This window comes from Harpia harpyja, chromosome 13 (genome assembly GCF_026419915.1).
Source record: "Harpia harpyja isolate bHarHar1 chromosome 13, bHarHar1 primary haplotype, whole genome shotgun sequence".
Classification (NCBI taxonomy): Eukaryota; Metazoa; Chordata; class Aves; order Accipitriformes; family Accipitridae; genus Harpia; species Harpia harpyja.
Window position 1 is genome coordinate 18,006,427 of NC_068952.1, and position 72,089 is coordinate 18,078,515.

Below are 72,089 nucleotides of genomic sequence, written 5' to 3' on the forward strand. Positions count from 1 at the left end.
GTGCAGGGGAGAAAACATTACTGCAGTGTCAGCAGCTAACTGCCTTTCATTCCAAGTAAACTGACACCTCAACCAGTATTTGTCATCGCTACTGTTCACAGCATTGTGCGTAGTGTCATTAGCTCATACCCTACAGCATTTATGGAGGGGAAGAGGCTGTATTGCCTCTTGAAGTTGAGGAAGGTTACACACAAGCACATGTAACCTCACATGGCAGGAAATCAGCACTTTGAGACAAAATTGTTTCATGGCAGATTTCTCCTACAGCTCACAGCCATATGGAATTGCTTTTAAAGGCCTAAAACAGCCCTCCTGCTCAGACTAGCAACTCACTGCCTCTCCACACACTTGCACCCATGCCCTAATTCCAACCAAAGCCTCACATGCCTATCCTTCCCCTCCACCCTAACAACATGTATAGGAAAGCAGTACATTTCGCCTGTGTTGAATCTCAGTTGCTAAGAGCACAGGAGGCTGTATGCTTACAGAGAGATCTCTTCAGTACCATTGTAGTAAGGACACATGCTATGACACCTCAAAATCTGGTTGTTGCCCTCATCTTCAAGACGACTTCTTCCACCTTCTTAACTGCACACATACCCCAATTGCTGGTCTTCTGGTAGTCAGTGACTATTGAGGTACACAGCCTCCCCCTACTGCTGCTAGGTTATCCAGCCACCAAAGGTTTCAGCCCTCTCATGACAGATTGAAAATGAGTATTTCCTTGCAGTCTAAGGTGCCACCACACTGGAACACCTAGGAAGCCAAAGAGACCATACCAACGCTGGGTAGAAAAGCAGTCAGAAAAGAGACACAAAAAAAAAAGTCAGAGCAACATAAAGTACCACAAAGAAAGGCAAGGATACCGAGGAAAATGTCGGGTAGATTGTGGAACAGTAGAGTAACAGATTTCAGCGTGACTCTTGACAATGTCAGAAGTGCGGATGCCAGTTTGACTTCACACATCATGGGAAGCACTTCAGTGTCACAAACTCATCATGTTTTGATTCCATTCTATCTATTGGTGCACCCATGTGTCACCCATCCTTGCTGGGGGACTTCACAGTGGCGTGTCCCACTCAGTAGTTTGGATCGTTGACACCACATGCATACACTAGGAGCAATTTTTTTTTGCATGAAACTAAACCAAAAGATCCAATTTGCATACAACAGCATGAGCTCTGCAATCCAAACCCATACATGAGGACAATCAGGAGGATTCACTTCAAAAAAACCACATAATTGCTCCAAACTAACACTAGCACAGATGGAGTGTTTCAAGAGCAACTCATTGTAGACAACTAGTGGAACCTGGCTAAGTATCAAGCGATTCCCTCAAATCAGGTCTAAACTCCACAAATCTCTTTTCAACAGTATACGCCTGTGATAGCAAGCCCATGGGTGGAGCAGAGGAAGAACTGCTTAATTAAAAGCAACACAAATTATGTAGTATTTGGGTAGATAAGGTATTAATATTTAATACCAGCTCTCTTGTGATAGCATCTCCCAATCAGCTCTCCACACCTAAGCCAGAACAAATTCTTTTTTTTTTCCTTCCTATATAGTTATATATTAGACCTAAAAAATACTATTTTCCACCAGTCCTCCTCCAATCACTAGAAAGTTATACAAAGAATCCCACCTTACTTGGGTTAGGATTCCAGAGTGGGGAAGAAACCTGGAAACCTTTGCCTAAGACAAAGCCTAACTTTTCTATGCTTGTCAAGGCAGCTCTGATTCCCCCCCCCCTTCAGAATCCTCAGATAATTTTAAGAGACCTCATGAAGTCTGTGAAATTTAAGGGAGAAATCTGTATGTCTAACTGAGGTAAGCCTAGTTTCAATGCAGCAAGATCTGAGTTATTATGCAGCCATGCATTATGGATATATTTCAGTAGTGATCAAGGGATAAGATTTCCACATCAGACAAGTACAAGATAAACATGCAATAAAATGCCAGTTCTGCAGTAACAGCTTTTCATCCACTGGCCTTCAACCACTAGATGGCATCTGCATGCTGGACCAATTCTAACATGAAGAAAATTGTTATGTCAACCAGATTTGGTCTTTTTCATTAAGCAACTGTGTTAAATTCTTGTATAGCATTAGCATAAACAAGACAAACCAAGAAAAAAAATGTCTTCTAACTCTACCTGGTAAAGGCAAGGCAAATGCCTCTAAGACTAGCATGTCATGTGTTTGTTGTTGTACCTTTAGGTAAGAGCCTTCAGTAGGAAAGAATTAAATAGGGTGTTTGTTCTCCATCACTGTTTCAACAGAATGGGACCTTAAGTCTTACAGTGCATTCTCTTAACCCAGCCTCCTGGAAACTAGATGCAATTAACATGCAGTTAAGATGCCCATTAAAATGTAATTCTCATAACATGTATCATTTCTGTGAAATGCCGGGAGAGGGAACATGTTCTGTCTTTGTGGAAGGTGCAAGAAGCCACTCAGGAATAGCAACCTGAAATGTAAACATAAAATATTCTGGGGTAGCTGGTGGAAAACTACTAATTTATACATGCCCAGAAATTCAATGGAACAATGAAGGACTTATATGAGGAACCATAGAAATGCTTCTAGGAAGTAGCCAGAGGGAACAATGTGAAATAGTTGTAACTATTTTCACATTACAAAACATTTGTTGGGACTTCAAAGTAATGGAGAAAAACATCACATTGGAATATATTTACTTGCCAAGGTTGTCCTCTGCATTCATCAATGTTGTGTACTCCTCTGCTTCACGGTCATGAGCTGCACCAGTTTGTCCGCAAGATACCATTTTCTGGCTAAGCCTTTTTAATAACTAATTGGATCCATCTACAGCATTCCCTCTTACACCTTGAAGATTCAAACCTTTAAAGCAACATGAGCAGGCAGAACTCTTTACCAAGGAGAAAATCAGTGACTTAATTATTTTGCTCTCTGCAAATATTATTTACTATTTTTGAATATCAGCTATCTGTAAGAGTAGAAAAACTGTAATCCTGCCTGTTTCTTTTACTTCCTCCATTTAACAGTAACTCAGGTCAAATTAAGTTTCAGTGTTTTAACATCTGGGCATGTCTACCCTATTTCAAGAGGATTTTTCAAGTGGTGCTTGTTTCTAGAGCTTTGCTTGAGAGCTTTTCTCATCTTTAACATAAAACTTACATCTCCACCTGAAGATACAGAATAGTTTTTGCTGATCTTTATTAGCAGCTGGATCTAGTTAGCACCTGCTTTCTAATATGGTTGCTTCTAAGACTGAGTCTGCAGTAGGCTAAACAGGAAGCTTGGGCTGCAGATCCTAACTAAGGCAGCAGAACACAGGAAAGGGGCTGTGCTAGGCCACATGCAGTGCATATACTCTGTTTAAAGCTCCTCCTGTTCAGACAGTTTCAGGCAGCAGTAAGAGTTTTCCTTGGAAAAGATTACTATAGCCATGTATTGGCAAGGGCTTGTGGCAAATGGTTATTTTGAATGATGTTTTTGGGACATAGAGGTGCAGAGATTGCTACGAGTTCAAACAGGACACCAGGAAACAGAATGAAATTTTGTCCTTATTACCAATTAACATGCTGAGATCATTCCTATTTATTTTAACAAGGCACACCAAGATACAGAACAAGTAACCAGACAATTTTGCTGGTTTCCAAACAACTCAGGGGATCTGCAAGGAAGATGCTTGGGCACTACCAGTTCCAGAAATCCACAGAAGACGAGAACCTGGCAGACCCATAACAAAACAAAGTAGCCAAACTTGTGTCTTGTCTTGGTAACTTATTTACTGTCCCAACACTGACCTACTGTCACATGGTTTTCCAGTGTTCAGTCCAACACAGCCTGAGGTTCCTTCAGCTTTCATCATCTGATGCATGCAGTGAGAAGAATGCTTGATTATAAGCCCATGAGTTGCATGCAGCCACCTGGCTAGATGCTGTCATCAAAACCTTGATCAACCTTTGGAATAAAGCAAGCAAAATCAATGTATGATCCAGGAGAAAATAAGTATACAGCTGCACTGAGAGGGAGCTTGAAAGCTGCTACTGCTAATTAGCAGAAGCAAACAGATGACAGCAGAGAAAAAAAAATATCCAGGGCTATGCCTAAATATCCCAAGCCTGGTACTGATTCATTGAGTTCCTTTTTATTGACAAGAATGACTATGTGCATGAACTTCATCGCAACTCTGTTTTATATTAAAAAACCCACACTGCTCTTTAAAGCTTATTATTAGCCCATGTGGACTCAGAGACAAAGAGACATCTTACTGCGCTGTAGTCATCTCTGCTCCAGCATAAGGAGACATTCTCTCACCCTTGCTTTTTCACCAGTTCATTTGAAGTCAAATATTCACATTTATCCTCACATACATTACAAAGCAGACAGATGCCAATCATGAATCAAGTTACAATTCAAACAAGTTCAAAAGCAATACAATATTGACAGTATCACACCACCTCTGCTCTTTGCTAAGCTGTGATGTTACCTGTCAGGTTTGTATAAAGTATCTTCATCTCTAACAAATGTGACAGCAAGGGAAGTTCCAGAAACACCAGCCATGGATACAACATTGACAGTTTGCCAGGAAGAATTTCAACACCCAGTTAAAGACTAGGTTTTTACAACTATTACCTACATAAGCCTCTACAAAGCAGGTCCCCTTTTCTGTTTACCTTTGAGCTTTACACCAAAGGCCAAGCATGGGATATTTGTGTTTATCATCTACATATTCTGAAAATTCCAGCTATCCAAACCAGTTACTCTCAGGTCACCTTCAGTTCAAACATATTTGATAGCAGTAGTGTCTTTTATATTTCCATTACTACAGAGCAAAAAACATGTTTGCCAACCCCAAACTAATCACACGCAGCTCCAGTAATTTAATCTGACAGCTTCCACAGTATGATGGCAATATCCTCTTGGACTTAGCAAAAGATAAGCCACAGACAGGAATACTTCATATGAAAGATACCTTGCTGCTCGGCAACTCCTACTTCTATCTTTTGGCAGAAACACAGCAGAGAGGATCTCTGTCTACCAACAACCTTAAAACAGGGATCTAGGCTACTAACCATAAAAGCAACTTTCTTCCAAAGATCTTAAGAATTTCCCAGGCAAGTAAGTACACAGCAATGCACTGCACTAGGATACTACAAGCCATGTCATACATACTTATGAGCTCCTCTCTCAACAGAGAATACAGTACAACTGCAAACTGTCTTCGTAACAGGATCGTGAAGCTTCGTGACACCTAGCAGCAGTACACTTGCAGTTAACCACACTAAATTAGAAGCAAGACGACCAACTCAGATTTCAGTGGCCACAAGTACTCCTATGTGTCCAGATGTAGCAAACTGAATACAATCCACTAGTGTAAGACCCATTATAGTGTTTTCAGTGAGTCTATTTCTACAGCATTTTTTGGAAAGGTATCAGATCACTAAACAATTCTACCTAAACAGAAACAGTGTCAAGGTATTAGAGCAGCACAATAACCACAACTATATGAAACACTATTTTTTTCCCTTGTTTAAAGCAGCAATTATGAATATTCCATACACAGAAAACACTGACCACTATGAAGCATAAAAAAAAAAAAAAAAAGAGTGATGTAAAACAAGAATCTCATATCAATCAACACAAAAGAGACCAAAGAAGCAATCCTTGCAGCTATATGTTAAATTAGATTAAAGCAGGTATTTCTCTAGTGTTTGGGAATCACAATATGCCTGTCAACCAAAGAGGAACAAGAGAAGAGGTTACGCGCCATGTTGTACTCTACTATGAAATCAGGAATGGATATTACTGTCAGATAAAAGGGGTGGGGGAAGAACATGTAAAAATATCCCTCAAATGCTGTGATGTTTTATACACCTCTTAACAGCTCGTTTGAGAATCCTGTTACTTCCCAGTACACTAACACTGTGCTATTTAGTAGCATTTTAGGCTTGTATGGACAAGATGTTTACGTGGAAAAAACTTATTAGCAATTAGACCACTAGCGATTTCCATGAAAGAAAGAATTAATTTTACCTGAGTATAATTAGATTCAGGTTCTCTTTTCTACCTCTTCCAGAACAGACAATAGTAAAAACACTGAAGATCTATATTAACACTGTAAACATAAGCTGAAGTGGTATGGCGAGTTCTGTTACGTATCTGATGCTCCTGACTTGCTTTTAGTATGGAATATCAATCATATCTGTAGGGGTAAGGTTATTAAATCATGTATTTCTTCCACAATATAGGATGATGAGGGATGTTAGCAGACATCCCAACTCCCCAGAAGTCAAAACAGCACTCAAATCCTTTGCAAGTGATTGCTGCCATATAAAAATAGCAGTTCTTCAGAATACCACCACTATATCTGGCTTTCCAGTGCTACAAAATAAACTAAGAATTTCCTATTTCTTTAGGACACAAGAAGGCCTGAAGACTTTATTTTCCTTTTGACATAGTATCTATAATACAGGCGAGCATGTTAGGTACTCACATAACATACAGCTTTACACCTGGACGTTTCATGATACAGAGGACATTGTTCCAGAAACTAAGGAAAAAAATGGAGAAGTGTTAATCCAGATGTTTGGTAACGTGATGCTGCTTATTATGGAGGCTGGCACTTGGTGAAACCCAGCATTTTCAAAACTTGTAAAACTAAACCTCAAGTAAGTAATGACTTAGAGCACGAAGTTATCCTGTCAAGGCTCACAGAATACATTTCAACAGTTAGCTTGCTACAAACTGAAGGTACTCTCACTTACACAGCTCTCATCACGGACTTTCAAGAACAAATGTCTTTGTGAGCAATACCAGAAGAAATCTACATTTTATTCTATGTATTGAAACTCCAGTGCTTCCTTCAAGGTGGGGTAAATTAAACCACTGTTCAAAACCACAGAATCCAATATAAATCAATAGCAGATACATATGCTGTAAGTTTTGTTTGTTTGGGGGTTTTTGTTGGGAGTTTTGGGTTTTTGTTTTTGTTTTTTTTTGTTTTTTTTTTTTTAAATAAAACCAAGCTCCACAGTTCTGGAGTAACAATAAGGTATATTAAAATAACCAGTCAGACTTCATTCAAATGAATTAGACAACTTTTACTAAATGAAAAAACCTACATTTAAAATATGCATTTAAAACAAAATGGAATTAGAAAAAAGACTTAAATCCATTTTAAAGAACTTGCTCACTGTGTCAGAAATCAATATATCTCTTGCATTATAATATGTGCCAGTTCATAAAACGTAAGTTACCAGAATCCTCAATTTAACATTTTCAAAGACAATACTGAAGCCAAGAGTTTTACATCTACTGATGCACATTTAGAATGGTATAAATCTGAAGCCTTCCCCCAAAGAATTTTACAAATTTGACAATATTCAATAAAAGCTTTTGTAGTTATATCCAATAAGTATCACACCTTAAAGCATCACAAATCTGTGCCTTTCATTTATCCTACTATAAATTTTGTATCTTCTCTGTATCCTGCCATTTGCCAATGTTAACTCTTAAGAAAGGAGAGAACTGGAAAGAAATACTGCATAACTCTTGATCATGTACAGAAATTATTGCTACTAAAGTACACTACAAAGCAGAAGTCTATACAATAGTATATGAAATTTGATCATGAAAATCCAAACGATATAATCTTTAGTGACATAAGCCTTATTATCATGTTGGACATTCCTCTAGCATTTTCTGCTCACCACTTGTCGGCTAGCCTCTTGTCTGTTGATGAACATCCATTTAAACACCCTCTTATGAAAAAGAATGTCAGCTTTCAAAGGCTTAGCAAATAAGGATCTTCATGTTCTGTGGAACTATGCAAGATGAATTTTGATGCAGGTAGGGAGTTACCTGGAAGCTAAGCATGCCAAAGGTGTTTCATGCTAATAAAACTAAAGCCAAGGTACCACATAATCAAGTTACCAACTAATAGGCAATACCATTTTTGTCCTAAGTTAAATGAAGTGCCATAGCACAGTGTAACATCAATAATTTAAGATAGTGTAGTGCACAAATTCATTGTGTGGCAGTTTAAGTTAAAAAGTCAAGACAGGTTTTTCTGTCTCAATTTATGTTGGCTGTCAAGCTGTCCAGTCTGGGCTTTTTGGACTTATTTTGCCTTTTAATCACTACCATACTATAAATTTTGCATTATAATGGGGCACACATTTGAGCGGCATTATGAACAACAAGGGGCTAGGGGGAGGATACGAGATCAAGAGCTGTTCTAAAAAGCCCCTTCCTTATTTCAATTTCAAGGAGACAGCTGGGAAATAAAGACTAGATACCATATTTGCATCATTCTAGCTACAAAATAACCAAAGTAAAAGCAATCAAGCAACAATAAGACCACATTACACAAATGGAACATCATGCTCTCATCTGGTTTAACTATTACATCAAGTTTTAACTGGGATGTTGGTCAACTTTAAAAACCGTGGTAAATGTGAATATGTAGTTGCAATAGGTTTTCCTAATATTTTTTTTACTCTATGCTGGATATTAGAACTTGGAGCTATACTTGTTACAATACAGTGTCGCACATCTTTCTACTAGAAAAAATTAATAAAGATCCTTTACCCGTCTCTTTAAGTTAAATGTGTGACATCATAAAGGGTGTCAAATGGCTGGATGGTTTTACAGTGCACACTTATTATATACTGTAATATGGAGTTTTGTCCTTGACAGATCTGATGGTGTTTCTACATTTTTCCTTTCTTCACCTCTTCTTCGGTGGATTAGCTGTGCGAGGTGGAGTGACTGGACGCCCAGAATTCAGTCCACCATACTGGTACTTGGCTTTCTTTTCAGATGGTTTCAATATCTTAGAGAAAATAAAGAAGTTCTTCTGAGTCAGTGACAACTAAGAACATTTCAAATACTGTTAAGCCAACATGAAATCTCATTCAGCAGCAATAAGAGGGGTGAGGGGGGAATCAGATCACAATCCTACATATTTCTTAACCCTACATAAAACAGTAAGCCTACTTCTAAATCCTTCTAGTTCTACCACTATGTTGGGCTGGGAAGGGGAAAGAAAAGGGGCTTAAAACATGTCCAGGAAGGAGTAGGGATTAAAATCTGATCAGAGTAACCACACTAAAAGGGTCCCAGTAGTCCAATTAGTCTGCATAATTAGCTACTCTGATCACTAGGTATGACTAAAAACAATCACCCAATTAAACTTTGAAATGAGCATCTGAATAGAGGGAATAACTTAATATGCAGGAGTTTGGAATATAGCAAATCCCACACAGTTCTCTGGAGAACAGTCAGTTTGCAGTTTTAATTGTCCACAAACACCAGCCTGCTGTGCAGTACTTTCTGTAGCTGAAGTATATTGCCCTAGACTAACCATAAGCACATCAACAAGCAGCCTAACTCAGTCCATATAGCCCAACACGTAAAGTAATACTTAATGTATAAATGTATCATACCTGAAAGGAACACATCAGAGTTTCATCCACACTCATCATGCCCCCTGCATTGTCAAACTCTCCACAATAATTTGGAGCTGAGAATAGGGTGACCAACTGCCGTTTAGCAAAGAATTCATATCCATCTTCAACCACCTGTCAACACCAGAGAAATTAATACAGCTCACGTACACACACGAAAAAAAAAGATAAATCTTGAAGAAAAAAGCCAGTCTTGAGGCAAATAGGACTTACATTAAAGAGATGACAAGAACGCTTCAAAAAGGTATTTTATGTCTTGGCTTTCAGACAGCACAGGTTCGGTCATTTTGTCTTATCTGGACATTGAATGCCGAATCAGGTAGCTTAACCTGTCTGACACTTCTAATGTCAAATATACATCAGCTTTATTGTTCAATATTTTCATAGTTGAAGTCTGATTACGCACTGTCAGTTTAAGGATTCTCAGCATTTACGGTTTATACACAGAATTCAGATGTTTGACCTATTAGTTTGGAGCATACAAGGTCTGGGCACCATCTTCATTGCAATTGTAACCATTAGGTTTCAGTTACACTGGTGTTGATCGTACAAACCTCAAGTGTAGGCTTTTTTATAATTTTGATGCTCTAAAAAGCAAAGTGGTTCTGCTGTATTTTCTCTAAGAGTATAATTCACCTTTAAAATAGCGCAAGTAGTATGATGCATCAGCTACGGTTGTTCCCTCTTCCCCAAAATAGAAGCCTCATGTTATAATGTAGTGAAACTAGTACACCAACTGCTCACTTTGGTCCAATCACCATGGTCTTTTAAAAGATGTCATACTTCTTTTATAGAGAACTGAAGTGACTACATGAATACAGGAAATTGGTAGCAATCCTGATCAGCAGTTAAGAAATCTTAATATCCCTTCCACACACTGACTAATCTTCTCTAATGTTTTAGCAGTAAAATTGCAAGGAGAAGTGTTCTGACAGTGTATCCAAGCCTAACAGTGACACAGAATAAAAAGCCTATTTTTGTTTCACAGCAAGAGAGTGCTTTTAAAATTGACTAAATAATGAAACTGAAATGTTATACAGGAAATTGAAACCTGATGTCCACCTAACTAGGACACTTGCTTCAAGTAACAATAAAAACTGCAAAAAAAAGTGTACTTCAAGAGTGACGATGCCAAAAATAACCTTGCTTTCTGCACATTTCAGTAGGTCAAACAATCTATGCTGAAGTACTCTAGATAGCTGAACAAAAATGAAGGCAACAATGAAAGCTTTTGTGACTTGTTTGTAGAAACATTCAAAATGCATTTAATACTTCCATGAAGTGAAGCAGAAATAGTCTAAGCCACAACTACCAGAGAACTGACTACTACTAAAATGGAAGAACTCTGAAACTTCAGTGTAAATCTCAAATTCCAGTCACTTTGCCTCTGATGTTCATATACAACAGTCTAACAGTAAACAGACAATACTAAAGAAAGAGGTCAATGGGGAAATCTAGTGTTAGTATTTTACTTTGCCAACATTAGACACTCAGTTCAACATGAGTCAATAGAAGGACACAGCCTTCTAGTCCCCTTATTAGGAAGATTTTTTTTTTTTTTTCTAAAGTAACACAACGTGAAGTAAGTTTCAAATATATCCTACTGATAAGCAGCACCAAAGAGGCAGAAAGTCTAGGAGGAGAGGTTTTAAGAAGCAACAACAGCATAATTCATACCTGGTGAGCTCGACAGATCAAATCCAGATCATGACGATTCAGAAATTTACTGACCACATCAGCACCAAAAGTGAAAGAGACCCCACGATCATTTTCACCCCAACCTTGCACATCTTTGTCTGGGTCAGACCACAGCAGGTCACACAGCAAGCCTTTGAAAGATAATACAAGTGAAAATGCTAGTCTTAGGAGGTATCATTCTATAATGTAAAACAGTTTTATTGTAATTACCAGAGCAGCTCTCCTAAAGAAAATAAGCCTTAGCAACAAATTCAGCAATACTTAAACTGCGACTCAGACAAAAGATGTGTTCTGTGTAAGTCTGGAGATTTTTTCGCCCCCTCACCACTGCTAGTACCTTGAGATGAAACAAGTCAGAGCCAAATAGTTCTCCAAAACAGTATTTAATTGCTCACTGTAAACACGAAAACTACATCTGAGGAGTTTGAAAATACTGCAGCGGGTGCATTTTAAAAGGCAACCATCAATTTCACAGCTCACCAAGAAAGCTTAGGTTGAAAGCTGCAGTAAATTTTAAAATCCTATGCAAGGCCAGTCATAAATACAGCAAATAAACTTGTACCACAAGCTTCTGAACATGGAACAGCTTTGATTCTTACCTTTCTTACCATACATGAAGAACCTTATGTGACTAAATCAAAATTTAACATGGCAAAATTCTGATATATTGTTTCAGGTAGCACTTTTGGTTTGCTTGGACTGCTGTTCACTTTTCAAAAAACCTCGTGCCAACCAGTCTGGAATCTAAATTAAAACAATAAACCTCTCTGGCATTTTAGCACTGGTCAAGATTTTTTTCTGCTGCCAACAAAAGGTCAGCTAACTCTGGAATTAAAACTGGGTACTAAAAAAAAAACCCAACTCAACTTTTCTAGATCAACTGCAATGCCTTTATACACAGAACTTTCAAAGCGTTTTCACATAAGAACCAGGCCAACTCAACTACAACACAAACAAAAGAAACAGTATTCAAAATATATTTCATCATAGTTTTCTGTGAAAATTGTACTTTCTTTACCTGTGATGACTAACCTGTAGGCATTTAAATACTTAAGAGCATTGTTTCACAATCTGAAAGAGATGCCAGCAGGCTCCTTTATCTGGCACTCAGAAGTTTGATTTACAATTACATCAAGTTAGTTGCTAAACAAAATATTGAAGATGCTATTTCTTAAATAACAGATCCTTCAAGTTGTAATCAAGCAAAACTGATGTTCAAGTTGTAATCAAGCAAAACTGATGTTCAAGTTGTAATCAAGCAAAACTGATGTTCAAGTTGTAATCAAGCAAAACTGATGTTCAAGTTGTAATCAAGCAAAACTGATGTTCAAGTTGTAATCAAGCAAAACTGATGTCTGAAACCTATTGTGCAACTAAACCATTTTGTATTTACATACAGCTATCAAATGGTCTTTGGTGCCAGTTCCTCTCTAGCAGAGGCTAAGATTTTATTTGTTTTTAGAAGACAAAGAACAGAGCAAGTACAATTGAATTTTAGATAAAATACCTATCTAGAAATAAACTACTGAATACAGGCAGCATATGACAAAAAACTTACTTTACTGAAATTTACTTCTATATTGAATAACATGTTTTTCAAAACAGAATAGTTGCACTGCAGTCCCTAACAGTTTCTTATCATGAATTTCCAACAAGTGACAGAAGCTGCTTGTCTCAGCTGCTTAGGACGCGTTTCCTTCTCTATTCTCTCCCCCAAATCAAATAATCTTTCGGGTTATACACAGCAATAGGCAAATCTGTCCTATAATCTTTAGCAGTGGTGTAACAGAACCCTGCAACAACAAAACTAAACTATGCTGCCCAAGTAGGTTTATATTTTAACATGCAACGTCTACCATTGCAATAGCTTAGGTTGACCAGAAGCACACCATAAAACAGCTGATACAAGGCATTCGAGATTACAGAAAAGAGGGAGATACAGTTTACTAATAAGCAAATGGTTGGCAATGCTAACCTAAACACATCATTTATACCTTGGCCTCACAAAATGCAAGTACTTTAACAGTTACTAAAGGCAAGTGATTTAAGTTGGAATAGAGAGTCATATTTGAGCAAACAGCTTCCAAACCCCATAAAAATGTCACCAAAATAAGAGGTCTTTAAATTGCAGTTGAGGTTGAAAAGGCTTTTTTTTCATCAGGCTAGAAGAAAGCATCATAATGATCTAACCTTCTTGGCACAAGCCACACTAACATCTACCAAGAATTTCTGTATCAACACAGACATTCACCAAGTGACATCCCTCCACAAAGAGATAGCTTTTAAGGACTTGCAAGTTTCACAGAAGCGAGACCACTTCAGTTTATTTTTCATTTTTCCAAAAGATTTACTTCCATTCTGTAATATCGGTTGCCAAGACCTTTTATGTCACTGTAGCATACACAGACATGCCTCGGATGGGACATTTCATTTTACCTCTGCTGGTAAACATCCAGCTATTGCTTCTGAAAGCAAAATTAAGACTGCAAACCACTTCGTCAAAACACCACTCTTAAAATCTCTATACTTATTTTTAGGAAGTCCTAAGAATACGTATGATTTCAGTGGAGTGTCCATGGAAACCAGAAGTACATTCTGCAAGGGCATTCCTGAAGTGGGGGTGGCTCAAGCAGTAGTATTAGCCTGTTGAATGGAATCACCTTCCCTGAGAGCTCTGATAAATGTAAAGATTGAGTCGTTTGTACTGACATTTATTTGGTTATGGATTGAGTGAATAAGTAGCATAAAAGGAAGAATAATGTAGTAATTTGTACTACAGAAACACTCATTCACCAGTCTAAGTAATGCTTCTCAGCGTCAAGTGCATATATATCAGCTTGCACGGAAATGTTGCTGTTTAAGGGACAGTAGATATATTAATATTAGTCCCTGAATTACTCCTATGCATCAGCACTGAGGAACATCACAGGAAGTAGAATTCTTCTATTCCAAGGTTTAACTGTAATTGTATTTGTCTTTCAAAAAAAGGTTTAGATGCGATATCTCCTTTGAAAGTTAATTTTAGACCACTGTTGAAATGAACACTTTAAAAAAAATCCATTTGTACTGCTTGACAGTCTTTTCAATCCACTAGTAACCAAATTTGGAATAAATGGGACACTGAGGAAGATGATTAGTTAAACCATTCAAAAGAATATTGTACAGAAAGCACTGGCAATTTGGATCCAACACCTCTATACAAAGTATACATGTATTAGTAGAAGAGAAATTCACAACTAGTACATTGATGCAAGCATTTGAAATCCCAGCTGCAATGAAGTAGGAGCTGTACTCGACAAATTCAAAGAGGAAGGAGACATGGCTCCAAGTAGAGAAGCCCAAATACTTTAAATAACACTCAGCAAGCTTTAAACAATTATGTTCTTCAATAGACTGAAAGGTCTTGCCTAATCAAGGCAAGAAAAAGAACTAGCTGTTTAGTTTCATTTGATCTTTCATTAGATTTCTAAGTTTGTTTTAAGGCAAACTTGTGGATAATGTATCCGAACTTGGATAATGTATCCTACTCTTATGACAAACAATAACAACTTGGGCAATAGCCCCTAACATATCAGATAACAGCTGTCAGGAGGAACAAGACTCATGCCCTACACAGACATCACGGAATACTGTACTGTAAACAGAGGTTGTGTTAAGTCACTGCATTGCCTGTACAGAAATTGATTAAACCTCTTTCATCATTAAGACCTATTTAGAGTAAATTCCATGTCACTCACCTGTGTCTGGAACATCTGTAGGTCTCATAATTCTCCGGATCTGCTCCATTGACTGGAGGTCTGGAGACAGTCCTGTAAGTACAAGAAAACAAGTGACTTATCTACATATTTTACCTGTAAAAAGGTTTCCAGAGAACACACAATTAGAGGTTCAAAGTCATACAGCATCCATTGTTTCCACTGTAATATAAACAAAAGACAGTTTGCTATAAGACAATTAAGTTCCTGAACAGAGGGAGAGAGAATAACAAAAGTGAAATTAGCAAGGGGTTTTAATTGTTTTCCTACCATCCTTTTAGCCACACAGCACAAAACTCTACAGTTAAGTATGTTCACTTGAACAGCTTACTAGAGAGAACCAGTGAAGGACAGCATTCCTGTTATCTAACACAATTATACTGGGTGCAGGTGACCTTCTTTACACCCGTCTTACTTTATAAAAGCTGAAGGAAAATCCCCTACCCAGCTTTAAAAGACCACAAGCCAAAGCAGCCTGCAGGTGTGACTGGAATCTTAAGTCACATCACTGTATTTCAGTGTTTTACCACAAATCAGCTGAGCAGCAGTCACTGGATGCTGTGAACGAATACTAGACTGTGCAACTGCAATAGATAAGGAGCACACAGGTAGTCATCTACTATAGCTCAGCTGCTTAGTCATTTATAAAATGACTTGATTACTACAGTAATTACTTGACTACCACAGTACTTGATTACTAAAAAAATCATTTATTGCAAAGACACAGCTCTTTTTGTATAGTTTTGCCATATTAACATGTAATTACAGCCAAAGCATGGGATTCCAAAGGCCACCCTTTGAACAGTTTAAGCACACAATCCAGAGCTTTTCTACTTGAGGCATACAGGCATGAAAGAGAGCCTACTAGATGCTCTAGCACCTTAACATGTCCTTAAATAAGGGTCCTGGAGTGACTTAAATGACTTAGGCCAAGATTACCTAATTAAGAAAGTTGCAAGTTTGGAAATACAGCATGAAGACCTAATTTGTGATGAAACATATTTCATATTAACAAGCCATATATCCATTTGACTCGGTCCAGAACTTTGAACATGATAGAAGAAAACCTATCATTGGAAAGGAGTTACCATGTAAAATAATTTCAGCTGACACCAGAGTTTGCACAGTGGCAACTTATGTGTTACAGGAACAATGACTCCAATGCATCTGATGTAAAGACTTGTGGAACTTTTCTTCAAGTATTAAGATTTTAGATTATTTTGAAGCAGTCTTATGATAAAAGCCTTCTATCCTCATCAGCTTGTTAAAGCTGTCTTCACAATATTACCTTGAGGTTGTGAAGGATGGCAGAAATCTTACATAAAATAGCGTATCAAAGGAGTTTTAGTTAAGTCTACTTACAGAACAATACAGGGATGCTAATACAAATTTAAGGGGATAATCAGCTTTTAAACCCTGACCAACCTACCACTCCCCTTCCCCAGATCTGATGTATTTGCATGCAGAATACATTAGCACAAAGGCATGTGGATTCTACTTGTGATTCCACTCAGCACCAGACCCTGAGATAGTAATGGACAATATCAGTGAAATAAGCACCACCAGTTTGTGACCTTCTGTGAGGTTACAGCTCTCAGTGTTTCAGGTTGCACCCAAAACATGAAGTTCTTTAGAAGAAAAAATATCATTACATGGTTTGCATGTCTCAACCCTGTAACTGTTAATTTTTGTGCTATTTTACACCACTGTAAATAGCAAAACCCCACAAAACTGCCTGCATGTTTGTAGCCTTCTTTGTACCACACAAGAGGTTGTCTTTTCCCAAGTATCCTCCTAACTCCCCCTGCACAAAAAGAAATAGCTAATGTCTCAAATTCAGATCTACAAGTTGTACACGATCAGCATTAATGAAGGAAATAAGAATGCAAACACAGGCTACTAAAGCTTACTGTCAAGCTGTCGCCACTACAGTGTTGCGGCAACCTACTGTGTACTGAAAGAAAACTGAAAAGTACACAATTGAATTAAGTTACCTTGTCACATAATGACAGCTAAGCACAGAAAAAGTATCTTTCAGTATACTATCTTCTTGAGGCATAAAAGCACCCCTTCCCTAAGGGAAAACAGAAAATGACTTGTCATTAGTCCTGGTAGACTCATCAAATCCAGACTCTAGATTTGAACCACTCCCTGATCAGGTGGAACTGATGGTTACTTATTTTCATAGTGTAATCCAGGAAGCTCTTCAAGTCTCTTTGGATACTATGTAAGATTATCAACTAGATTTTGCCTTCAACATACATTTCATTGTCATTAATGTCAAGAAAAACAGAATTCCAGAGCTTGAAAATATTACGTAAATCCAGTAGTCTACTAAACTAACATGACTCCCATCTCAGAGCTTAAATCCAATGTGATAAGACCAATGCATTCCACCAACATGACACTCCAACATGGACTTAATTTATAGAAACTTGAAAGTAATCACATAAGGTCTCTAAAGATTAGAACTAGACAGTGGTGTCAGATAAGAGGACAATACCATACAGACTACAAAGCAGAGCAAAAGGGAGAAGTCAGAAATGGTTATGGAATGAGCTTTAATGAAGCAAGATAAAGAGCAAAGTCAGAAGTAAGTCGAGAGGACAGCCTTAAGGAAAGGCCAAAATACAACTTGTATGAGCAATGTGGAAAGACAGGGAAGAGAGGGGGAAATGATGGGAAGTATACAATGGAAGATCCTTTCAGCAGCATGAGCATTTACTGGGAGACAGGGATGGCAAGAGAGGTTTGATTTATATTGTGAGATGGAGAATTCAAAACAGCAGATGCCCAGAAAAGTCTAGGTAAAAAAGCTGACTCAAGTTTTTAAGCTATTGAAGATAGCCTACTGGGCTAAGTTAGGTGCCTTTTGTTTTACTATGTTATGCGGTTTTGCAAAGTTTTATTATATATCCCAGAGGACAATATTTTTAAAATAAACTATGCAAAAATGCGCAATATAGTAAAAAAGGCACCTACCTTGTATCTACAGCCTAGCTTCAACCTCCAGCAGAGTTGAATGGTTTGTGTTGCAGCCTCAGTGTTTATTAAAGTAGTAACATCATGAAAAGGCGTTGACAGTCCATGACTTCATGGGATCTGGAATGCAGTTTGGATAGGATTGGAGAAGAGTGGAAAAAGGGCAAAACTTATTTATGTGCTGAATGTCCACTTTCATTTATTAGAAACACACAGCACATTTAGTAATCTTTTCACTTTATTTCACAGCCGCAAATCAGTTGTGAGTCATAGTAATTTCAGTTACAGATGAAGCCTGTAGAAGTTTAAGGGACCATTAGCATTCAATAGATGTAAATATTGCTGTTCATAATAGGATCCTTAAAGTATGCTATGCACAAAATAAAAGTTTTCCTACTTGATTAAACAAGAGGTTAATTCCCCCCAATACATTTATAATAAAGCTTTAGTTTTTTTTTTCCTTGAAAAATAGCTTTCTAGACTTCTTGTTCATAATTCAGGTCTTAAGTGCATATACACACAAAACTAACAGTTTTGTCATAGAACATAGCATTCTTCATGCTAAGCTTCCTTGATTACCTTCTACCACCCACCTAAGCTTAATTGTTTGCCTGAAACACTACAGTATTTTGTCACCATTCACTCTCTACTGTTTCCCAAATAAAACAAAATTCAAAAAAGTATAATGATAGTAAGAGTAATTCCTTTGCCAGCTTTTTTGGAAACAAATTTATTACATGATTTCAGCCACTGATAATTGGCTACCTCAGTACAGAAGTGATTTTGTATCTCATATTCTTAAAATTCTGAGACCTAGCTCAGTTCTTAGAAAAAAAGACACACCACCACACTGATTGAGAACCAGATGAAAAGATGACCTGTGAGAAAACAAGTACTTTCTTTAACATGTCAATGTTACCTAGAGACTGGCAGACTCAACTGTCTATCACTGCATTAATTCTGTATTCAGAGACACGACAATACCTCAGAGCGTATTATGCATAAGACACTGGTAGCTTATACTAGCAGGCACTGAAGGCAGAAGCTTTCAATACAAGATGCGAGAAGAGCCAGGATCATTTTTACAGCACATTCCATACAGGCAGAGCTCTTGCAGAGATACCTGTAATTAATAAAGGCAGGATGGCAGCTATCAATACAACCTCACAAAGTCTGGAAGAGTCTGCTCAGGAATTTTGGGTGCATGCTATTTCTAATTCCAAACGGAGCTGTTCAGTCAAACTAGAGGTTTCTGGAGTGCTCTCACTTCCACTAATCTCTAATTATCTCACTGACAATCCCGGTGTGACACCTACCAGACCATCTCTGGATCACTCAGTGCAAGGCATCAAGTTGCTTATCAATGGAGGTAGTTGCAAAGACAGCTGCAAAAAGGCAAGATGACTCTTACAAGTAATGTGAAATTGTTGTCAATTGTTTGACTCTGCAAGGTCCTGAAAACCCGTAAGCATCATTGCCTGTAAAAACATGGGGAGTCCCCTTCTACAAAGAAGAGTGTCCAAGTAAATTCCAATATTCAGACAAGTCACAAGCTTCCATCAGATCAACACCAAACTTTTTTCACTACAAGAACAGTGCAGCACTGGGACAGGTGCCCACAGAATGTAGATTTTTCCAATAGCAAAGGTTTTATGGAGTCAGAGCAAGCCATCGCTGACCTGCTTTAATGGTAACAAATGTCTTACTTGAAGCAGGCTGGACTATGTGATCTTAGAGGTCCCTTCCACCAACTACAATGAAACCAGTTGAAGAGGCCAAGACTATAGAGCTGGGGTTACTTGTGAAAGCTATTCTTTCACTTCACTGCTAAGGATGCCAATGTCAGCTAAGGCTGCACTGATAGATGGCAACAGCAACAAGTCATGTGGCAAATTAGGCAAGAATTCTAGCACAGTACCCTTCAGAGAGGAACATACTGATGGGAACATACTTATAGACGCACTTGCCCCTCAGGTAGAGGGCCATGTGTATCAGGTAAGAATGATATCTGTCTGCTGCCAGGTGCACAGGAAAGCACAAGGCATAACAGCGACTTTTACAGACAATATAAGGTTAAATGTCTCCAGCTAAGTATCAGGTATGCACATCCACACTCCATTTGGTAGAGCATTAACCCAAAGATCAGTTTAGACACAGCCTCTAAAAGCAGTCATCAGCTTACCTCCATGACAACAGAAGATCTTCTCATCCACAATGGCTGCAATAGGCAGACAGTTAAAACAGTCTGTGAAGGTCTTCCACAGCTTAATGTTGAATCTCCGCTTGCCTACAAGAACAGTGTGTGCGACATTAGGAAGAGAAGGCTTTTGTTTTCTTAAAGCCAACCTGCAATACATACCACAACCTGACCAAAAATGTTAGCAAACTGTCTTCACAGGGCTTTATTTCTGTCAGTGTACTTAGGTTTCAATCTCCTGCAACAGCATTTCAAGGACAGCAGAAGCAAATAATAATTCTCTAGTGACTTTAGCCTTGGTTTGAAATGTACTTTTAGAAAGTTTCACAGCAGGTTCACAGAATATTGAAATCCTTGCAGTGCAAGAGTCACTACCTAGAAGTGTCTCCAAAACACAGTATCAGTCTGTCACAGTCTTTCAAAAGAAATATGTTTTGCTTACATTCATCATAGAATCCATAGATCCGATTGATGCTAGCACACTCGTGATTTCCTCTTAAGAGAAAGAAGTTTTCCGGGTACTTGATTTTATATGCCAGTAATAGGCAAATTGTTTCCAGAGACTGTTTGCCTCTGTCTACATAATCTCCAAGGAAAAGATAATTAGCTTCCGGTGGGAATCCTCCATATTCAAATAATCGAAGCAAGTCTGTATACTGACCATGAATATCACCTATATAAGAAAATGTTTACCAAGGATTAGTGCAACAACATAAAGAGTACACAGATCAAGAACTTAAGTCAGCTAATCACTTTTTATTAATTGATCTTAAAAAAAGCATTAATATTTCCTTTAAAAATAGACTGGCAATAGGTATCAGAAAGGTGAGAACTATGTTAATTTTACAAACTGAAGTACTCACTAAATGTAAATAACCCACAGTATTTGCAGAACTGTTGTGTCAGTTATGAAACCAATCTGAAAACCAAAAGCTACAGAAGTCTTTGCAATTAAGCATAAGCTTTCTAACCATGCTCTAATTTGTTCAAATTAAAACAAGGTCAGAAAGACAACCTCTCATTGAACAGTTACATGGCCAGAAAGCCAATGTATTAAGAAAAAGTTAAGTCACATTATTTACTGCAAAAACAGATCAGTAAAGAATCTAGATAGACTGGAGAGAAACTGAACATTATGCGGGCAGAGAGCACTTAACTTCAAAGGTCAATTGCTTGTCCTCCCGCAACACTGATGTATTAAGACTCCCATCCCCCAGCATTTAAGGTAACTCCTCCTGTGGTGCAATTATTCATACAAAACCAGTACAGAGACTCAAAGACTGATAATCCTTACAAGATACTCAATCCGGCAGGTATATCTTAGGAAAAATAACCATCATATTACTCATCGCACTGCCAGCTTTAAAATTAAACAGGCTTTCCATGAAACAGCTGTGTGGCAATTACAGCACCACAGTGTATCATATCAGACTAGCCAAAGCTAACTCTGAGCTGCCCAAAAGGTCAAAGAAGATACCAAAGCTGCTCTACAGTAACTTGTAGAATACATGCAACGTATTCCAGCTGACTGTAGAATTCCTTACCAAAGTAAATGAATGCAAAAAAGCTATGCAAGAAGCCTTCAGCTGTATGCTGGTCCCTTACACTAAGCATTCCATAAATGCATTTTCACTTTTGCTGCTTGTTCAGTGGCAAAACCCCAACTCTGCCAAGCACAGCTGTTCTCCAGTAGAGTACTAGCTACTATGGCATTAAAAAAGCAAAAAAACCCAACCCACACCTCTCTACAACTTTTTCCATAATCTTAAGAAAGGTTCCCAAACCTGTATGCTCTCCCATCCAATTCTTAAAGCATACACTGATAAGAAGAGTACATAGCTGTATTCCTCTCTACTCTTTCCACGAGAAATGCAACACTTCCTCCTTTAGGTAGCATTCTTCCGCGACTATTTCTCACTCAAGAAGAGGAATCGCTTCCCAATTTTCTTCTAATAATGGGGAACATTATCCACTACCCAATTCCAGACATAATCTGAACTTTCACCAGCTAAAATAATTTTCACATATGTTGCAACAAGAACAATTCCTATTCTACTTAATATTTACAGATCTCCAGGTCACAACTGGAAGAAAACATAGAAGACTCCTCAACAAGCCATTGCTGTGCTGAGTCTAGTACTCCAGAACAACATTATCAATACACTCCCCAGGCTTTGCCACCACCAGAATTAGCTACCAAGTAAACATACTACTGAAAGAATATAACAGCATTCATTGTCTAGAACTACTTTGTTACACACAAGCCAGAGGGACCAAAACACTTAAAGGTAAAGGAACATTTTATAGAAACAATTTTGTAAAGGGATCAAAGCGTTTACAATTCCACAAGTTGAATTGAAGTCTCCCAGATACAAAGCCTTACAGTAAAAACCGCATCTATTTTAAATCGGACATTTACATAGGAATATCTTTTGTCTTTTATTAAAACACAACCATTCAACATGTAAAAGCTTATTTTGAACTGACTCGATTACAAGACAAGACAATCCTATAATGGTTCCTCAGGCGTTGCCTGAACACACTAAAATAGTAGTTCAAAGCAGTACAGCTGCATATTTTGCTTTTGGTGAAAGCGATCATCTTTCATTCACTTTTATCTAAATGCATCTTTGACAATTGCTCTAATATTAAATTTAGATGCATCTGACACTTCCTGGTGCTATCACTGTGTTTGGAATCCAATTTAAAAATAACAAATGCCTTACTTAACTGTGCATTTGCTACCCTGTTATTGTGCACCTAACAGTCCTTTCAACTGGCTCAATTTAAGCAAATGAGAAACCAACTTTGAAGGAAATTAATTATACTTTGTAGACATTGACTTATGTACAATCTAAATATTTGAGGTTTCATTTTTTCTTTATCTAGGAATAAGATGAGACTACTGTAATCTTTCCAGTGTAGCATACACACAATGTGGTAAAGCTGGATTTTACCTTCAACTTTGTCATTAGACAAGCTGGTCTGGTTTTTCCTCCCCACCCTACCAAGCAATTAGTCATTTAAGAATGACTTTTCCATTAGCGGTTTGGTTTTTTGTTTGGTTTTGTTGGTTTTTTTTAATTGGTAATATCCTTTCTTAATGTAAGAAACATTGCTACATTAGGTCTGTCAGGAGTAAGGCTAGGAAGAAGCTAATCTATCTTTGAGCATGTTAGTAATAACAAATTCAAAGACTGCTTCCATTTTAATACTATGACACTTCAAGAAGCCCAATTCAAGAAATTTTATGCTTTCTAAGACAGTGTCTGCTGTAATGACTTGAAGGATGATTGCAAGCCAGTATATACAATACTTTTGTAACATTTTTTTTTACAAGCTTGCATACCTATTAACAACAGCATAGTTTTGAAGAAGTCTAGCATCTTATAAAGGCTTAGAGAGGTAAAGAACACACATTTTAGTTTTATCCATATTTGACAGTAATAACGAAGTTTGCTAAAGCTTGCTGTAAAGCTCAAGGAATTTATTACATGGTAACTAAGCCTAATTTAACAGCCTGCATCCAGTTATTTTTTCAATTGAAAGACTAACAATGCCTTCTTCAACACTATTTTTGAAGTGTTCCATTTCACAACATGTAAAAGATCTTTGTTTTGCTTATGCTTTGAAGAGACCAACTACAACATTAAACATTTGCTTTTTTTTAAAGCAGCTAACTGCTTTTTGAAGTAGTGATCGAAAGAGTAGCAGCTCTGCGCAAGCAGTCCCTAGTTAAGTACAAGGGACAGGTTGCAAAATTTGCACTAGACAAGGGCACAAGCAGCTCTTACTGCCAACGGAACTTGCTCCTACATAGTACCAGCAGCATCAGCAATCTACCAACTGTTAGCTGCCTTTTCTCGACTTAATCCAATCTAAGTTGAAAATTACATCTAAGATTACAAAGACCTCTAATCCATATCACCCAAGTCAAGGTCACTTGCCTATCTCAGTACCCTTCCAACCCACCTAGCATACAACTAGATTAAAACACCTACATGAAACACATACATATGAAGTCTACGTACCACAAATTTTCAGAGGTGCCTCTAGTTCCAGGAGAATAGGCTGGCTAAGAAATATTTCACGTGATTTTATGCACAAACCCCGAACTTCTGCTTCGGTCATCTGAACAATCTTTCCAGGACGACATCCTCGTACTGAAATGAGATGTTTAACAATTGAAGGTAACTATCACACAGATACACAGCAATAGGTAAGTGCAAATGAGCTGTATTTGAAATCTACATTTGACAAAAAGCCAGCAGCACATTCCAATATACTTACCAAATGTGTTGGAATTATGTATTCCAATGAATTCCAAAGTTAATCTCTGATACTGTGGTAACCTGTGCTTAAAAGTCTGTATGCAATCCTGTTAAATCAGACTCTCAGAAGAGAACAATTTAAGCCTTGCTTTCATCCACATTTGGATAAATAGCAACTTAAAAAAATTACTACTGTTAAATTAACAATCCCATTATGCTAGAGTATTCACAACAGGCAAAAAAATCCTGAGAATCAAAATCCTGAAAACACTTTCACATTAGCACAAAATAAACTTCTTTAAGACTGTTGAGTTCAACAGTGCTAGCTAAATACAAAGAAAAAACTACAAGCATGTTTACATGTTTGGCAGCGGAAATTGCCGTATTAGGTACATCACACTAAAAACTATGAAAGTTTGATTAAACCTTCATTCATACATAATGGCTCTTGAGTTATTGGAACCTTTACATCCAAAGACATTCTAATTAGAATGAAATTGAATTCCTAAACCAGTAAGTCAGGTACTCAGACCTATATTTAGCACTAAGTTTTCAAAAACATTCACATGTCATTGCACTCCAACCAACATCCTCTGGCAAATTTATCTGCAGCTGCTTCTTTCCACAAATGTCTATACGACTCCTCTGTCAGAGGCTTTAATGTGTCTTTAATGAAGCAGCAAAATAGAACAAATGTGTCTGCACTTTGGCTGATCCAGTTCAGTCCTGCACCTCAGCATAAACCAAACTTCAGAGTTCAAACTAATAAGCCAGGATGTATCAGTGTCTACAGCAGGTGAACATCCTGTTCTGCCATCTGCTTTAGATGGAAGCAACATTCAGCATTAAACCACAGGTAGTACCTACAAGAGAAGGTGGTACAAAACTTTTGCAGTTCAAATCCAAATGCTTTCAAACTTTCAAAAAATACCTTAGCCACTTGAGGGTATGTGTCTGTCGCAGACTCACAGCCACAGGTAATGCTTAGACAAACTGCTCTCACACAAGGTCCCCTGCAAGGCCTGGCATGGTCCCCCCAGCACCGCCGTAGTGTGAGCAGTTTGGATCCAGGAGAACTGGCCCAGATGATAATGACTGCTGCAGCCTGCTCAGCCCCTGCAGAGCTTTGGGCCAGGCAGGACCATCACCTTGATGCAAAGAGAAATGCACCTTGCTCGCAGGGGTGTTCCTGGGGTGTTGGAAGGTTCATTTTAGGCAGAAGATGTCACAGAGCACAGAAATGGTGCAGATGCCATCATGCCTGGTGCCTGTCCAGACCCCTTTGATGTCTGCTCAGGGGGAGGGTGTCCTCAGTCAGGGACACAGTGCTCTGCCTGGAGGTGTCCACAACCCAGATGGATGGCCAGACAGAGGGGCAGGAGACTCGCATGACCCCCTGGGCCCATACTGCCTCTCAGAGACCAGCAGGCACAGATGAGGATCAGGAAAAAATGGGGAAAAAAAGGATATGAGGGGAAACAGTTTGTCCTAGGTCACCTAGTACTGCAGTCCAAAGTGTTAAGCTCAAAAAGCTCTGCTCTGGTTATCACTGCATACTTCTCCCAGTGTAACTGCACATCTGACCATTCCAACACTGTGCTATGAATTTTTTTTTATTTTTAATAAACACCAGACACACTTGTTAAACTGAAGTTAGGAAGCAGCCACAGGAACATGTGACAAGGCAGAAATGAAGAATGGTTTTCTCAAGCAGGTAAGAGGTGTGAAACTAGATCCTGGGACAGCCCGTTTGAGTGCCAAAATAGCAGGAGGGCTAGTCTATCTGCAGCAAGGATACACTGGAAATACTTCACTCATTAGAATCCCACAAGAACAAGGCTGTGGCATACAGGACTTCTTCCAGTTAAACTCTGAATCAGTACAAGGTGATATTTACCATACGGCAAGTCACGCTCCTTTTGCTAATTAAGATTTCAACTGTACTTGAGAAAGCAAACAGCTTTTTAGTAACACTTTTTTTGTTATTCTTCATGCATTAAGATGTTGGCTTACATATTAAAAGAACACAAAGGCAGATATTAGACACTATCAAGGTGACTAGAAAACAATAAATGCCTACAGGCTTCTATTTCATCATATCTCAAATGTACTAAGTGATGCACTTACAGATACTTCTTCAGCCCCATGGGGATTATTAGCAAAAAATAAAAATCTCAGGCTTGACAGCTTTGCACAGGAGTTGACTATCCAATTTGTGAGGTACCAAAATGCTCCAATAATCTCCACCTTTTCAAACACTTGCATTCTGGTAGCTTATAATGATGCCTTTCAGAGACCAGAAACTCATTTTGATAGGCACAATAAACTGTCACTATACATAAGAAAGCTCCCACCTGAAAGAACAGTGTCTTAGTATCACAATGGCTATCATTTTATTGAAACAACTGTTATATTTTAAACCTATGGCTTACAACATCAAGGTCACACCAAAGGAGCATGCAGCATAACTAGCTTTTCAGTCTCATTTTCCCCTCTACAAACTGTGCATTCTTTTAACCTGTTTTGATAAGCAATTAAATTCTCCTCTGTATTTAGCTACTTTCATAATGTTTTGCAACACCAGAATTAAGTCATGTCACTTCTTGGTTTTAGTCTATGTGAAATAACTGCACACTTTTTACATCCACTCTAGTTTCGGAACTCAAACCCAGGAAAGCCCACCATACACAACATTAATGTTACCATAAGTAGTGCCAGACCAAGCACAGAGTCCAAAATTGAGACAGCAGTTCAAGAAGGGCACTCATAATACTTAAAATAACTTCAATCCAATCAATATTTCTTAGAACACCAGCCTTTAGCTCCCTTTGAAACTCACATGGAGGTTTAAACTTGGAACAATTGCTTTATAGGATTGAGGCTTTAAGCACTGCTGGATTTTGGCACTAGAAGACACAATGAACATGCAGCTCCTGACTTCAAAATTAACTGCCTGCCATAGTCAGTGCATCCAGTGTCTTGATGTTGGTTCTTTACTTATTACAGTAGAGCCTTAAATGTTGCAAGCCCTTAACAGACAAACCAACAGGACAGTAACTTATTACCACACTTTGGATTCTCCAGATAAGAGAAGTTTCTACAACTATGGCAAGTGTGTCACTCTCAGAAGAGGAGACAACACACACCTAATGACTGCAGTTACTTCCAGCCCTTGGGAAGGGTACAAAACTGGGCCACCGCACCTTTGCAAAGGCACTCTCCACCCTCCATCCAAACAGTCAGCAGCTCCACATAGCAAATGTGTAAGCTCAGTTTCATTTGAAGAAGTACAAAGCCTGGGGTTTCATGAGGAATAATCATCAATAATATAGTTAAGAGAAGAAGTTTTCTCCCACAACCCCCTGATCATCAATAAGGGTACTACATATTGAAAAAATGAGAAGCTACTGTGACCCTGGAAGCCTCAGCACTTTAGTGGATTCACAAAGGCACTGAAAGGTTTGCCAAGTCGTCACCCAGAACAACTGTGCCACAGCTGTGCTACGTACAAGTACACAAGCAAGACAAAGCACATCTTTCACCACCTTACACTACAACTAGAATTTTGTTCAAGTTTCCTTGACTCAGCTGAGCACCGTATGGATTGTAAACATGAACCTCTCTCACCACATTTAGTTTTTCAAAAGCCAAATCCTCAAGAACAGATTTAAAAAGGTTATGAGAATGAGATCAAGAATGTAAGTCATGTTTTTCAAACTCATTTATGAATCACTATAGCTAACCATCCTTAAAACATGCAAGTCATAGCTGCATGCATTGTAAAATCTGTAGCTCACATAAAGCCTTTAACAGCATTGGGAAAACCCATCATTTTTAATGGTTGTCATTTACCCAGAGCGGAAACAGCATCTCAACATTAGATGTAAATGAATTCTCTTTAATCTAAGACGCAGATGCTGTAAACAAGCTTTGTTTTACATAAAAGTCTTTAGTAGGGATAGCAATTCCTGTTGTAATACACAATCCCACGTGCATAGCGCTATGCCAGAACAAGCCTTTGCTGCAAGGAGCTTAAAGCAGAGTCACATAGCAGGGAATAAAGAGAATTAAAAGCAAGTACCTGCATTGTACTGTCAGGCTATTATTTTAGCACAACAGATCCTATAGTAATCCAAAAGCTGCTCTAATCAATATTAAAATGGCCTCTGCATCTACAGCACCTTTGATAAGCAACCTTAGCAAGTGTAGTAACAGCAATTAGTAATCTAAGACATGAGTTGCACAGTGACAGGAATTAAAAACTTCATCAAAAATAGTAATTTTTTTTTTTAATCCCTCCAAATTCATGCCAGACAGTAGCAGATTATATAAGGCAATACTAGAGAGGAAGAAAATAAATAAAACTAAGGAAAGCGGGTCAAGAACTGGCCATTCGAAGTTCTATGAGCACCACTTTTTGCTGTAATTTTTCATAAAATGGAGAAAATACATTTAACCTATTCTGTCACACTGTTTCGGGTGTGCCTCTTACTCTAACTATGCTGCTCGTTTTGTGGCATCACTTACAGAAGTTTCTTCAATTACCAAGTCAGCTGTGGTATGCACAGCTGTGCTAAGCATTTATACTGTGTTCTCCAATACCACACGTCCTGTTTACTGGACAAAACACACACAATTTTAGCATAACATTAAAACCCAGACAGACTTCCAAGTCTCTCAAAAAATTGGGCCAGCATTATTGCTAAGAAGCAGCCTCCTTCTTTCCCTACACTCTGCTTTTTTTGCAGGCATATGCATTTATGCGGCCACACAATAAACTGCATCAGTGAACTAATCTTTTCTTTCTAATACAAAGACATGACAAAACAAAAATGTAATCTAGATAGTCCCCCAAGCTGGAGAATACATTCACTGTGAACTTGGGCTAGGACTAGTGAAGGAATAAGCAGCTGGTTCTGCTTCTATTCACAGCAGCTCCAGCCAAGCTTATTTCTGAAATTATGGCTTTAAAGATCTATTTTGCCAGACTATATATAAAAAAAAAAAAAATCCCCAAACTACAACACAAGACTGCAAGCATGCAATTTTACAAATTGCACACAAGCAATTCCCACAAGCTTACACTCCCTGCTCACGTTCTGTGGAATGTTTGGTTATTGGTGATTAACAACTACAACATTTAACTTTTTATTTCTTGTACTTCAAAGTACTTTGGAGTATTCCATGAATCCTGAACAACCTCTCAATAGTAGGAGCAGAATGGATTTGGAAGCCAAAGGTGGCATTACCTATGACTTGGGAAAAAAACAAACAGTCCTTATACTGGTTTTGGAAACACGTTCTGAAGTTACCTGCTCTCAGCATTTTTAAAATCCAAGTTCTATATTTTCATGGTTTTAAGTCAGGAATCTGACATTGGATTTTAGAAGTGTCTTTCATTTTGGAAAGCAAAACTTCTACTTCCTCAAAATATTTTCTGTTATTTAAATTGTTCAGCTGTCATCCAGAAGCAGCCACTCCCTATCTTGCAGCAAAACATTGAGAGTTAAGCCAGCAACACAGGTTTTCAAACTTTCAGAATTACTGTAACAGAACTAAGCTTAGAATGGTTTTCGTTCATGTGTTACACTGGTGGACAACAACAATGTAAATAAAGCCCTGTCAGAGCTTTGCTCCATTCAGTAAGATGCATACTGCTGAATATACAGCTCCCCTCCATGGTGTACACAGCAAAGCCCTGTACCTTTCCTAGGGTACATGAACCAAACTTCCCCCTAAAAATAGAAGAATCAGCCTTCTAGGGAGTTCGTTCCTGAAGAACTGTGCTTTTATATCCAAGTTATCTTAAAATCTTAATAAATTTCCCTTCACTGGATGCCCTTGATATTACGTATTTTGCTAAAGAACACAGCGGTTGCTTGTAAGCTCATTTTAGCAGGACTTACTTAACATCAAACACAAATTCACAGCAGAGTAAGAGACTGCTCAAGCCTTTAATTTCTAACCAGGAAAATAACCAAACAATGAAGTCATGTTCTTCTACCCAAACTTGAATTTACATTCCTAAACTATATACTATCCAGCAGAATTAATGCTCTTGGAGAAGGATTTTTATTAGAAACTAATATGTAAAGTTGCTTCAGGGGATACCCAAATAAGGCCATGAAAACACGCAAGTGTCCCTACATCAACCTTCACCCATATTTGCTTTTCATGGACCACCTGCTTCATTACACAGAGGTTCCATAAACTGACAGTCTCAGTCATTCTGTACCATGTACAGTTCCAAGAATTGCTGAATTCAAGGTTGAAGGACAAGATCACATTAGTTACTCCATTCTGTAAGTAAAATGTGTAACCCTAATGTTTGTTACACTTGAACCTAAAACTCATGCAACTAGCAAAGCATAAGGTAGAAGCCTCTCACTATGCTGTATTATGTATTAAAGTGGTAGCAATTCCTGTTCTAGTCCACTTGGAAGGCTAACCTAGCATAAAAGTCTCATGAAACAATGAATTTCAGCTTCTTTCTCAAAGTTTGACTTTCTTTTCCTCTAAAGCAGTGCTAATGAAATGCCTAAAATTCGAGGAAGGCAGAGGCAGATTACAAAGTTACTTCATAACTCCTGAGAAGTACCAAGGAAAGAAGTTAAGTTGTAATACAAAAGGAGTTTAACATGACTTTTGCACCGCTTCAATTTCTCAGGTATTTAACTAATATGGTTATGTGGGATATACACACAAAAGCTTTGTATCAAGCCTGGTGTTAAGAAAGCACAAAACACACAAGATGGTGCTGTGAAACTAAGATGACCTAGCCTATGTACTAAGACAAATCACACAACAGTAAGAGAAGGCAGTAAACAGGTTCGTTTCTATGTGCAAATTATGGACCAGATACATACCACACTAGAGGCACCTCAGGTTGTAGTTAAGAGTAGATTCCCCTATACACACACACACACCCTTCACCAAGCACAGCATCTGACCTTACTGAGTAACAGCCAAATATAGTATGCTTGACTTCACAGTGCTAAACCACATATTGTGGTGGAATTTTTTTTTTTTTAAAAAGTTACATACCTACATTTGGTGGTCACTAATGAGCATTTAATTGCAACTATCAAGTATTAAAAATCCTCTTATATACATTAAACAAATGTTTTTCTCCTTTTATACTGTAATTTAGCTGTACTGTGGGCAAGACACTGAACGACTCAAGTAAAAACTGTGCTGCACAATATCTAAATGAAACAGTTACTGAAACACATAGCCTTCAAGTGGCAAAACAGCCAGACAGAATAAAGGAACGCCAGCACACATTGCCTGATGCTGGGCTCTTGGCCTTCAGTGCAATTTTTCAAGCCAACTATCCCATTTGTCATGCACTTATAAAGCTAAAGATGAACTGGCTGATATCTACACTGCTGTACAAACCCAGACACAAACATAGTTCTTCTTTCCATCCCTTCTCCCTGTTTAATACAATACCTAGAAACATAAGAAAACTGCCTATTTTCTTCCTCTCTCTAAAGACTATTTAAAAAATACATCCTTTGCAAGAAACTCCTTATTACGTTCTCCTTGTTTATTTTTCTAATAGCAGATTATCCAGTGATTTCACACCAAACCAGGTAATAACCCTTGTTTATTCAAGGTTCACCTTCATGGTTTGTTTATATTGTTCTTCAACAGATCACCAAGGTCTATTTTTCTTCTCTACTACTCCCTCTCTTTTTCAGTTATCAGTTACAGAGCCTGTGGAACCGCAAGCACTACCACTGTATCGTAGCACACCATCAGGCTGGCTGGATATGTTAATTAGTTAAGACACTAACCAAACAATAAATACATTATTGACCATAATACATTAGGCCAGTAGCTCTATAGCATTTAAAACTAATAAGGAAAATATCAATTATTTCATAAGCATTTAAAATCCAACTTCCATTTGAAAAACTGAATAACACTCAAATTCCTATCTTTATCACAACCCGCAAGATCTGTGAAATCAGAAGGAAATGAAGGCTGCAGCTTTCCTAGAAGATATCACATGACATGGTTAAGAACACTATGCAATCAGCTTTTATTAAGGCAATCATAAAAATCGCACTCTGAGCTGAACATTAAAGCAATAACCATTCTCCACATCTACTGGAAGTTCGACAACTCTCTTCTTGGATAAGTATTTCCCAGCTTTCTTGGTGGATCGGTACTATCAGAACTAGTAGTCCTCCTAGACTTCCCAAAACCAAAAATAGTTTTGTTTTAGAGCAGATCCACATTCAGTTCTATCAAATTAATTTAAATTGTTTATTTTAAATAGGTTAGCTAGATTTAGGCAAGCAAGGGGTCTTGCCTAGACAAGGTAAATTTGTTTGTACAGCTATATAAATAAACCTTCTTCACAGAAATCCAGCTTGTATTTAAAGCTACTGTATGTCTAGGTTTCCCCAACTACATCTTTTCTTCCATATGGTAAAGTCCTTAGTGTTTACTAAGACAGATATCTATATATTTGAAAGTGCAGAAAGTCCAGTCCAGCTGGGCTGCCTTATATGCAGAAATTCTAAGAGACATATACCACAGAAACAGGAAGCCCAACACCCAGACAGAAATATGGCAGTCTTACTTAACACCATCCACAGCACTCTTTACAAGTAAGGTCACACCTATTCCAACATCCTTGCTTTGATACAGAGGGAACTTTTCCACACATCACCAACATTTAAATTAGGTTACAGCCTGGCTTACATGTAAGCCTGATGTATCCATTTAGCTCAGCATTTTTGCAAATTTCAGGGCACTTCCCACAGAGGGATACATGGTGTGCCTAGTTGGGGCAAAACACAACACAAGTAGCAATTTCAGCTGCAGAGACTAAGAAGAAAAACTGTGCTGAAAGAAGAAAAACTTCTCTATTCATCCTGGAGAAGAGAAGGCTCCAGGGAGACCTTATTGCAGCCTTCCAATACTTAAAGGGGGCTTACAAGAAAGATGGGGACAGACTTTTTAGTACAGCCTGTTGCAATAGGACAAGGGGTAATGGTTTTAAACTAGAAGAGGGTAGATTTAGGCTAGATATAGGGAAGAAATTTTTTACAATGAGGGTGGCGAAACACCAGATTGCCCAGAGGTAGTAGACGCCCCATCCCTGGAAACATTCAAGGTCAGGTTGGACAGGGCTCTGAGCAGCCTGATCTATTTGAAGATGTCCCTGCTCACTGCAGGGGGGTTGGACTAGATGACCTTTAAAAGTCCCTTCCAACCCAAACTATTCTACAATTCCATATTTGACATCTGCCATACTCATGGCAGTCCTGTGTGTGTGCATACTGCTGTGCTGTCCACAGCTAGAATGGACTGGGAAAATCTATCCACCAGATGGCATAGCTGGGAAGGTAGGAAGAAAAAAAACCCAACACAATAAAAGTCCGCACACTGAAGCAAAAAATGAGGCTATCATCTTTTTGTGTACCATAGTGCAACTAAGCCTAACCCATGACTAGAATTCTGAATACCAGCGCAAGAAAGAAACAGTCATAAGACTAATTTGGCCTGCTCACCTTTATGGTCACATCTCAGTCCAAAAGTGTTTTAATGAAGCTATGGAATTTTGTGTTTATGTGACCTGTAAATCTTTGCAGATTCACTTATGAGTGACTTCTTTATCAAAAGAAATCTTATAATAAAGCTCAAAGTATCTCCAAGATCAGTCAGGCACACATCTAAGAGCACTAGCATCTCCCTCAATCTTCTAGTAAAGAAACAGGAACTGGAATTTAAGTCTGGAGGTAGAAGAAATAAGAGAAAGCACTGCTACATTCAGAGTTTATGCATGCAGTACACACTTTAGTTTTACTTTCCCCCAAACACAAGTTATTTTTAAAGTATCACTAACTAGTAACTAAGTACTAGACACATTGCAAGAGAAAGTAAATTCAAAACAAGCTCTTACCATTCCTAAATTCAGCACTTAACCAATGAATAAAAAGGATAAGAACTTGGTATATGCAAAAGAACATGGAAATTAAAAGCTAATGTCCTAGAAGACTATCACCATACATTACACTATGGTTCAGTTGAGTCTTTCTGAAAACTATCCCCAATTTAACTCAAGAGTTAATCAGTCTGGTTTTTAGGACTTAAAAGATCTCTAAAATAAGTACACATTCAAGATAAGCATGCATGCACACGTGTTGAGGGTTGGGAAGATGTTCTTGATGAATTCTCTCAAACAGCCTGGCTAGAGGCCACTTCATATTGATATCTTGGAAAAAAAGGAAAAACAAAACAACACATGGAGGGCAAGACAATCTAAGTAGGTAATTCAAATCAAAAGGCAAGTTAATGTGTCATATAACTCAACAGATACATAGTCTTGAGCAACAAGGCTAAAAACAGTTAGAGTAACCTAATTCAAGTAAGAGCAAGAACCCTTGCTAATACCACAGCCTGGAAACAGGTGTCACCAACCAGCAACCCAATGACAGCAGGGAAGTTTCCTGTTGCTGTGGCTTTTGGTATGTATTTGCTACCCTTTAAAATTTATGTGCAGCAGCCCCTGAGAGACAATTGTAGACTGCCATTCAAACTTAAAGCTATCCGTTTCACTTAAAAGTAACCAAAAGGACTAAATACGTACTGCATGACAACATTTCCTAAAAGTGTCTTTTTATTATTTCGATGTGCATTTTTACAGCTCAAAAGCCACGTTTCCTTATCCTTTAAGTCTAAGTTGAAGTGTAATGGAGCCAAAAAGCTTGCTTTAAAGTAATTAATTGTTCCAGAGGTAAGAGTCAATACCAATTTTTCTGTGCAAGCAGCGTGGGGAGGGATTCATACTCACTTTACCAGAACAGGTCAGCTAAGCAACAGCATGAGCTCCAGCACATGAGCTGCCAATTGTACAAAAAACAAAGCTTCATTGTGAAACACTACTATTTGAACCACAGCTTAAAACATTATATGCTAGCAGTACAACAAATAAAAGATGTTAAATGGAAGCAAAAATAATTCATACACAATGCATTCTTTCAACAGGTATTTTTTCCCAAATAAAACCTGCAAGAATCTATTCCACTTCAGATACAAGATGTTGTACAAGGCACTCCTACTACTGTTAGTAAGTGACAAGCAGAGAAAAAACACCACATCTACCTTAAGAATCTTCCTAATCTCTGCTCAGAGAGAAAAACAGATGAAAAATTATAAGCAAAGCTCGATTCAGAAGTTGCACATCCATATCCCTAAAGATTAAAGTACTATGGAATACAATGCACAGATTAGGTTGCTTGGACACGAGGCACCCCATCATAACCCAAAGAGCTAGAAAGTTGCAACACAAGTATTTATGGTGTATGTAAATGGTACTGAACACATATTTTAAAAGTCTTAGTTAAAAAAGGGATAAGCAGGGTAATATTTAAGGTAACAGGGAGCAGAACAATCCAACAGGTTGCATACCAAAACACTGCAGAATCCCCTCCTCTTAAAGCAATCTGTATTTAAGTAACTACACTGATGAGCAAACAGTACCTTTCAAATAGGTTTTTTTAAAGTTTGTCTCAAAAAACCCACCACCACACATATACATATTGATGTCCTGAAAAACTCTGCACTACAAAATCAATGTTTACTAGGTTACTCTTTGGTTTGTCTTAAAAACTTACCTGCTAATCTGGGTTTCAACACCCAGAAAAAGGGAGTTTTATCTGTATTAGTGATCAAAGATAAACTTCGACTGACGATACCTGCAGGTTCCTTCATACTATACTACACTGCATACATTAAATCACAAACATAAGCAAAATTGCCCAAAACCTTTATGTATTTTAAAATATTGATTTTATTGTTCATAAAAGTTTCACATCTAAAAAGAACAGATAGCAACTACTACAATAATCCTCAAAACCCTAAAAATTCTGCTTTGCAGTAACTCAGCTGAACAAAACTTTCAGACTTACAAAACTTGTTTCAATTCCAGAACTGTACATACTCCATAAATTCCTTTCTACATGCCTTCTGCAAAGTGATCCAACTATCCAGGAGTACAGCAACCAAATAAGTGAACAGCACATACCCATGCATGTATTCTCATCTCCTACATATCAGGTATTTGTTGAATGTGGAATAAAAGATTAATAAAAGAGGCCTAAGAAGACTAAACATTCAAAACATAACTTACGTAAGAAGAAAATGCTAGCAGTAATTCCTCAGCTTCTCCAAAAGCAGGGAAGTAAGTCAGTTTCCTCCTGACTCTGAAGGAAAGACTTACTATTTATATTTAATACACACAAAGCCCTTCATCGCTTTTATTAGCCATCCATGACAGCCACTTTTGGAGACTGCCCCGTAGGCAGGCAGAGGAATGTCAGCGCACTAAATCCCTCTGCTTCCACTGACACTCACGTACATACAACTCCACACCTGACGCAGCTTGTACACGCTATTTTAAACGCGGAAGACTGCGACTAACCCAACCAGAGGAAGGGATAAAGCCGCCCGCAGCTCAGCTAGCGAGGCTTCCCCAGCTCGCCCCTCAGCCAGGCAGCTGCAGCGGGGTGGAAAAGAGAAGAAGGAAAGCGAGGCTTTTTTTTTCTTTTTTTCTTCCTCATTTTAAATAGGAAGGCAGCCACCTCACTTAAACAGGGAGGACGGACCCCCGCGCACACCAGCGCCGACAGGACGCTTAAATGCGCCCCTCCTCCCTCCGAAGGGCTCCGCAGGACCGAGCTCGGGGCACGGGCGACGCACGCCAAGTCCTCTCCCGGCCGCCACCCCGGGCCCGGCAGCGCTGGAGAAGGCGCTGCCCCCGCTCCCCCGGCCGCAGCGCGGGACGAGCCCGCCCCGCCCGCTTCCCCCCACCTCGCCGGCAGCTCCGGCTCCCGCGGGGAGGCGACGGCGCCCTCTCGCCCTCCGCGGTACGCGCGTGGGGCGGCGGGCAGGCGGGGCTGCCCGGCGCCGCGCTCACCTTCCAGCAGCCGGGTGATCAGGCTATCCACGTTCAGCTCCCCATCCGCCATTTTGTGGCCACCAAACTCGGTCCCGGGCGGGGAGAGGGCGGGGTAGAGGGCGCTTCACGGAGGAGGAGGAGGAGCAGGGAGCGGTGGCGGCAGCTACAGTGGCTCCCCCTACCCCCCTCCGGCAGTCCCCTGCGGCCACCCGGCCTCTCCCGCGCTGACAGCCGAAAGCGCCGCGCCCGGTCCCGCACCACTAAATGGGGGGAAGCCGCCACCCCTCCCCCCTGCGCCTCCTCCCCGCCTCAGAAGCCGCCAGGGCGCATGCGCCCCCTCACCCCTACCGCCGCGGCTCTGCCGCTCCGCGCTCCAGCCACCGCGCAGGCGCCGAAGGTGCTGGCGGGCTTCGGGGCGCATGCGCAGAGCGTCATTCACCAACCCTCCCTCGTTGCCTGCGGGTCTCCTGGTAACTGCCTGGGCGCGCGGTGCTGCAGGCCGCGCTGGGCGGGCCGGGCAGGGCCGGTCGGGTCGGCCGCTTACCTGCCGGCCTGTGGCCCTCGCAGGAGGGAGCTGCCCAGCCCCTGCACCCTGGGCTGGTCTTCCCTGGCGTGCTTTCTGCCCGGGCCGGTCCTCGGAGCCGCGGGGCTTCCTCTGGGTCAGTCCCTTAGGCTTCCACGGAGCGCCGGGTGAGGAAGCCTTTCCTGTCACGACGCCCGCAGCGGCCAGTCCTGAGAGGTTGGGCTGCTCCGCCGGCTGTTTCCATAACTCGGGGAGCAGCTCCGAGGACTTCATCGTGGATGTGGGGATACTCGGCGCCTCTAATGGCGCCCCACTTCCTTGTAGAGTGTTACAGCAGGAACGTGGTAGCTTTGCCTTAAAAAGAGGTTACACGTTGGCAGCCATCAATTATGCACGAAAGGCAAGAAAATTGAGACTTAGTAGGCTGCGTGTAACCTGTGTGTCACCTCTTCTTCTGCTGAAACTGCGCCTGTGAAGGCTCACAGTTTATTAAAAAAAAATTTGTCCGAACTGGAATGACAAGTTGTGCTCTTTATAGCCCTCTAGCACAGTTGTCAGAAGAAACTCCTAACCAATGCGGTTTATGTTTCATTGCAGCTGGACCTGCTCAGAGTACTTTTTTGGTGATTTCTGAAACGTTTTTATTTAAGATGAGCTCTCTAAAGACATGTTAGTTTACATATTTTTGTCAACAGATGCTTGCCTTGCTTGGATGGACAGAGAAGTGCTTTAAAATGTAGGTGGTGAAAATTTGTGAACTGGGACAGCAGACACATACATGTGTGTTGACAAAATAATAAAGTGCAGATGTTCTAGAAAAAAGAGGCCACTTATTTACCTAAATATAGATGTTGATGTAGAAACTTATCTCTGTGAGCTCGAACTTGAATTTTTCCATCAGTCCATATAAGCCAGCAAAATCCTGTCACCTTAAATAATTTCAAAACCCAGTTCTTTATCTCTTGATGAGGAGAAAATGAGTATGAGCAAAACAAAAGCAATTAGGACAAGGCAGGGCAATGATTAGGCATCAGATGATGCTAGGTGTCCAGACAGTCAGGTAAAAGAACACTCCTTTGAAATACCTACACAATGATAATAAAGTTTCACTTGCTACACTGAAGGAAGAGGAATAAGCTCCAGAAAAGAAAAATGATTTTGTATCTCCATTTGTAGGCAGCATATATGGAAATGTAATTCCAACTCATCTGCTGAAAGCGTACACAGCTATTCTTTCTTATTTTTCAAATTCTGCTAGTAGTGAAAATCTGAATTAAAAAAAAATCTTAAAATATTTTTCTTTTTTGTCAAACTAGGAAAAATGATTATTCAGGTTTTAAAAGGATCTTCCTTATCCCAACTACTTTATTGCTGCCAAAACTAATAGATCCACAGTCCCTCTTGAGCTTTTAGGAATTGTCCCAGTTTCATTTCATACAACCAAACTGCCCTGAAGGTTATTTTAAGCCATCACAACATCAGGTTCAGACATAATAATATTATATTATCACAGAATATTCTGCACTGACAACAAAATGGGGATATGAAATTATCTTTCACTGTGGCATAAAGATACAATTAATATGTCTTCCAAAACTCCAGAAGATACTAAACTTCCAGATACACTGAGCAAAACATAATTCCCTAACTCTTTTTACTAAGCATGTCAGCATGTTCCAGAAACAATTCAGCGGCGTATCATAACGGCAAAATAATTTAATAAGTGGAGATGCTATGGAACAGAACAAGCTCCAAGAAATACATCACTTCTTTCCTTGTAGATTCTGTGGCAGTGCCTTATTTTATTTTACCACATCACATCTGAACCCACATTGACCAGTATAACTTGCAGTATTGCATTATTGAGGATCTCTGGTAGATATGTGAAGCTTGTTTTTTCTACTCCATTTCACTATTTCTCTGTTTTCTCAGTTCTCTGAAGGATAGCATCACACTGGGTCATATGATGAGGAAAGCCCGCTGGTGCTGCCCTCATGTCCCATGACACATCACGGGACACCTCTTGGTTCCCATCACGGCTGCATCCCAGCTTGCACACCACAGCATGCCTTCCCTCCTCCATTGGCCCATGTGGTGGGAATGTGGCTGGGTGACAGAGTCACTCCCCAGCTGTACGTGGGTTGTCAAGCAGGAGGATGGTCACTTCAGTGTGCTGCATAACCCTGTAAAGTTTGCTCCCCACCCCCTCCTTGTAGCTTGAGCAAGGAAACAAGTACGTGAGTTTTTCCCTCAATGGGTAAAACTTGACAGGTCCTGTGGTTTATGTTGGCATAATCCCAGTACAGTAAATAGAATTAAAAGATCAGAGAATGAGGCCCATTGTTTTCTGTGATTCAGAAAGAAATAGTTAATGTGGACTGGATGCATTTTCTTTGATCAAGGGGAGATGCTCAGTAATTTTTGGCATTATACCATACACAGATACAGGCCAAAGATACCTAACAGGTGATTCAAGTAGCAGGAGGAGCTGAACATTGCTGATACCTGTGGAGAATTCTCATTAATAGCGCTCAACTTTCTAAACTTGCTTTCAGTTATTTTGAAATTTCCTCTTATGTCCACCATCATGGCTTTGCTTCTAACTTTGCCTTACTTGGTCTCAGTGTCATTTACCCTAAATACCCTGTTGTCTCAACTTTCCTCTCCTTATCCACATGCCGTCTCAAGGTGTCCTTTAATTTGCACTGCTATTCTGCTGAGTTTGTAAGATTTGAAGGACAGAAACTTCCAAAGAAGTTGGCAAAAAAATTACATGTTAATAAGTGTCATACCCTAAACTGTGGCTGTCTAGACATGAGTTCTCGCTTATGCTGCTGCTGCGAATTTGAGACTGTTGCATCCCCAGCTACAGAGCACTGTCTCAGCATCTCTGATGTTACCTACTCTTTCCTAGTAACTTCATGTTGGTTCAGCCAGTACTTCTGCTACTCACTGCGCTTTAAAGTTAGTGGATTACACGCACTTTTAACCTATTTACTATGCCATTGTAACTTTCAAAAACCATGGCCCAGCTACATTACTATCAGTTACCTGCTAGACAGCACACGGCTGTATTTTACAGCATTATCCCATCGCTTTAGCTTGTTTCTAATGTACTCCGTCACCTTTGCCGACTGTAACTCAGGGCTGACTGCAGCTGTTGGGTGGATGGGAGGAGGAAGCTGGGAGGAGCCATGTGGTTAGTTTTCCAGCATGTAATTAGGAGCATATTCTCCCTGGGTGGTGATAGCTGAACTACCGCTGCCTCGTCAGTGGCCTTTTTCAGTTTCTGACTTGAAACAGAAATTAGTGATCCAAATTGGCAATGTATTTTCTTAGGATAGTTTGTTTACAAAATATTCACAGGTCCTGTTTCTTTAGTCAGAAATGGCAAGAAACTGTATGGAGGTAACCTCAAAATATACAAAGACTGCAGATAAATTATCACTGTTTTGTCCCAAAAGTTTAGATTCAGAGGCAGGTGCAGAAAACCAAACAGATGCCACCCCGTAGCACTTTATGGCCCTTTTTTGTTTCTCAATATTTGTACCAAAGCTGGGTAAATAGTAGGTTTTGTTATATCCTTTTAAGATTAAAAAAACCAAAACCATACTACTCTTCTACACTGAGATAAAACCAAGACTTTATCAACTTTCCTGAGAAATTAGAGAAGGAGGAGGAGAGTCCCAAACCAGCCAGTGGTTTGGGTTTGGAGGCACATACCTAGGGTGTGAAAAACTCTTCTTTGAACTGCTGCATCCAAGGCAGGTCTCTTAGTATCACTGTTTGGAACTGCAACACTTTGTATAAATAAATAGCCACTGGGGCAGGGACTTGAGTCTGGATCTGTGTTGAGTGAATGCCCCAATCGTTCAGCGATAGAGCTGCTCCATCTCTCTTGATGTAGCTATTATAGTTTGTAGAAATAATTAAATATTAATCCAACCAACGAGACAGGGTATTATTAAGGTAACACACTGTAAATACTCTACATACATTTTACACTTACTCTTTCCACTTCAAAGAGCTAATAGGTAAGTCAGATTCAGCCTCCCCAGATTCTTGTCATACATTTGCTCATCATCACCTGGGAAACTTTGGTGAGCTCTCAGTTTTAGTTCCCACATTTATAAAATGGAAATAATAACACATGTGAACCTTTCCAGGGAGTGAAGAGACATAACTGAAACATTTGAAACACATTATGAGATCTTTGGTTGATACACCAATGTATTTGCTATAATCATCAAAGCTTTAGTAATAGTAGTTTTTGAAGAACAAGATTTTTTTTGTAGATTAATACTGGCCCTTGATTACTATGAATGTAGTTCTGCCCTCATTGCCTGTTATGCATACTTAAAAGGCAGGGCAGGTCTAGATGTTCCCTTATTTTCACTGGAATTAAAACAAGAAAACAGATTGTTGATGTCAGGAACCAGTGCTGAACCAGTAAAAAAAAAAAGAATAGAAATTTCAATCCAGCAAGTGTGACTTGAAAGTCTTATTTTGAAAAGAGCAGCTACTCCTGCCCTATCCCGATAGCTCCCAGCTGGGTTAGAGAGCCTGGGCAAGATAAGAACTGCCTTGAAGGTATGAGAGAGCATCCCGGGAGCCACATGCAAAACAAGGACAAGGTGAGGCGTACCCAGTGGTACGTATCGCAGATTACTTCATCTCTTGGTGTCAGAAGTATTTAAAAGTGTGAGGAGGTTTTTTTTTAAATTATATTTATTAGCATATGATACAATCTCAGCTCCCCTGGCAGCCTGTCCTACTGCCCACAAACTATCAGAAATACTCAACACCTGCTGTGGCATTATTCCTCAAGCGAGAAAGAGGGAAGGACTTCTGAGACAAAATAAGGCAAATTATTTGGGCCTGCAGAATCTGCAGTTTGGGGAATGTCATTCAAGCTTACTATTCCTCTGCATTGGAGAGAAAAATTTTCTTCTCCTCCTGTTTCCCAGGAAGGAACAGCTGCGAGAACTTAAAGTGTCTGCATCCATTTTCCTAAGTAAACACGGGAATAATATTTAGTTTCAGCAAAACCGGATGGTTTATGCTCTGTGAATATGCTGGCATTTGACACCAGCAGCCAGAGTTTCACAAAATGTGTGCAGGGCATTAGAAAGAACTTTGAACTCAGGGACCCAACACAAGAAAGGAAAGCTATGGAGGTAGTAATAATAGACTGACAAAAAAGCCCCAACCTTTATCCAGGGATCTCCAAGTGCTCTCTAAATATTATTAATCAGACTACATAACAGTCCATGAAGTAATTAATTTTTGATACACATTTCTCACAGAGGGTTACACTAAAGATGAGAAGGTAAATGAGTTCCTCTGGGGTATGCAGCGAGTCATGGTCTAGTCTCCTGTGTGCTCTGACCATCCATATGTCTCTTTTCTTGCTAATGCGTCTCTAGTGTGCTGTGTCCTCAGCCATATTCCCAGGACACGATTTTTAAATGTGAAACCATTACTGTTAATAGCATAGGGACAGGATTGCAGTGTATGCGGCATGCAAAGCCATAGCTGGGACATCTGAGTGCTCTATGGGGAATTTATAATATGCTAAAGAGATTTGTGAACAGCCCTCAAACCTCTTGCTAATGGCAGTTGCAATGGGTGTTAAGTGTCTGAAGATGCTTAATTATTTGGTGATTTTTATTGATTTGTGTCATTATTGCTTAACGTAACTCTGTAGTAACAAGGTATCTCTGAATCAATCTGAAAGTGGTTTTCAACCACTCAATACTTAAACTATGCGATTCTGATAGGTACACTGTTTTGTTGGACTACTTGGGGCTGATGTGGTTTGCTCAAGATTACTCATAGCTTGGAGAGCAAGGCTACAGGAGCTTCAGGCCTCGTGGTCATGACGGCTGCAGCACGTATTCCTGAGCCAAATGCAGCCCTGCTGACTCCCTGTCATCTGCTGCATGTAAAAATAGGCTTGGGAGGGATTTCTTTTTACTTGCAATTTCAGAGTGAACCTGCCCACAAAAGCATGTCAGTTTTCTGGATCACTTAGTGAAATGCATGTTTATTGTGAATCACTAGGTACTGCTTCTAAGTCCTACAGCTGTGAACCCTAAAGTGTGTCCTGGTTGCAGGACACAGCAAAGGTCTAAAGCGTCTCCTTGGATGTTGATTTCCTTTGGTTTCCAGGGGAGAAGCTGTGTTGTGCTCTGCTTTATCCCATCGTTTGCATGACGGAGGGTGTGCCACTGAGCACACCTACCCTGCAGTTGAGGCAATGCTATAATTTAATATACTTCATGATCAGCATTTTAAGAGTTTGAATTTGCTATTTCTCCATTATGTAATTACATAATAATAGTAATGATAATTTAACTAACACAACGTACGTGGAGTTTTGCTGTTGCTTCTTATGTAAATTAGAGATATTTAGCAATATGTTACAAAATGGATATATGTTTTTCAGACTGAGATGTAAGAGGTTACTTTGACACTGAAAAAATAAGAAGGAGCTGTCAGGAAAACCTATTTTATAAAGAAAGAACTATTTAGTTATAACTCTTCATCCTGTGGCTCATTCACTGATGTGGAAACTGCAGAGCTTCAAGGTGTTTAAATTAAAACAAACAAGTCCCACCATATTTTCTGACTTTTTAGAGAAATTCAGATACTTAATTTAGATTCAAAAACTGCAATGATATACAGGTAAGGAATTTGAGCCTGAATTTAGATAAAGTAACATGAATCACTAATAAAACATTGAGGAAATAGCTAATCTTTAGGTACAAAGGAACATTTATTTTAGTTGTTAATCTGCCCATAAGAAGCAGATACTCTCTATATTTGAAGTACACTCCAGAAGAATTAAAAAGGAATTTAAAGTCAAATTTAGGTATCAAAACGTGTCAGATACCTTGACTTCTACCAAATTGTAACACATGCTGCTTATTCCTATTAACTTATGTGGTATTTTTATTATCTATGAAGTAATCCAGTTTATCCTCATTATTCCAAAAATAGTTTATCTGCATACAGTATGGCTCAGAAGAGCAGGAGCTGGGAGACCTCACTTCACTGTGACCAGTAGCGATAGGTCACGCTGACAGGTTTAAGCCTCAAGTCAGCAAAACCTAGACTTTGAAAACCCAGGTGGGCTTGCCTAAAAGGAGGCCATTAGCTGTCGTTAAGTGGGTTTTGGGGGGTCTACACTGTGGCCCCCCAAAAGCGTATCCTGGGTCCGTGGAAACTCACATGGCCAGGGCTGGCTACACAGCGCTTTCTTGGTGGTGGCTGAAGGTGGTCTCTCCAAGCTCCCGCTGTCCCTCCCCGCTATGATTTGCCATCCCTGCAGTCATGCTGGTGTGTTTGTGGGACTGCACTACAAGCCAGATGTCCGCAGTGATCCAGATGGATAAAAACTCCCTCTGGCTCTCCAGAAAGCACTAGCTTTAACCCATGTTGCTTTGAGTGATCTAGTGTACAGCACATCTCCCAAACACGTGTGTCTCAGCCCAACTGAGAAGACCGAGGACCATGGTACGAGGATGAAAGGGGCAGTGGCAAACCATGGAGGGGGACTGGCTGAGCAGCCTCCCAAAGTGATGGTGTGGCGTAGCTGTACCTGGCAGCGGGCTAGCGGGGAGGCTGCAGCCCCGAGCTGCTGCTCTCGCATCCTACTGAGTCATCGCATGACTTCAGATAAGCCATGTGCTTTACCGTGCCTCAGCCTGCCATCTGCAAATCAGTGATAACAAAATTTAAATAATTCAGAAGAATGTAGCAGGGCTTAATTGAGGTTTGTAATATGTTTTGGACTCCTTACATGCTACAGTAGTGCAGCATTTAAGGTATCATTGTTATGGAGCGTGTTGCTAGTAGTGCCATCTTCCTTTGATATTCTCTGCAAACCTGCTCTCTTCCTACTTTCATTATCAGCGCTCGGCTTTGGTGTCAATGTGTTGCTTGGACACCTTCTAATTTAAATTTCATATTTTGATTCCTGGGTGATAACTTCAAACACCAATTTTCTTCTGCTACTGTATACAGCCTTTTTCTCATTTTAATGAAACCTAGCAACCATAATGTAAATTGGAAATAACTACAGCCCATTAGACTATTGAAATCCCTGAAGATTTGAACTATTCACTATTAACAGAACTTGTATAATTATAGGTTAAGATATCACTTAGGCATTTAGCATACATCAGCTCCACTGTTAATTTTTAGCTCTTGATCTGTATTAGTAACCTCAGCTAGCTAAAATAAAGGATATGCCTCCAATTAGCCTAAATTTAACATTCAAGAGCACATCTCTGGTGGGACGATGCTTATAAGTTTAGAACATCTAGGCAATTTCAGCTGAGCTACTGAGGCTCTATTACAAGTGGAAGAGAAAACATTTTCTTATAAACACTTCCATGACTTTCACAGAGGCAGAAGTAAAAGGAGAAAGCTGCATTTTGTATAAGGCCCAAAGCCAAAAGGGTAACAGGCATTGCAGTCCTCTGTCACTGTAAGGACCCCCAAAAAAGCCTGTACTCAGGGCAGAGACAGTTGGGTCATTGAATGAGACTCCTAGAAACCGAAATACTGAGTCCAGAGCTGTCTGACTCGGGCAACAAGAAAATATTGAGATACATGTAGAGAGAGAGAAAAAGAGCGAGCGCTGATATAGTTAGCACTCCCCCACCCACCCCAGAACAACCAACCAACAAAAAGATCTTACTTTCCCTAAGAACCTTGCCTGTGTTTAACATAGCAGGCCTGGGTAGGACACTTCTGTTTGTACACAGTATGTGTTAGGTATGTAGTACAGTGCAGACAATTACAGCACCTGTGTGATACATGGTCCTTTCAGAGTTTGGTGGTCTATAAACAACATTCTTCACAAGACAAGTTTTAGAGTTAAGCAGTGTAAATCCCTCATTCAAAGCTGAGCTCCTTTTTGGGGTTGTCCCCAGGAATTTCAAAAATTAATTACTTTCTTGAGCATCTTCTTTCCAATTAAATGACCAGAAAACTTAGTGTGACAGATGATAAAATTTCATATACTCGTCCATTAAAATAAGAGTACTTCCTTATCAGAATAAACAGTAATTGGCTGGTTAGTGATCTTGACAACAGGCTTTCAGTAACCACTGGGTAGTTTTAACTCTTTCCTAGGCGTCAGAAATACTGCTGCAGTATCTTTGATAAGACTCAGTGTTTGTCTTTTTCTTCTGAGAGCAGCGAGCTGACTTCTGTTTGCTAAAGTATAAATTAGCTCTTCTGTTTTCTCTCCTATTCCACCAGGAAGGAAAGATTCCAGGTAATCATCTGTGTATTTTTCATACCATTTGATACCTGCTTTAGACAATTAGCTCACTCTGCATAATCTTAGGTAATCACAGTTCCACTTGTGGCAAGCCCTTTTAAAATATGTAGCTAGGAAGTGGTTTAAGCTTTTGTGCAGGTGATTATGAGTCCATTCACACGTGCTGGTCAGAAGTTGGACTGTAATCTTAAAACTTTTTGGTCCTGGCCAGCACTGAGAAAAGATACAGCTTTTGACAGTGTCCTCTCATATATGCATAAATTCAAGAAAATAAATTTCAGTAAACATCAGTAAGCTTATTAATGAAGAGAAATGCAGTACACTTGGTAGCTGTATAACTGTGTCGTAAGTATAATTCAAAAAATGTTTGCTAATATTGATGAGTGTCTCCACGGGAAAGCTCTGGGCGGTAAGAAATCCTCTTGCTAGGAAATCTTCTTATAAACTTATAATGGCAACCATTACAGAGAAGGGAGAAAGCACTAAACTGGAAAATGCTATTAAAAATTGTAGTAGAATCCAAATTATCCAAAGCTTAGTCACGACTCTCATACAGCAAAACTTGTCATGAAGTATGAATTTTAATGGAAACAATGGGAATCGAAAGATTATACTACTAATACCTGACTTTGTTATACTTGGAACAAATGAAAAAGAAAAAAGAACATTTTCAGCTCACAACACACTGAGGATTTTTTCAGTTTTCTTTCACCTAGGAGATTGAAGTCTATCATATAAAACCCTTTGTCATGTAAAACAGTCACTATAGCATGTATATCTTTATAGTTAGACCTCCAAAAACATGTAGGTGCCTCAGTCTTAAACAGTTCCTTCTGGCAATGCCTGATTCGAAAACCATGATGCCCATAGTCACCCTATCAGCCTCTGAATGAAGGCTTTGGTTGGTAAATCTCAGATTTGTTATGTCCTCCATGTGCTTGCAGCCCTGTTTCTGAGCACATACAGGGGTGGTTCAGCATGGGCAGTACTTACACCTCAACGTCTCTGTTTCATGAGGATCCATGAATTTATCATTCCTTTGTCTGTATTGCCTGTCCCTGATGCCAGGATTATTTGTGTCCTATATAAAGAAGATGCCATCTAATACAAAATCCATTAACAGCTCTGAGAGTAAGGACCAAAGCTTATGTGCCCTACTGCGTGGCGCATTGTCCTAACCGCTTGTCTAAGCCCCACGACTCTGGCAGCCCAGCTGCCTACAGGCCAGCCTTACTAGCAGGAGGAAATGTTTCCCTCTTTCTCAGACTATGCCATAGGTTGGGGATTACAGCGTGCCCTGGGCAGTGTCATATATCTTGATCACAAATCCCGTTTCCTGCATGCATGCTTTAGCTGATAGGTCATTATACAAAACTGGCCATCACCACCACAGCCTTGTTTTAGAGTAAGGAGCCAGACCTCCAACCTCCTGAGCAGGACAAGAATTCAGCAAGGTGCCGAATGCCTGACTTAAGCTGGTCCTGTTTTGAGCTGGGGGATGGACCCAATGACCCCCAGATCCCATCCAGCCTAAATTGCTCTCTGTACACCTCTGCATATTACTACTTACAGACTAATTCAAGGCAGCTCCCTGGTTAGCATGTGGGATTTTTCATCACTCTTTGGAGGATGCTTATTCTACTCCATGGTTGTAGGGGATGTCTGTACACCTGCGTTGAGTGCTTTGAATCACTCTACATGGGCAGGAACCTACTTCTCAGCCCTTGCAATGCCTCAGTAGAGCTGCGTAAGCAGGCAATCTGGCCTCATCTTCTGCCTACCATCTTCAGAGGTAAACCTTGTGCAGGTTTACCTCTGAACCCTTGCAGATTTCTCTTTAAAGCTGTCAAATGTTTAGGGAGTTTGGATTTCTCTCATCTACTCTGGAATTTTACCTTTAATTACTGAGAACAAAGACTTTTCCCACTCTAATTAAACACCTTTTGCCTCAAGTGTTGACTATTTGTGTCTTTGCATGATCATTTACTCTAAAGATATTAAAAGCATTTTCCCTTGTGCACTCTGAATGACTTGCTAGTGACAACATTCATGCATTTAGTTCTTTTCTCTCATTAAGCCTGTGGATTTCCAAAATATTTCTGGAACATGATCCTACAGTTTTCTCTCTCTCTGCCCCCCTGCCCCCCCGCCTTGCCCTTTTCAACCCAAATACAAGAAAAAGTACAAAATAGGTGTTTCCGTGTGTCCTGGTTTTGGCTGGGATAGAGTTAATTTTCTTTCTAGTAGCTGGTATAGTGTTACGGTTTGGATTCAGTATGAGAAGAATGTTGATAACACACTGATGATTTCAGTTGTTGCTAAATAGTGTTTAGACTAAAGTCAAGGATTTTTAAGCTTCTCATGCCCTGCCAGCAAGAAGGCTGGAGGGGCACAAGAAGTTGGCACAGGACACAGCCAGGACAGCTGATCCAAACTGGCCAAAGGGGTATTCCATACCATGTGACATCCTGCCCAGTATATAAACTGGGGGGAGTTGGCCTGGGGGGGGCAGATCCCTGCTCAGGAACTAACTGGGCATCAGTTGTCAAGTGGAGAGCAATTGCATTGTGCATCACTTGTTTTGTATATTCCAATCCTTTTGTGATTGTTCTTGTTATTTTATTATTGTTATTATCATTATTAGTTTCTTCCTTTCTGTTCTATTAAACTGTTCTTATCTCAACCCACAAGTTTTACTTTTTTTTTCAATTCTCTCACCCATCCCACTGGGTGGGGGGAAAGTGAGTGAACAGCTGCGTGGTGCTTAGTTGCTGGCTGGGGTTAAACCACGACACAATGTCTGACTTGAATTTTTTTGGGTGGGGGGAGAGTGGAAGGGGTAAATGCAGACCTCATTAAAATAGTGATGGCAACAGTCAGAAATACAACAAGCAGGTATGGTACTGCCCAGTCACTGTAATCCTTTAAATTTGACCTTCTGCCCAGTCTTCCTGGGTACATCTGCATTGTGAAGTGGGAGAATGAGCCAAGCTATCAACAACCTGAGCTGGTAAGGCTTCCTCACACAGCATCACACAGATGCAGTCTAGCCATGCCATCCTGTCCGCAGACAAGAAAAAAGTCTCCTGCGGCTGGTTATGGCAGCCAGAGTCAGCAGCTGTATCGCATGAAGGAGAACCTGCTCTGTGCAGGGCGCAGCCTGCCTAGTGCCCAGTTAGCATCTCACACTGTTTTCTTAAATCCCTTTTGTCCTAGCTGCACCCATACACTGATTAATAAAGAGGTTGGAGCTGACACAAGTTAGTTGGGGAAGTGTGAGAAGTCATATGAAAGTGTAAGTAAAAGTAGGACAAGGACTAATTTTCTCATGTTTTTGTACTTCCCAGGGCATTGCTTTTTTCATTATACCACCCTCTGCTAGTGGGTGAATCACATTGGTGCAGTCTTTCTCTAAAGGAGCAGGCCTGATCCTCCCTCTCCAACGGGCTGGCGTCCTGCTGCTGACTTCTGAACTGGGTGAGAGTCAGACCCAGTGTGTGGCTGGGGAAGGGGAGGTTTTGGAAAACAAATTATACTTTGTTAAGTGGTTAGAAGACACACTGACTTAAATAAGCACCTAGCTCCTGTTTACACTTCAAAGTTTTGTCATGCTGGTGTAGTTATGCCAGTAAACTCCTCCTACATAATTAGAGTGCTTTTTGCCTGTAAAATGCATTCCAGTTTGGCAAGCGATATAAGCCATAACATCAAAACCACTTTGTTTTTTTTTTGCTGGTATAATTGTGTCTATGCTAGGGCTTTTGTTGAAGTAGTTATGCCATAAAAATCACCCTACACAACACAAAGCTTTCAAGTGTAAACTGAAATCTTCAACCTTGTCTACCCAGCCAGATATTACTGTGCTGTAATACAGTTATGGAAAATCAGGGTAGTTTTGTTAGAACGTGCTGACCACAACTGATTAGTCAGCAGAGACAAAGTTAAATCCCATTCAGCATCATGTTAGCTAAGCATGTATCCGGTGTGGTATAATCTAATTTGATCTTTGCATAGCTGTGGTTGAACAGGAACCATTCAACCTGCCTTAAACTATATCATGTATTAATAGGCCCAGGGTGAAATTTGCTTTATTTCAGCTTATTTTTCACTAGCTTTACTGATGTATTTCTTCCGACATATGTTACTTTGGTTGCCATCTCAGTTAGGTGTATTAAGAGTCATTGTTCCATTTAGGCTTTTCATATTTGTTTTCCATTTTTTTGATACCATGAACTGTAAACATATCTAACATACCGATGAGAAAGAAATGTCTGCCACTGTGGTGGATACTCCACTGGATCCTTAAATAGACTCCTTAAAATTTTTTTAATCATTTAAATTAAACTATTTGCAAGCATTAACATAGTGGATTATCAATACAAATGAATTTAATATATCTTCTTAGCTGAGTATCACTTTCTAAAGGATGTCATTAGGCACGCTCAGATTAATTTTCGCCAGTAGACTGTAATTCAGTCTTGCATTTCTAATAGTCTACCGCATTTTAATTATTTTTCTTTCACATGAGCATTCCTAGGTTTCCTCAAAAACGCAAATGCTGCCCTTCAGAAAACAATGACACACGTTTTTATAATGGGCAAGGCTAGGACCTGAAGAAGTCACAGAAAGTTACTTAGTAGATCATGTGGAAAAACAATACTATCTTAAGCATACAGTGCGAGTTTCACTCACTGCAAATCCAAAGTCCATCTGCTAATGAAGGACTGGAACGAGATTTGCCCTGGAATCAGCCACAGTTTGTTACCAAATTCAGAGGAAGTAGATTTAGGCCTACACTAAATAAAGGAGAAACCTCATTTATCTCTGAGATGCAATTAATTCTGCAGTGTGATGTGGACCTGTTCAATCAGCTCTGCTTATTTTACATATTTTGAGAATGTCCATGATCGTGCTTTAAGTGCTAGCTAACAGCGTGATAGCTGAACAGTTCGTTAGCAACAGCCAAAGCAGTAAATGCAGAATGCTACATCGTGGTGATACCACTGGCAAACATGATGAGACAATGTAATCACCCAACCTGGAATTAAATTAGGGCATTGTATCTTTATTACAGAAAATACCAGGGGATTCCTACTTGCCATGGATAGGGTTTGTACCTCATCCCAAGCAGGTACTGTCACTCATTAAGCGCCCGTACAGAGCCTGGCAAAGAGAGTCTGTCGTGTTACTGTGACCTGTGTAGGACTTTACATGAAATGTAAATTACATGAAAATAATCTTCTGAGAGATCACTGCCACCAGCACTGAAAGCTACAAAAAGGACAAACTTAAAGGCCAAACCAGGGACCAGGTGTGCAGTGGAGCCTTGGCATACACTTTCGATCATGGGATACATGGTAGACGCAGTGACTGAGGCTTTCAGAGAACTAGAAGAGGTCAGACACTTTGATATATTTTAGTATTGTTTTTTGACTGCAAGAACAGTAAAGGACTAGTGGCTGCTATTCCACTTCAGGCCACAGAGCCTCCTATTAAAATAAAGAAATTCTTGCTTCACTACTCAAGCAAACAGACCCAAAAGCATTTTCCGAAAAACAAACAAAAGTGATGCAAATGCAATTTTAATGCTGGCACTCAGCGTACGTGTGTACTGCGGCCATTGCTTTTGCTTTGGTGGCTGGCTGAAATCCAAATATATGTAGGCCTACATAGCTGTTTAAGATCAATCCTGCCAGGCTAACAGTAGGGTTTTCTCCAACCACCTATTTACCATCTATCTTGAAGGAAGAAGCATGGTTGCAGCCTCGTTGCATAATAACAGTTATTTCTGCTGTTCCACGGCACATGAACAGACTGTGTGATTAATGAAATTAACTAATTAAAACCTTATCCAACCTTATTTGAGTATTTAGTTAGTCAAAGCAGTTGTTTATTTCCCACAGGACAAAGCAACAGAGGTTACTATAATTAATTAAAAGTAATAGCAAATAATTTGGAGAGTATGGGCTTTATGAATGTTCATTGAATGTTTGAACAACAGACTAAAAAACCCCAAATTCCTCTGAACACAAATAGAACTCCATGTTTCCCTGCCCTTAGTTTCTGGTTGTGAGCTGTAAAGCCCCAGTGGTTCAGGTCTGCTCTGGTGTGGGTGAGAGGAGGGGATGCGAAACCCGCGTGTCGGGGGCCGCCGGCCAAACTCCCTGCTTGTGGCACACCTCTGAAGCATGCACGCCGGCAGAGGTGTGGGGATGTTTTCAGTGCTGTAGGGCACCCGAAGACAAGCTGGGAGAAGAGCCTGGGCAAACGGAGGATTTGCATCTCCCTATGGAGAACGTGAGGTGATGACAGACCTGACGTATCCCACAGCTCAAGGCTGGCTTGTGGTCCATGCTGTGATCAACCTGACCACCACAGGTCAGCACAGTAAACAGCACCACATCTGCCTTTTGGTATCCTTAATCAAGATGATCCAGCATCCTTTTTTCATGTCTGCAGCTGCCTTTACTATTTCATATTAATGTGGTGCCACACATCTTTTCACCTGCCTAGAGGCTTTAACACACAAAACATACAAAATAAAAACCCAAAGTGTCTCATCCTAGCCACAGTGGTAAGCAGTTTCTCATCATTTACATGGTATTTTTTCAGCAAAGAAATATTTCTTTGGGGGAGAGGTACAGCAACCTATTGATCTACTGATTTCAGTGTCAAATAATCTGACTGATCACACTTAACCTCCCAAAAGCTTGTCTGTTGCTGACTGCCCTACTTTTCCAGTAGCTTAGCAGCCTGGACTCCCGATGGGGGATTTACTCAAGTAATGTGCAACTTTTCCAAGTAGTGTTTTCTCTTGCAAACACCCATCTTGTTAATGAGAAATTCCATGCTTATTAGCCACTCTGGCTCCACAGTGGACCAAATACATGCTTTGTGTACTTTAAGATTTGGTGCTTTTGACTGGTCCTGCGAATAAAATTGGCTGAAACACAGAACTGACTTTGGCTTCAAGGAAGAAAGTTACCCAACTAAGTTTGATGATCATAATGGAGGTGAAAGAAAATTTTGCCTGGGTTGAATTTCAGCTTGGAAAGAAAGGCAAATAGAAAACATGCATAGGCTTGAAGAATATTCCATAAACCAAGAAAAGCTACTTTATCAGATAAGCATTCATGTTAATTTTTTATCCAGTCTCATTCAAAAGATGTTAATTTGTTCAGTGCCAACGGATTGTATAAAGATTAGTTCTGAACCTCTGGAGAATGTTGTGGTCGGCTGTCTCTGTTTCTGAGCTACGACTGAATCCGCAATGAGAAGAGGAGGACAATAGAGGGATTTTGCAGCACAACAGTACATGAGTGAAGAGCCTACAATCCTGTGAGGGGACTGATAGAGGGGCAGGTCCCAGGAGAAGCAAAGGCATCTCCAGTTGCCTGTCAGGGGAGTTCCGAGATGGAGGAAGAGCAGATCTTTCTTTCAAGGTTTGGTGTGAACAGAAGAGCCTTACAGCCAGCTGGCCAAACACTTAGTGCAGGGAGCTTCTCTTCCAGAAACAGGGTCCTAGCTATGGCCTCACGATAAGGAATACATGAAAAAGTAACAGGAATAGTGGGGAATATGCATGGGGATCAAGGAAGATCTGTGATACAATTCTGATTAGCCTGTCATTTTATTCTATTTTCAACTTTTTTCTTTTCTTGAAGTTCTCCACTGTTTTTCCTTCTCTCTCTCTCTCATTCATGTTGTGTTTGAGAAACTATTCCTCTCCATGGACTTCAATGGGCTTTGGATCAAACCCTACAATACAGTTGCAGCTTGTTAAATTTTTAAACGTACTTGCTTCACAGTCATTGTGCCATATTTGCCTTCTAGAGATAGAACAACAACAAAATTTGATCACTTGGTCTAATTCCAAAGAAGGGCTAATACTCTACCCTTGTCAGAACTAGCATGCCAGCTCAGCTTTTTAGTCCTTTAGAAAGCTGGGTTCCTCTAACCACAGGTTTTCACTGCTGTTATGTGGCCAGATTTGCAATACAATAAATTGCTTGCTCCTAGAGAGAACTGTGATCACAGGAATACAGTGAATTCTTTATTTTCTCCAGATGCTGTCTCCAAAAAAAACCATTTTATAGAACTTGATGTGACTGATTCAGTGTTGTTTTATAGGAATATATGGATTCTGTATGATGGTTCACTTTTAAGAATCTTTACTTTTTGAAGAGCAATCACTATATTACTATCATTGTTAATCCAGGCAAAGGAAGCTTGTGGATCACAGACCCTTGCCTAAATGAGGACTCACCCCTAATATGTTGAAAGCATTAGGTGAATTTAAATTTATGGCTCATCAAAGCCCATTCACTTTCAGTAAGGAAAAGGTTTTTCTCTTCTGATTTAACCTAATGAGTAACCATAAAGAAGCAAACAAGAAAGAAGAATGACTCCAAATAAGTTTCTCTGCCGCAAACACTCAAGAGATTGTTAAGAGACTATACCACGATTCTTGACCTGAAGATAAAGTTGGCATAAAGAAACAATATGCATTTCAATGTGGCAAACAGTGAGGTTAAAAAAAAAATGAAGAACCTTGCCCATATATGCAAGATGGTGGGCTAGCCTAGCCTCCAACCCATGAGTGTGAAAAAGATTTGAGGTTTAAGTGGATAATGAATCCCTGAGCTGGTGCTTTGGACAAAGACATTTAATCAACAACTAAATTAGAAAATTCGCAAGTTAAGTTAGTTTTTTTGTTTGTTTGTTTTTGCCCCCCCTACAGAATCAATCAGTACTGAAATACTGTACCTACCTTTAGACACCAAAATTGCCTGAGTCTCAGGGAAACTAAGTGCCCATGACTAACATATTGGCCACTTCTGTAGCTCTGCCAAGGAAGCCTCACTGACAGGGGTTAAGGAAGGCTCCAGCTCGGTGGTTCTCAAGCTAGGATTATAATAAATACATGGGGACTTTGATACCCCTTTCTTACTTTCCTTCCCCCTTCCTTTTCTTATTGGCTTTGGTATCAAAGACCTTCACCCTGTAACCCTTGTTACCTTGAACTTGGACTTCAGAATCCAGCCCCCATGAACCCCAAGGGAACAGGATTCATTCCCTCCCCAATGACAACACTCTTAAAGTAGGATTCTTTAGGACATTGCCAGAAAAACAAAACCACACAACGACAAATACCCTACAAAGGGTGCACTGCAAGTGGGTTGAATAAGCAGGGGAACACACATCAGTGACAAACAATTCTCGTGCCTGTAACAATTCCTCCTAACTGCATCTGCACGTCTGTCATGCCATCTCTCTCTTTGTATTTGCTAGCAGCTTTATAAATATCTGGGCCACTAAGCAGATTTTCTCTTCAAAACCTGTGGCCCAAATTCTTAAGAACACCTTATGGTCCCTAAAAGGACAGAGAAGTGTGTGCGTGTGTTTACATGTTTAAAAAGCAGAGCCGATGAGCTACATTATAATGCCTTTGCATAAGAATCAGTGGAAATTTGCCTGAATAAGAGCAAGAGAACCATCAGATTTCTGGTTTTTCTGATCAGGAGCTGCCCTGCATTCAATGCACCTTATGTTGGTTAATTCTGTCAAAAGTATAAATAGTACAAGTTAAGGGGTCATGTCTAGAAGCCAGTAGTTGTGCCCCTGCCTCTTCAGGTCCAGAATGCCTCCTGTTACAGAAGATTGCAGCTCAGCTTTTTAATTGTTCAGCCATACAGAAGATAATAAAAAATAGTTAAGTGTTTCCGAACCCTAGTCTTACCTTGGCTGTTAGTTTTCTGAAAAGCACCTTTTCACCTTAGAACACAGTCCAAAACAGTAAGAGACCAACAGCAGAGCATCACATACAGGGGCACCTAATGAAACCAACACCTGATAGTTTTAGAAAGACAAATTGTGAGTTTCAACTTGATTGAGAACATCCTAAGCACACTGAAGTGGAAGGATTTCTTATATTGACAGCACATGCTGGGAGCTCATTCACCTGCTTCTGTTCCCTGGCCTTAGCTAGCAACTCCTAGCATCACCTTGGGCAGACTAATTACATCCTGGTTACATTTAGGAAAATCAGGTGAATGGCTTTCCAAGGCCATTGACAATTTATTGAGAATTCTCCATGATGTGAAATGATTAAATCAGGATTAATGGTGTTTCTAAAAATACATACTTGTTCAGTCACAGGTTGTTTGGTCTGATGCAGGAATTACCACATTAAATTATACAGCATAAGCGGGAGTTCAGTGTGGATGATCATAACAGTCCCTGCTAGACTTAATATCCATGAATTAACTCATGAGAGGGAATAAGTGCAGTGGGACAGCTCGTGTGATTACTAATTCCAGCTCCTGCCCCCTCTTTTCAAAACATTTTTGAAGCAGCTCCCAAGCCATAGCAGTTTACAGCCTCTGCATTGCATCCCTGACACCATCAATATGTTGCTGCTTGGGTACAGGGCACTGAAAGGCAACAAAATGGGCTACATAATTTTATATTGAAGAATATTTGCATTTTAGACATAAATGTAAAGATAAGCAAATCTTCAAGATGGAAGCAGAAAATCAAGGGGGTCAGAACAGACATTTCCTGTCTCCATAACTATGTAAGTAGCAGACATTCAGGACTTCTTGTGCTATTTTTTTTTCTTTTTCCTTTTTTGCTTTGAAGCCTCAGAAATTGATTGTTATTCAAGTCCAGATGAAAATCTTAAGAGACTAATGGCTCAATCCAGCAAGGCAAACCCTACTTTTAAAAATATGATACATTAGGAGAGACCTTTGTCAGTAACACACAGAGTAGCTGATCTTGTCAAAAGAAACTGTTTTCAGTGTGAGTTTTTAGGCTCAACCATTTATCAAAAGTAGATCACCCAATGCTGACTTAAGGCAGTGGTAAAGCTTCCACGTGACTTCAGTGACTGAACCCATTGGCACTGCTCTTATTTCATCCAGCCAGCACAACAAGTCAACTGATTGCATTTAGGAATTTGCTGTACGCCTGTAATTTATTATGCTGTCATCTTGGGAAGAAGCATTGTTGAAGAAGAATGACATAGTCCTTCCTTTATAATTTATTGTCCCAATAAAATTAATCACTCAACCTCCAGCTCCTAGAAAATTCCACAGAAGAAATCAAATTCTAAAGATGATCCATTCTTACCAGTGGCAAATGGAGTAAAAAGTGAATCATTGCACAGGCCTTGACGTAGAATACAAGTGACCTTGGAGTCAACTTTAAAAGATCATGTTTCACAGCAGACATCAAGATGATTAGTTGGAAAAGGTTGTATTGATTCGGAAGTGCCCCCACACCTTTAAGTACTTTTTGTTTTAATGTAGTTTGCGGTTGTTCCAGGATGCAAGGAAGAGTCTACCCAGGGCAACTGTGATCTAAATAAGGGAGATGCACAGTTGCATGCCAATGACTGCTGTCACATGAGTGAAAACACAGAAAATCCGATCCAGCATTTGCTTTGATTTTGGCACCCATTAAAAGGCCACCTCCCAAGGCAATGTATGATACCAGGCCATGATCTTGCATGGAAGAGGGGATAACTCTCAGAAGACATCAGGGCATGCAATTGCTTTGCAACTCAGGGCACCACTCCACCACTACAGCTATTGCAAGGAACCAGGTAAAAATGCAAGAGATTATGAAGGTTCTTAGGCTCAGGGGCAGAGCCATGAATGAATGCTAGGGTGGTTTGTCCTAAGCCCTCCCAACCATGAAGCTCAGTGTACAGGGGTAGGTTTGCCAGGACCTAGGAGGACCATACTCCCCTTCCCATGCTGTTAGCACTGCTGGGCGCAGCACACGCTGTGTGACTCAACGGTGAAGTGGCCACACCACTGAGCAGCTTCTCCCATCGCTCCATCAGGCAATGGTGTTCTTTACAAACACTGATGTGCAAAGCCCTATAACTCCTGATATGGATTCTACTACTCCATTCAAGAGTTAGCAAAGTAAGACATGGAAACTCAACAGCCTTAAAAATTTTCCAGTGCCTCGCAGTTAGTGTGAGAGAGTTTTGAAGAAAAAAAAAATCAATGCCAGAAATTTGAAATCCCACTGCCTATTAGATCCAAGTCCACGCCAGTGCTATAAGACAAAGCCCAAGGCTATTCAGCTGAGCAAACAGGGAATATAATATTCAGGAGTCTTTAGAAGATATGCAGAAATCACTAGCACCATCCTAACTTCGCCACTTATTTGTGATGGTTAGGTCACTTAAACTCTCCGTTCTCCCTTATTCCTGCCCATAAAGTGAAGACAATTCTAATGACTGCTCTTATTACAGAAATACTGGAAGATTTAATGAGCTAATATTTTTCCAACACTGGAAGTATGTAAAGTACTTGGCAAATGCTGAATGTTATCACCAGGGCTGGAGCAGCGGTGGATAGCAAGACTGCCAGCACTTGTAGCTAAGGAAGAGATAGGAAAAAGCTGTTTCATCAGAGATGGAACCAAATTTGAAATGGGTTCGATCGTTACAAGCCAGTTATGATACGATGATTGCACGTTCCAGCACTTGCTTAAAAACCCGGACATTGTTGAGTCACACAAGCTAGCTGCTGCTTTTCACAGTCAAGAAAGCGACTCCCTCACCTCCACAAACACATCACACTGTTGCTCCTACTGGTTCTTCACATTCAACTTGCCGTTATGTATTTTAAAATCTCTATGCCAGAGGCAATGAATTAGTTCAAATGTCTTACAGAGGAGAGATTTACAGACTTAGTTGATAAATGCTGTGCTTCAGCCTAGGCTAGTTTTCCATGGCAGATTAACAGATGAAAGCTACCAAAAATGATTATAAAGTACAGGGTAAGAAACTCAGGTAATATAAAAGCAACTTCAGTTGGCCTAGGATGACTTATACTTTGAGGATCTGGCCATAAACTAAGAGGAAGCTTGCCAACAGAGCTTTTCCTCAGCAACTATCTTACAAAAGCCAGTGCAATCCCAAGTAATTCCTCTATTAAACCCCTCTTTCAGCTCAGGAGTTCCTTACTTTTACAGCAGCACTAGGAAAATGTGCCCAACAACATCAGACCCATCTGTAAAAGTAATTTAACTACCAGATCCATGATTAGTATTTCAATTTGTGCACTGTGCTTATCAAAGAAGCTTAAGGCCCAGCTACAATTCATAAAGAAACACATTTTTCAAAGCCATCTGAGCCAACACATTTGCCAGAGAACACTGACTCACTGAAATCAAGATACTCTTCAGCAATAAAAACCATGGGAAAAATAGGCTTTGCGTCTTGCCCAGGACGTCAATGGGCTTTGCTCAATGATGAAACACACTGATCACCAGCAGCCTAAACTCACAGCATGGCAGGTACTGGCAGTAAGTTTTGTCCTTGTAGATATCTTAGAAGTGTTCATAATTTTGCTCATTTCGTAGTTTCCATTAAGATCAGACTATTCACATCAGTAAACATACACATTTGGTCAAATAAACTTTTATGATAAGATTATGCCCTGCACTGGAGTTTGCAAAACAGCACTGCTAACAGAATGTGCAGCTCTGTGCCATCAGCTGCTATATATCTATTCATCCATTTTACCAGATAACCTTTGCTTGCAGTGCTTGTACCTGCACTCCAGTTTGAATTAAGATTGTGCATCTTTAATATCCCTATGGCTGAAATCCCTTATGTATTTGTAGTGATTTAAGTGGAGAATGGTGCAGTTGATATGTTGGGGGTCTTTCTTTCCCTACCCAAACATCTGATGCTTTTATCCACTGCACCTTGAAATACACCATTTTCCCCACCCCAACACAAGCCCACTTTTACCTGTCATACAAGCTTTTTTTTTTGCATCCCCCAGGCCTGGTCTCCCCTCCCCTCCCTGAGTGCTTTCCCTCCTGCCTGATACCTCCTTCACCTGGCCCTCTATCTTCACCCCAATACATGTGTGCATACAGACATTACCTTTCTTCTTGGTACTTCTATCGTAACACACAGGCCCCCAGTAAGGTGGTAAGTGATGGCAACTGTCATGGGAAGGTGCCTGAGACACAGACAGAAATAGATGCCAGTGCTTCTCCACTGCCAGGCCATGGCCCACATTTATGGTTTGGGTTGTGGTCACTAAGAAGCCCAGCAGAATAATATTTTTTTTCCTTATTACCCACTTCATCGTAGCATTTAATTTCATTAGGTTTATAGATTTCATAGAAAAATGTAGTGCCAAATGTAGATGAGAAAAATACATAGTACATACAGAAAACATATCCTATAGGAACCTTCCAGCATCATTTCCAGGTACCATATTTTTCTAATTATAAAACAACCCCTCCATATCCTCCTCTGTGCAGGGTGACATGACATAAGCCCAACATAGTAACATGAAGGAATTAATATGCTCCCATCTTTCCTGCCACCGGCTGCATGAGAGTTATTTGCTTAAAAGCAACTTTGGAATACAAATATTTTGACCTCAAGTACTTTGAACCACCTCCAGGCAACCTCCTTGCAGGATCAGGTGAGTATAGCCCCATTTCCACTATGAAATGAGGAATAATGTTATTTGATCTCAGTCTTTTTATCTTTTCTAACACTTTCCTCTTTTGCTTTCTCCTCCTGTTACCTGGTGTACAATATGCTCCTTAGGAGTTCCAGGGTGGATTGTTTCAGGGAAATAGCTATTAATTATTAAACCTGTCTCTACAACAGCCTTCCAGGTGTTGAGGCAATCTGTAAGCTAAGCACTGATGTTTATCTCTGTAACACAGCACTACTGCATGAAACATGGCAGCCAAGCTGCTGCACAAGCCTTTTTATGTTTATATTTTTTGGAATTGCCTTACAGTGGAAAAGTGCCTTTTTTTCAGAAAAAAAAATAGAATTAGTCTATGGTTAAATCCTCCCTTTTGTCCACTTCTGGGCAGGCACATGTCACTGTCCAAAACCTCACACTGATTTAGTACTGCACTTAATCTTTGCTGTGTAAGCAGTCAGAAGCTGGAAACCTTGAGCCGGGTTTAGATCTGTCACCTGCCATTTGCAGGCCAGTTGATTTCTTGCAGGGTTACACACGCCTACACATCACCTGGCTACTTTTAAGGTTGTCCCTAGAAGGGGAATGGGGCGGGCAAGGGCTGAGGATCTGCTGCTGGCAAAAAGAAACCCAAAATGGTGGGGTAAGATTTAGTGCCCTGCAGCTGTCAGATGAACCTTTCGTGATTAGATCTGCTGAGATTCACAGACCAGGAGAGCAGCCAGCCTGAGAAGATGGCTAAAACCCAACTGCACTATGTCAGTTTGGTGGACCCTGGTGATACAGCACCAGAATTGCCTTTCATTCCTAGCAGGAACGATGAAGAAAGCCCAAATGTCATTTTGAGCCCTATTGCGCCACCATTTGAAATGAAACAGATGCAAAATTAGTACATTAAGACTGAACAAGATTTTGGAAGGCTGTGGCGGAGAAATCTATGGAGAAGTGCCAAAGCCAGCAGGATTACAGAAAGGTGCTGCCCTGAAAATATCTTCGTGGATGGGAAGCATTCATTAGTACATTCTGCCTTTATTTCTGTTATTATTTCATGGTCTGTAGTAACACAATAAAAATCCCTCTCAGGGACCTAAAGCTATTTTCCCAATCACTGTGCAAATAACATAAAAAAGCAAGTAACTCAGCAAGCACTGTGACACAAGAGTCCAGGTTTCTTATGTCTTGTGGGCATTTGCAGGTACAAACTGAGGCACTTTTTTGACACTTATTAGCACATCTCTCCCTTATGAATTGTTTGGTATCTAATACGATGTGAATTTACCTGCTACCTTTCTTTCTGGCACGTGACTTCAGGGTTCTTCTCTGCTCCGGTTAGCTGCCTACTTGCACAAAACTTGTAGGAATTCAATTAGTTTTCAGCCCGCTCTCCATCAGCCAAATTAAATCAACTGGTGTACTCAACAATTATCTGAGGACATACAGAGCGTGACCACCTAAGCCTCATTTCCTGAGGAAACCAGACTTGCAATTCCTACTTCTAAAAGCCAATTACTTGCAGTTGATACACAAAATAAATGTGAAGATAGGAAGAGAAGAAGATGGCAGAAAGGCTGAAGACAGGTAATAAGAAACCAAGCATACTGTTCTGCAAGAAAATGAACATTAGTCACAGTCCAATGCTGACAGCTGGCACCAGCTTCGCAACCTGACGAGGCATCTAAAGGAAGGGTAGAAAGTCAGGAGGGAGGGGGCAAGGTGGGGTTTTGTCCCAGATCTTCTCAAATGTGTAAGGCAGCACGGAGGGATACTCCACTTGAGGGAAAGTTAACTAGTAGGAGGTGGACAAGCAGAAGTGGTTATGTCAAATAAGCAGGGACCAGCTGTTTACCCCTAGATTCGGCTGTGCTGATCCAAGGAGACTGACCTGCCTCCAGCCTTGCCCCTGTGGCTTGCAGTTCATCCCTACCCCTGCCCAGGGGCTCATCTTCCAGCTGAGCAGTTTGTGCAAACATGAACTCCTCCTGCTTCAGCTGAAGTGGAGCAAGGGGAAGCTTACCTTATAAATCCAGGTTCATTGTTCTGACAGGAACAGGTGGAGACGTGCTCCTGTGGGCAGGTCAAGAGGGGCAGTAACTTTTTTCACTGCCATAGCTGTTGGGAAAGGGGTGTCTGTCCACGTCCTCCGCAGCGCAACTGGTCTTGGGAAGGACTGTGTTTTCAGGCGCCTTCTTTATGAAAGCGCAACACTTGGGTTTTCAGTATGGGGAAGAGGAGAGGAGTCAGCTATGTGTTGAGAGACAACATGTTTCTGTCATTGTCTGTGTGATGAGAGCATCTAGGCTCTCACCTTCCCTCATGGGTGGGTACTGGAGGTTTGGATGGAAAGAAAACCTGAATTTAAAGAAGTGTGGTTACTCTGTCGTATGTTTTAGCTGATGTGGTTCTAGTGAGAAGCAGCAGCCTATGGGTGCTAGTGGCCAAGTGGTGGGACATGTAGGCTGCGGTGACAAGGAAAGGCAGGAGACAATACAAGTGAATACCAAGTTCTGTGGAGGTAGGACTACTCACCAGTTCCATTATTTCATACATCCATAAGGCAATGTCAAGTTTTACATTTGGTCATTTGGACATAAGCCTGGAACAGATAAATGTGAGAATTATTAGCTGAAGCTGTGACGAATCAGACATATGCTCAGCCTCTAGAAAGCCTTCTGCTCTTCTTCCTCTACCTGCATCAAGAGCAGGAAATGGCAGACTTCGCAGCTCTCTCCATTTTCCAGCTCTCTGCTGGCAGAGCTACCTTGTTCCAGGAGGTTTTTTCCACTGGCTAAGCCTGATGCTTTAAGGCCCAAGAAGGCTTTAAAGCTACTTACAGATTGCACAGTGACCTTTTTTAGGCTTCAGATTCTGAGACTGACTCATGTGAACTAAGAGACCCTGAACATAAAGAGCAAATTCTCTTTCATATTTCTCAACTGTCACATATTCATTAATTATAAATAATAAATGTCACATGGCTTGCAAAATATATATCTAACCTATTTAAAAATACTCAATGCTCATGATAAGCTTTTTATCTTAAAGTATTTTTGGTCTCAATCGGTGTTTTCAGCCCTTGACCACAGGACTACCTATGGGAGGGAAGGAGAAAGGTAAATACCATACATCATACTCTTAAATGTGAAGACAGGAGAGGGGGGTAAGCCAGAGGCAGATCTTGGACCAAAACCCAGGAGGAATGAGGATGGACTTGTGCACGCAGCAGCCATCATGGTTGCAACGCTTTGCAGAAAAGCTGTGCTTGCTGGCTGCGGGTTGCCAGACGCCGGGCAGGAATATTCCCTGCAAGATCCATCCTTACCATCTGGCCCACAGCTCTGCTCCCAGCCCAGGGAAAGGCAGGACAGGAGGCAGAGCAGGTCACCGCTCTTCCCAGCTGAGCCCCACCACTGACTGCTGTGCAAGTCTGCAAGGCAGGCAGGGGATACATAGCTTGGCTTCATGTGAACATAACACAATTCCTCTCTCCTCACCAGTTCACTAACCTCACATTTCCTATGCCTCTGCTAGTGCAGTTCAGGCTGAAAAATAGTCTTCTTAATGGCCGAGTTTCTTTGCTTTCTTTGAAGATGTTTATTTAATATCTCTTCACTAATGAGTCAGGCTTTTTCTATGATCCAGAAGACATCAATATTGCATGTGCTCAGGGACCTGAAGCACGCACACTAAGCACTGTGTATTTCAAACAGCAAGTGTGTTTTGTTAACAACGACAACTAAACAAGCTAGGGAGCAGCCTGAACTTTTAGAGTCAAAGTGAGATCAAAGCATGCAAAGGTTAATTGGCAAAATGCCACAGGAGCCATTCTGCAGTGGGAATTTATGATTTACAAGCGTACCATTAAAGACTGCTTTAATCACTAGATTACTCTAAGTACTTGCAAATTTTAATACAGCAAACCACTATTTTTTTTCTAGTTTAGCATCAAAAAAACCTCCTTTCTTAAATATAGAAGCACATAATCAGATTCCTATAAAAGGCTTCCCCCCCCAAACCCAACAAAAGCATTAATGTTATAATTAACACCACAGATATCTCTGGAGGGTAGGGGGGCAGAATTCACCTCTTCCTCCCCGTTCCTTTTGTGCTTCTCATAGCTATTTGCCTGGAGCCACTTGCCCCATTTGCCCCTGCTGCCCTCTTGGTTATTTCCTCCTCCTTCTGTGAGGAAACAGGCATTGCCCCATGCTGACCCACAGCTCAAGGACCCTGATGTTGTCCCCCGAGCACAGAAATCCCCTGATGCCCTCCCTGGTGCCCCTGTGTAATTCACTTGCCCAGTATGCTCTTTGGACAACACCTTTGCCAAAATGGGGGAGGGGTGGGGGGTGGTATTGAGGGACCACCCGCAACTGTACATCCCTGGTGCCAGGGACACACCACCCAGAGGGTCCCGTCCCCCCCCAGCCAGGGGAAGCTGATGCAGGAGCAAGGCAGAGAGCCTGGCTCAAAGCCTCCTGAAAATGGTATGTTAAATAGTCTATTGTGCACTTAAATGGTATTTATAGACACCATCAATCACACAGGTCCTAAATGCATTAAATTAAGATTTGTTTAAAGACCGGTGTTCTTCCAGCCTCCTAAAAACAGCTCAGAAAAATGAAATCATTATAGCCCTCACCTAAATGTCATGGATTCAAGTAGGTCCCTGATGCTCAGCAGGGCTTAGGCTTACACACAGCCCCAGCCCCCACTGCTGGCATCCCTCACAGAGGTGGACACAGGGAACAAGCTCAGGTTGACCTTCTGTGTTACAGTGAGTAGGTCTCATGATACCCTGACCTTCATAAAATCACGATTCAGTGGAGCAACATCAGTACAGAGCTACTGCAGAGTAAGCTAAAACCAGCCCCCAAACCTGCAGAACTGGTAAAAATGAAAACAGAGCACAGAGACACAACCCCAAACCAAAGTGAACAACTGACCTCTTGCACCAGTTTTAAACTCTAACCTCCATGGGTCTCTGACCATAATTGGGCACAGCTGGGCTCTCTCTGTTTGCCTCCAGCCAGGAGGAAGTCTGAAGCACCAAACAGAAAACATATGTGAACTACAGACCTTGCTAAATGAGCCATAAGCAGCATTTTTCATTCCTGATGTGGTGGCATTTTAGGCGGCATTAGAGTGTTTGCGGGGGTGCAGTTTCTTGGGCAAACACTTGCTTTTTGGACACCTGAACATAATTTATGCAGCTGTAGCAGATGTCCTATAGCCTAGGACATAGGGATAGCAGCAGGCAGTACTGGCATACTAACAGCACGAAGAGTGATAGGCACAGTACCTCAGTAGTCAGTGGATGCATGTACTGTCATCCTGCTTTTGACTCTTAAGCCTAAAATGAGTTATTTAACCTCTGATTTTGGGTTTCCCTGGCTACTCATGTTTTTATTTGCATTTACCAATTTATCGGTGATGCTTGCAAAAGTAAGGTAGCACTTACAAGCCATTCTCAAGAGAAGCAGCATTTTACATTCTGAGTTTTACTAGTGCAATGGTACTAGAAGCAGAAATGAGGCATAAGTTAGTGTGACTCCTTGCAGGAATGCTGCTGCTTATTCCCTACATAACTAACCTACAAGGGCAGAGGAATATTAAACATCATGTAGTCCACTGATTTGCTTACGCATGCAAAACCTCCACTGCGAATTTAAGCAATGTCTATACCTACTGTGCAACAGGGTAAGCTGTGATGCAGTTTGTTTTTTCTTCATTCCAGTAATTAGGTTCTATATTTTTGTCCCCTCTTTTTTTTTTTGGTGTTAAATGTTCTGCAGAAAGTCAAACCACAGGCAGTTTTCTTCTACAAACCAATCCAATTAGTTAAGATTGTGGACAGATTGCGATTTAAGACTCCACAGAGATGCCTGGATGGAAATCCTTTAGGTTAGTTAGTTCTTATTCAAAAACACACAAACAAGAATGGAGGATAGCAGCACATTTAAGTTGGGGACTGGTGGCTGGAGACCACCAGATAATTAAAGGTCTGTCCTTAATTATCACCCTTAGAAAAGGGAGGGCCAGATAAGCTGGGATATGACCCATTAATGACAAGGACAGGTATGTAGGTCACTGTCATATGGAAAGACACAGAGCAGAACCTAAGCAGCAACCTACATGCAGTGCCCCAGATCAAAGAAGAAACTGGCAACACCTTCAAAAAGAGCTCTGGCCGCTGATCAGGGAACAGCAAGAGGCCTCCCCATCCAAAGGAAAACACTGTGCCCAGCTTTCTTCTCCCTTTGGATGGACAGATGGCCATCTTGGCTGCTGTCAGGAGATAGCTGATGAAAAAATCTTTGATGAAGAATTCCTAGGATTTTGTGGGGCCAAAAATAGGGAGAGCAAACAGGTGCAGGGGATATGCAGACAGCTGCATGTACAGTGTGAGTGATTTCTTTTGCTTGGTCCCGCTATTCCTTGTGGTCTTTCATCCAGAAAAAGAGAGTCAAAGAAAGCAGAAGGGAACAAAGATTTCTTTCCTAAGGCATAAAACACAAATGAACCAGACAGCACAGTGGATGCAAAGGTTTCAGATGTTCATTTCTGGGAACGGGTTAGGAAAGATCTGAATCCAGCTTCAGCAGGGTGAGTCATCAGCTAGTCTGCAGCTCCAGTTGAATAGCTTCTATAGCTCTTGGAAATAAAAGTTGCCAGCATATAAATGCCAATAAAGTGGGTACGGTAGGCTTAGAAATGATCGCATGAGATCATCCTGGAGGATCAGCTACCCAGCTGGAGTCAGTAAGGGTCAGAAATGCTGACAGTCACTTCTCCACTGCTTTCTAGTGATGACTATTTTAATCCATGTGACTCCAGAAGGTACCATGGTTGTCACCTGCCAGGCAGTTCCCTTGATTATATGGTGTCACAAAGCAATAACATATGACTGTTTCCCTGGACCATGAAGTGGGTATTTCAGGACATAGTATTTTAAATAACTGTTTATACAGTAACAGCTCACGGCAATGGAGTCATGAAGTGTTTCTGAGGTTACTTAGTACTGCAGAAAAACAGAACAAGAAACCACCTGAGCTCCCTAAACTATGGCCTGGGTACCACAGGGTGCCACAAACCCCACAGAAGTGGCAAGGGCTCGGCGCAGCAGTAGGAGCTGCTTTGGGTGCTAGCAACCCACATTTTTGCAACCTTTGATCTAAACAGCTTGAATATTGGGGGAGAACCATAACACTGCAAACAGCTCAATTGCATCAGGTCTTCTGGCATCATCAGAGGTATTACTGTACCCAGTATTTCTGCCACTACCAGCTCTGATCAAAATGGTACCAGTTTATCAGTAATATTTGCCACCAATAGGGCTAAATAGAGGATAAGACCTCTGTTGTGTGAATAGTGAGTTTGAAATGTGTCTTCTTTTCACACTGGAATGAAATCTGAATGTTGCAAAACCCTGAAAAATAATTGTTTAGGATTGATCATAATGCAGAAGGAATTCTTAATCTGCCTGTGGATTTTTTGTGTTGTTAGGAAAACAAACATTTCACATGGAAAAAGGAAATGTTTTATTCCAAAAAGTCCCCCAAAGTGAAAGCAGGACACTTTACCACCATCCAAAATTTGTGAAACATGAATTTCTGTGGAACTGTATTTTTTTTACTGGCCTGCAGTGGCTGTAATTGGTTATTGTTTATCTGCCCAATTCTAATCAGCATAGCAATATCCAACAAGGGTGTGCTGAAAAATTACATCACATTTTATCAGCAAAATTGTCTTTATAATGTATTTGTAATGACAAAAGAATGAGGTCACTAAATATAGTTTATTTCACCCCAAGGGGGCTAATATGGGAGAGTGGCAGAAGGCTGGGGGGCACCAGTGGAGCCTATGCTAGAAGAACTGCAGGAAGAGCTATGCAGTGAACAATATCAAAATATTAGATTAGGGGCAGCGTGATCATTTTGAGCAACTTTGTATTTTAAAATGTCTGGGCAAGTGGCAGATTGAGAGAGACCAGAACAACAAAACCAGGGTTCCAGTATTAGCAAGTCAAATTGTAAACTGACATCAGGAACACTGTGATGAGTGTATCATGAATTTCACAATATTTGGTGCTGTTTTCTACAGCCCTTGCTCCTGCAACTCTGTAATTACATTAAAATTGCTATTCTCATGTAAAAGTAAAAAGTGTTTCCAGCCTTGAAAGTTTAAAAAACATTAACCAAGGACTCCAAAAAAGTAAATAAAAAGCACATCAAACTAATTATTTAAACCCCCCAAACTCTCAGGGTTTTCCAGCAGACAGCTCATGATGTGTGATGGTCTGAGTTGAGCTGATAGTTGCTGGCTGCTCAACTGGAGAAAATTTGGTTTTCTTGAGGGAGAGGTGACTAAGAGAGAGTATCTGTTTTTAAAAGATAAGACAGTAAAATGTGGTGGCTGTGTGGTTGGTAGGAAGGAATAGCTGTAGTTTTCATGTGGGTTTTTTTGTGTGTGAGAGATGGAGCTAGGAGAAAGACTAAAAGTGGATCCTAGCTAAATCTTTAATGACAATCTTTGCACTTGCTCCCTATCTCTTTATCTGTGTTTCTTACATACCACTACAGAAATTTTCAAATACCTGAGAAATGCATAGCTAACTGGGGATATATACATGCATATATATGCATGTGTTTTAAATGCCCACAGGCCTTTAGCCATCTAAGGCCTTGTAGGAAACAACAGCTACAACACGCAAGAGTTACGAAGAAAGAATGTAGCTGCCACAAATCCATCTCTAATCCTCCTTTAATTATACAGGCGAGTGGTACCTTAATGCTGAGACAGCTCCACGCTGCAGTGTGCTCCAGCAAGCATAAAGGAAGTAGCAGCACCTGATGACACCAGACTGTACAGTACAGAGAGTGAAGTGAAGGCTACAATTAGGAAACCACTTTATTGTGAAGCAGGCAGTCTGGTGAAAGCAACCGATGGGACCAGCTGACTGCATCTATATTGACAATAGCCTGCTAGCATCATTACTATCTGTCATCTTCTCCCCCCCTTCTCCAGCACACCTCTGAATGCATAGAGTGAGGTAATCTCCCCACACCATAAAGACCAAAATCCTTAGTTAAATCACTCCACTGAGATCTGCCCGAACTCATGTGTTATGATGGCCACTATGCCAGAGGGAGAATTTCACCTCTGAGCACACCTATGCCAAACAGCCAAGAAAGGATGGCTGCATCCTGGCTTCACACATGCTTCCTCATGCGTGAAAGACATAAACGAAATACAGAAAATACAACTAGGCAGTGGTAGAAGCAGAGTAGACTAGGCTAAATCTCAGCAGAAAGTTAGATAACAACAAATGCAAGGCACTTACAAAGAGTTTTTCTTCCCAGAGCTCAAAATGCTCTTACACACTTTTGAATTCATCACTCCTGGCTCTGTGAGAAGGTGTCAAAGACCAATTACCTGTTGTCCAGCCAGGAAGGCTGAGGTAGCAAAAGAGAGCAAGGTGCTTTTTCAAGGCCTGACACATGAACAGAAAAATGAGTCTGCTAATTTTCAGTGCTTAATTCTGAAAAATTCAGCTTACATGCCTCAAAAAGACCTTTGGAGATCCCTAATCCATCTGTCCCTCATGTCTGTTACCCTATATGTTTTTTCCGCCCCAGACTATTCTGCACAGTTTGGTTTGGAGAAACTAGTAACTTCTCTGTGTATGCTGACTGGGCTAGCCCCTTGCTTTTCAGCTTAGCTGTTAATGCAAGTGGAAATACATACAGGAAGAAGCTTGCCCTTTTGCTGCCCTTGACGCACCTAGTCTGAGCCTACAGAATTTTGGATCTCCAGGGCTCTCCGTCTAGCAGCTTGTAAAAGCATTCCAAATTTACTACTCTTTTAACCAGCAAAGAAAATAAATCTTCCTTGCCATAAATGCTAATGTTGGTCCACTGAGAAATTCAACAGGAGGCTGCAGAGAGAAACATTCCCCATGCAATGATTAAAGTGCCAGTTCATGAAAGCTGATGTCAGTGCATGCTTTCAGGGTGGCAGAGCACTTTGCATTTATCCTCTCCTTGTTTGTGCTCCATCTGGATGGGCTCCAGTGGAAAAAAGGAGAAGCTAATGCCTTCCTAATACACTTCTGAATTCCTTCAGTTTCATGCAGGGAGCAGGTTCTGAAGCATCTAACTTTTGCTTGCCCAGTTCAATGAGATAAAAGAAACTGAAGGCAGCTGGTGCTCATGGCCATACTAACTTATAATTAGATTGTTATAGCAAACAGTCAGTTGGGGCAGCTCCAAGGAGCACCAAAGGAGAGCACACTGGTAATTAACATAATCTCAGGATTCAATAGTTTGCAAAGGCAACCCTGTTTCCCATCAACTGCTTTAATATAAAGTCATGATGGTTCAAAACCAAAACCAGCTCCATGAGTAAGCTACAGGTTTCTGCTAAAAATGGTCTGATGGGAAGATGCCCAAGAGCAGTTCCCCAACTCCATGGTATTGTTCGCAGGTTAGAGGATAAGCAGGGCCACTACTAGGC

General features: G+C 40.4%; 1 protein-coding gene and 1 long non-coding RNA gene across 3 annotated transcripts; both read right to left on the bottom strand.

Annotated features, from left to right (window-relative positions):
- Positions 1 to 7,066: 7,066 nt before the first annotated feature.
- On the bottom strand, positions 7,067 to 37,599 carry PPP1CB (protein phosphatase 1 catalytic subunit beta). Of its 2 annotated transcripts, none has more exons than XM_052805191.1 (8): positions 37,292 to 37,599; positions 24,118 to 24,249; positions 20,529 to 20,759; positions 20,072 to 20,176; positions 14,890 to 14,961; positions 11,132 to 11,283; positions 9,434 to 9,568; positions 7,067 to 8,820 (listed from the first exon to the last, which is right to left on the bottom strand). In XM_052805191.1, the coding sequence occupies exons 1-8, from the start codon at positions 37,341 to 37,343 to the stop codon at positions 8,716 to 8,718; spliced, it is 984 nt and encodes a 327-aa protein (XP_052661151.1). In that variant the 5' UTR covers positions 37,344 to 37,599; the 3' UTR covers positions 7,067 to 8,715. The 2 variants fall into 2 exon arrangements, with proteins under 2 accessions (XP_052661151.1, XP_052661152.1); XM_052805192.1 differs by lacking the exon at positions 37,292 to 37,599 and adding an exon at positions 24,377 to 25,210.
- On the bottom strand, positions 15,594 to 20,058 carry LOC128149802 (uncharacterized). Its single transcript, XR_008237860.1, has 3 exons — positions 18,874 to 20,058; positions 17,890 to 18,009; positions 15,594 to 16,981 (listed from the first exon to the last, which is right to left on the bottom strand). It is a non-coding gene; the product is annotated as an uncharacterized LOC128149802 (long non-coding RNA).
- Positions 37,600 to 72,089: the final 34,490 nt, after the last annotated feature.

Excerpts from the sequence above, each read along its gene's own strand:
- PPP1CB (XM_052805191.1), bottom strand. The coding sequence starts at position 37,343 with ATGGCGGATGGGGAGCTGAACGTGGATAGCCTGATCACCCGGCTGCTG. Across the intron at positions 20,760-24,117 it reads GGCACCTCTGAAAATTTGTG|GTGATATTCATGGTCAGTAT; the intron begins GTACGTAGACTT and ends TTTCTTATATAG. Across the intron at positions 14,962-20,071 it reads GATCTTCTGTTGTCATGGAG|GACTGTCTCCAGACCTCCAG; the intron begins GTAAGCTGATGA and ends TTGTACTTACAG.